This window comes from Nelumbo nucifera, chromosome 4 (assembly GCF_055504915.1).
Source record: "Nelumbo nucifera cultivar China Antique chromosome 4, China Antique-T2T, whole genome shotgun sequence".
NCBI classification, from domain to species: domain Eukaryota; kingdom Viridiplantae; phylum Streptophyta; class Magnoliopsida; order Proteales; family Nelumbonaceae; genus Nelumbo; species Nelumbo nucifera.
Genome location: NC_142652.1, coordinates 30,738,147 through 30,799,094, shown reverse-complemented (window position 1 = coordinate 30,799,094; position 60,948 = coordinate 30,738,147). Strand labels below are relative to the sequence as shown.

The 60,948-nt window shown below is 40.1% G+C and overlaps 4 protein-coding genes and 1 pseudogene across 7 annotated transcripts; 2 read left to right on the top strand and 3 right to left on the bottom strand.

The window, feature by feature from the left end:
• Positions 1 to 4,727: 4,727 nt before the first annotated feature.
• Positions 4,728 to 6,708, bottom strand: LOC104587795 (GDSL esterase/lipase At5g03980-like). Its single transcript, XM_088902604.1, has 5 exons — positions 6,340 to 6,708; positions 5,766 to 5,978; positions 5,516 to 5,664; positions 5,134 to 5,407; positions 4,728 to 5,016 (listed from the first exon to the last, which is right to left on the bottom strand). Exons 1-5 carry the CDS (start codon positions 6,608 to 6,610, stop codon positions 4,799 to 4,801), a joined length of 1,125 nt encoding a protein of 374 aa, XP_088758730.1. The 5' UTR covers positions 6,611 to 6,708; the 3' UTR covers positions 4,728 to 4,798.
• Positions 6,709 to 14,684: 7,976 nt separating this feature from the next.
• On the top strand, positions 14,685 to 31,836 carry MYB4R1 (myb domain protein 4r1). 3 transcript variants are annotated; one of them, XM_088886517.1, is made up of 11 exons: positions 14,685 to 14,701; positions 15,714 to 16,120; positions 19,501 to 20,003; positions 23,867 to 24,066; positions 24,153 to 24,320; positions 24,902 to 25,216; positions 26,066 to 26,224; positions 26,291 to 26,440; positions 28,266 to 28,472; positions 28,558 to 28,596; positions 29,010 to 31,836. In XM_088886517.1, the coding sequence occupies exons 2-11, from the start codon at positions 15,754 to 15,756 to the stop codon at positions 31,111 to 31,113; spliced, it is 4,212 nt and encodes a 1,403-aa protein (XP_088742643.1). In that variant the 5' UTR covers positions 14,685 to 14,701; positions 15,714 to 15,753; the 3' UTR covers positions 31,114 to 31,836. The 3 variants fall into 3 exon arrangements, with proteins under 3 accessions (XP_088742643.1, XP_010243797.1, XP_010243798.1); XM_010245495.3 differs by lacking the exon at positions 14,685 to 14,701 and having other exon boundaries at positions 15,514 to 16,120; XM_010245496.2 differs by lacking the exons at positions 14,685 to 14,701; positions 15,714 to 16,120 and having other exon boundaries at positions 19,578 to 19,716; positions 19,799 to 20,003.
• A 1,877-nt stretch (positions 31,837 to 33,713) lies between these two features.
• Positions 33,714 to 36,574, top strand: LOC148792125 (ATP-dependent Clp protease proteolytic subunit 3, chloroplastic pseudogene; annotated as a pseudogene). The gene is made up of 3 exons (XR_016085650.1): positions 33,714 to 34,187; positions 36,026 to 36,070; positions 36,113 to 36,574. The product of XR_016085650.1 is annotated as an ATP-dependent Clp protease proteolytic subunit 3, chloroplastic pseudogene (transcript).
• A 109-nt stretch (positions 36,575 to 36,683) lies between these two features.
• Positions 36,684 to 38,938, bottom strand: LOC104587773 (uncharacterized). The gene has a single exon (XM_010245494.3). It carries the CDS (start codon positions 38,692 to 38,694, stop codon positions 36,982 to 36,984), a length of 1,713 nt encoding a protein of 570 aa, XP_010243796.1. The 5' UTR covers positions 38,695 to 38,938; the 3' UTR covers positions 36,684 to 36,981.
• Positions 38,939 to 51,024: 12,086 nt separating this feature from the next.
• On the bottom strand, positions 51,025 to 56,169 carry LOC104587772 (beta-glucuronosyltransferase GlcAT14A). The gene is made up of 4 exons (XM_010245493.3): positions 55,266 to 56,169; positions 52,271 to 52,346; positions 52,064 to 52,182; positions 51,025 to 51,975 (listed from the first exon to the last, which is right to left on the bottom strand). Exons 1-4 carry the CDS (start codon positions 55,765 to 55,767, stop codon positions 51,461 to 51,463), a joined length of 1,212 nt encoding a protein of 403 aa, XP_010243795.1. The 5' UTR covers positions 55,768 to 56,169; the 3' UTR covers positions 51,025 to 51,460.
• Between the last annotated feature and the right edge of the window lie 4,779 nt (positions 56,170 to 60,948).

Sequence of the window (60,948 nt, the reverse complement as noted above, 5' to 3'; positions counted from 1 at the left end):
TTTTCTTGGTATATGCTTTAAGAAGAATCCTATAAATGGACATTAGAATACAATATAGAAAATTGTTAGTGATCACTTCCCATTCCATAAAACTATTATATGGCTAGAATAAAAGATTCACTACTAGAACCATGAAAGAATAAGACAAGTCTTAAGATGCAGTAATAACACCAAAAAGGATAAAAAAAAACTGTCTAAAAGAAGTATGATCTTAGTACAGAAAATTGTATTATATAGATTGCTGTATTTGTGATTTTATACAAGTCTCATCACATGAATGAACCTTATCAATGCATAGTTTTTAAAATATAAAGCATAGTTCAAAGGGTTAAACTAGTCAACGTAGAACAAAAATCCTATGCACGTAAGTTTGCCACTTGATCTGAGTTAGTCACTGTTGGAGTCTTAAGGGTATTCATTCCTATAATGTTGTTAAACAGCTAGGAACTTTTGCATATTTATGAGGAAAAAGAGTCTATTTGTTAACTGTTATTCTAGTATAGTTGCGTTAAGCTATTAGTTGTATTGTATTAGGGTTGCAAAAGGTTATAACCTATTCTGGTTTTCACAATAGTGGAATGATCTCCTCATCTCCCATGGATGTAGGCTTACTAAGCTAACCACATTAACCTAGTTGTCTTTTCCTTCTTGTTCTGTATTTTCTATTTTTTTAAGCGGTTTGCTATCTTCTCTGCTACAGGTAGATATGTTATCATAACCACATTTACAAGTGGGATTCAGACATAAATCAATGCATTAGGAAGGTTTGCTCAACTAGGAATTTTTAAGCTTAAGTTCCTTGTCTGTTTTGGAGTTTTGGAAAACTTTTTGACATGATCATTCCATGCAACAACTCTTATTAACTCCTATAGTGGCACTTAATGAAGACTAAATCACAGGTCAGGAAATCATTTTCTGGACATTCTCAGATACATACAAGGGTATCACAACATGGTATAAAGTTTTCCAAGTTCTGATTTTCCAGATCGAACTGCAATCAGTATCATTGAATATCACAACATGGTATTGTTCTTGTTTTGAACAGGGACAATGGCAAAGGAGGTCATGCTGAATATATTATTGCATTATGATCTAAGTTTAACTATCAGAAAAGAGATACATCACTAGAACAGGATTATGATATAAAAACCACCAATGAAAATCTCTGCTATAAAAACTGCCATAATGGACCTCTTTTTTTATGTCTCACAAAAATATTTACACTACTATTATATTGAAATAATGATAGACGAAACAACAGCAATATGGGGTATATAATGACTTATCTATGGAAATCCAATATAATGCAAAATTTAACTTTCATGTCAAATACAGACGAAATTGACTGGGCCAAATAAATGTTCATTGGCTGCCTTACAAAATAAAAAAAAAAAAAAAGAAAAAAGAAAGGACTTTTTATATTTTTCAAGATTCAGCTTAGCTTCCTTATATAGTATTTTTTATAAGAAATAAGAAAAATTCATTAAAATAAAAAATTAGTACATCTTGGATAGGTGTTAAGACAACACCTATTGTTCAAGATTCAGCCTAACTTCTTTATATAGTATTTTTTTTAAGAAATAAGAAAAATTCATTAAAATAAAAAATTTGTATATCTTGGATAGGTGTTGAGACAACACCTGATTACAAGAGCAGAACAAGAACTTTTTTATATAGTATCAAGATATGATAGAATTTTATCCACCGTGCCAGAAATTTTATATTTTTAACACAACACCTTATGGAAACCAACAGGTGGCAATTGCCACTCTCCACAGTTGTAGAAAGAGTAAATGCTTTGCTTCATGTCCCTAGATTTTTTCTTGAGATTTTCACTTAATTTCATCAAATTGAACTGAATCTTAATATATTACTCAATGATGAACTGAAACATCTGTTGTCTGAGGTTCTCTGTTGGGTTCCATATTTTACTTCATAACCATTTTGCAAGAGTTTTGCACTAGCCTTGTTCTCTGAGATGTCAAATGTGCATGCCAATTGTGCTTCCCTCGTACCCTCCTCTTAATAGAACTCTTCTTCAATGTCAATAATTTAAAGGAAACCTATTTCCTGTTTCTAATTGGAAACTTCCTATTATAATCCTTATTAATTAACAGACTTTCAATACCACAAATCAATGGTACCAAACACCTGTACAAAGGTGTCCTATTTTAGTGTAAATTTTGTATCCAATACCAATATCCAAAAATACTTCAAAGAATTTTATACGCACCTTGGAGGCTTGGACAATTGCTAGATATACTCAAGGTTCAAAATATCGATACAGTCATGTGTCGCTCCCTCTTTTGTTTTTTAGTTTTTATTTCAACCTGGTTCAGAGGGGTCGGTTTAAGACCCGTCTACCACCTGAACCGGGTTATACCCCGAAACACCCCTTGGAGAGGTGTGTATAATGTCAAAGTTTATATTTTTGAAATATCTAGTGCTTGTGGATTTGGAATGTGGAAACTGGAGCATCAAAATTTATTTTCTGAAAACATCTTTCACCTTCTAACTTGTTATATATGGAAGCTCTCAATGTGATCATATTGTATATGGAATCTATACTTTCTTAATCAATAAAATATTTAGATGCATGCATACCCTGGAACAATGCAGATATCATTGTCAGAGGAAGTTTCTCAACATTTTGGAAAGCTTGATAAGCAAATCATATGACTGATGGAGGTATAAGCACAACAATGATAAGCAAAGAGATTAGAATGTTATTGAACATATTTATCTTCACCAAAGATTATAAGGTTGAGTTTTGTTAATGTTAACATATTTGTCTTAAATGCAATGTCAACAAGACAAGTGTGACTGAGTCTACAAATACTGCTTTCAAATAAGAGCAGCACATCCCATTCTGGATTAGCTCTTTTCATGCTCAGCATGCAAGTTAGTGGATCCCATTCTAGTCTTGATGTGTACCAAAAGTGGGTTGCAGTAGGTGAACACTTGGGTAGCTCATAGAATGGTATGGATTTGTTACATTAGGCCCCAATAATAAACCTGAAAGATTCGGAACGCTTAAAGCTTTCCTAGATCCTTAAATCTGCTCATTTAACTTGTGTTTGTCTTAGAGGATGAAGGGCTATATGTACTCGGGAGCTCTGACATTTCATAGAAAGGTCGTCTATTTTCAAGTGATGTTGATAGTGTAGTTCTTCCTGTTGATGCTTGTGGAGGGGATGGTGCTCTGGCTTTTGCAAGAAGAACAACAAATAAGGTAAAGTGACGAAACTAGATCATTTTTCCTCTTTCCATGGTTTGTGAACTGTCTGTCTGAACTGAACATTAATGGTAGACGAATCTAAATCTTTTCTTTCTTCATAGAAAAGGAAAACGTTTGCATCTGTGCTCTGATTACATGAAAGAGGTAAACTTAAACCAGTTATGTTACAGCTTCTGATAATTTCTGTTGAGAACCAAATAGTTCTGGATGATACACCTGATAAACTTGGTATTAAAGTGATATGTGTCATCTTTTACTTGTATTTCAATTGTGAAACTTTTTTCTTTCCCTTACATTTGATCACCTAAGCATTCGGATATATGAAAGAAGGATGAATGTAATCTGCAGGTCAAAGTTTCAAACTACTGGAAAGCTATAGGTGTCATTGCAGCTCACAAGGCTGGGGTAGACCCAAAGTCACTCCGGATAAATGGAAAAAAAAAATCAAATTAGCTATTCTGTTGTACCTTCTTATAATGGCTATTTAGCTTGAAGTGCAGTTTGTGTTTCTTGATCAATTCTATTTTTTAATCATGCAGATTTTCCATATACTACACAATTTTTTTGTAACCATTTCTTACAGTCAGAAGGCACTTTTTTCTTTCTTTCTTTTTTTTTTTTTTTTTTTTCTGGCAAGTCATGATTACTGTACAGTTTCTTATGGAAGGATCATTACAAATTTAATTCTGAAATAGAGACTTATGCTTTTTTGAATGAATGTTCATTGATTCCTATCCAAAACCTACTCACTTCTTAACCAAGAAACCCTGAATCCTATATCTGGATTTAAAAATTTGGTTTTTAGCTCCCCTTTGTAAAATTCCACAACTCACAAGCAACCTGTCCAAACTAACTTAAAGAACAGCCAAATAAAGGGCTCTCTGTCAGAGATGAAGCTTTGCTACTAAAACTTGAAAGATTCCTAGGTGGTGGTGGAAACAACCAATCAAATCATCGGTGGCGCTAGATTTTTCAAAGTTTGGATTTGGATTTGTACCGAAAGGGTGATTTCTTGACCTCCAAACTTGTGGTCTATTATCTAATGTCACAACTCTCAATTACTCAGTGCTACTCCATGAGCCATGAATCTAGCATATATATGCACCAGTTCTTTTAAAAACCAGCAGGACTGGGACCAATGGTTCATACTTTAAAACTGGTTCAGTGGTTTGATGGAACCCATCCAGACCGTTCATTAAACTGAAAAACCAATTGAACTGCATTCAAAAACAGTAATGGTTTCAACCTTTCAGGACTGGCTTTTAAGACCTTGTTTAACACTTCACTTCACTCTTTACACTACTTTTATATTACAATGTAAACAGACGAAACCATACCAATATAGGGTAAAATGAATCCAATATAATGCAAAATTCTGACTTTGATGTCAAATACAGATGAAATTAACTGGGCCAAATAAATGTTCATTGGCTGCCTTACAAGATTAAAAACAAAAAGAAAACAAGAAAGATAAAACACTAGACCCAAACTGAGGAACCAAACAATTGAATTAGTAATCTCTTTCTAATCAAGCTTAGTGACTATTGCACCAAAACAGATTCAAATATGACATTGGATTTCTGGCATTATGCTGTGCATGAGGAAATCTGCCATGTACTTGTAAGCTTTCTCTGTCAAATGGATACCATCCCAACTCACACGTGTTTCTGGGTCAGGACAAACTGGAACCCCAGGAGCTCCACACATCTTAGTCAGATCAAAGTTGTAGTCTCCTCCAGTTCCACAGCAGGCTTTCTGTAGAGATTTCTCTTCAAATCCTGTACTCCAAGATAAAGAGATATGGAATGAGGAAAAAGGGATTGATAATTGGTTTTTAATTTTCCTATCAAGATACAGAATGATTGTTTGGCCATAGAAGATGAAAGAAAATTTACCAAGAGAAGAAGCATGGCTAAGTACCCACTGAAGGGCTGTGTAGTAGTCAGCATATACAATAGTGACATCAGGGTACTCCTTCCTCAGCTGTTTCAAGGCTCTTTGGAGGTTGTCGTTGTGAATCATTGCCAAGTCATTCAAGCCTTTCAGGCACTTGAGTTCATCATAAGCTGCCGGGTCGTCGCTTCTAAAAGCTGTGAGATAAATTGGCATGCATCCTATTGGGAAATTCCCTGGAACAACCACTGTCCGCGCACCATGATCTATCACTTTCTGCACACAACATGAGAGGATGAAGCTTGAGCAATAGTATTTCAACTAAGTAAAAACTAATCAAACAAAACATAAAATGGAAATGTTGAGGGTAGACAAGGGAATTACTCTAGCAACATCCTTGATTTTCTGGACGATATAAGGCACATAACTCTGAATCTCTCCTATGGTTTTTCCTTGAAAGAATGCATAGTTGTAGTCATTCCCTCCAATCTCTCCCACTAGAAATAAGGCCCTTTCAAGCTTGTGGGCACACTAAACAAAGATCAAAGAAGAAGGTCAACTCAATAACTGAAATTGAGAATCGTAACTGTATTGCAATTGAGATAACTTAAATCAAGTGTTCAATGTGACAAACCTGTACTGGTGTAACAGATGGATTTTAGATGGTCTTTGAACCAGCCAAGTTGGACTGAGAGAGAACTGTTGGTGACTGGAGGTATAATTTTGTTTTTTGCAAGGGAGGATGTGTCAAGTGCTGTAGACCCAGCCACTGCAAAGTTCACTCCATGACTGAAGTCGGCATCCCTTGCCAAGTAAGGGTTAAGAAAAGGGAGATGGAGGGCCGAAGCTTCAATACACACAAAGAAGAAATAGATACAGAATTAGAATTTTATTGGATTGCTGATGATCGTCATGACCAATGGAAACTCTGTCTTTTTAATCAAGAGAGAAAGAGAGAGAGATTATTTTCTCCATTAATTATTGATGAAGCAAAACATAAACCAGGAAGGAAATGAATAACAAAACGAACCCAATAAACAAATTTCAAATATAATATAGAAATAAAAAATCAGCATCGTTTATATCCAAAAGAAGCTAAAAAGAATGAAAAAGAAAGTTGTGAGTGAAGAACTAAAAAGAAAATATGAGATGGTAGACAACAATGCTGTATCAATAAAAAGAGATTTTTAAATATAAAGAATAATTACCAAAGAAGTCAACCATAAGAGGGCCATTAGAGCAACGACCAGTAGGCTTCTTGAAGAAAGTTTCACCGTAAGGAAGCCTAGCGAATGCAGTAGAAGTGCCGATTGGAGCTTCACGAATCAGATTACCGGTATCTGATATAGAGTCTCCCAGTTGATATATGGCATCAAAGGAGCAAGCCTTTGAGTGAGCAGAAACAGCAAGTGGAAGAAGGAAACAACTAATAATAAATATCTGAAACAGAGACAGCATCGACTTCTTGTTGATGGGCATTGTGGGATGAAGGAGAAGAAATAAACAGAACGGCACAACTATTGATAATCGCTAGCAGAGGCTTATACTTGTGAGAGTAATGGTACGTATGTACAGGCTCTATTAATTTATAGAGATGAAGAGAAAGAACAACGTGGTGTTCCATTATTTCTGTTGTAGTAGGAAACTGAATTTGTTACGAGTCAATACAAGAATGGAGTTGAATCCTACTAGTACTAATACTAGTAGGTGTATTACGACCGACAAGGATCAAAAACATGGGTTGGGTCATTTGATCCAAAACGCCAACCTTATAGTTGGGTTATAACCGTAAGGACTCTGGAGTGGAGGAGGAGAGTTTTGTTTCTGTTCAAAAACGCGGCCAAGCCTCCTAATCAGAAAAATAAAAGGATTATTTGCCAACAAAAATCAGAAAAAACAATTAAATAAAATCAGAAAAAGGCGGTGCAATAGGAACATCTCCCCATATATATGGCTGTGTTTGGTTGGAATGCAAATAAATTTGCACTAATGCAAAACTGTAAGTGCAAATGATTTGAGTGTAAACTTTGACATATTTCTGTTTTAAATTTTAGCTTATTTTGTTTGATTGTAGTACAAATGAAGTAAATTAAGGACATGAAACAGAATAAAGTAAAATCCAAAACCTAATTATTACACCAAAATTTGCATTTTTTACATTTATACTCCCATACATTTGTACTAATGCAAATAAAATTGCACTGCAATCAAACACAGCCATATGAAATCAGAAAAAGGCATGGTGTGTCTCACATCACTCTCGCTCTTTTTCAATTGTTTTGCTTTCTCAAATTAGGCGTCTGCTTGGCATCGATGCCGTTTATCCAGAAAACAGTGACACATCAACGTCACATCAGAAAAAACAGTGCTCCAAGAAACACCAATATGTTTGGAACCGTTTTTTCATAAAAAATAGTTCTCCAAGCCACGTTTTGAAAATTGAGAGGGCATGGTATGGAGCAACACCGAATTTGACATTTTCTGAGAAAACGGTGCTTCCAACCTACACATCAGCAGCACCATTTTCCGTATCTGCAGCATTGATGCCAAACATATACTAGAAAGCCATGAATGATTTTGTTCTCATTTGTTCATGAAATCACCGCATAAAAGAATTAAAAAAAAAAAAAACATCCCCTATAGATAAATGATAAAGGCCCCTTGAAATTTAGCATTAGATAAAGACTGCCCAACCGTTAATTCGCCTGAAGAAAGTTGTTATTTTATCAAAATAACCTTTGTTTAGTTAGGGAACATGAAATGAATTTTTCAAAAGGGTAAAATACAAAAACCTCCGTTCAAGTTTCTGACAATCTAAAAAGTTTTATTTTAGCAAAATCCTCCCGTAAACTTCTAAAAAATTGACAAAAACCTCCATTCTGTTACTAACTCAGACGGAAAACGTTCACCGATGTATATTTTTTTAAATACCCATTTTATCCTTTTGTAAAATAGCTCGTGTTCAAGATAACGCGAAATTTTTCCATGTCAGCCACCATGAGTTGCGCGCAAATTTCACCGCTTTAGTATCCAATTCTATTTAAATTTCAGAAGCAACTTTCTTCTTTTGTTTTTGGAAATCTCTTACTTTTACAAAAACTTGAAAAACTTGGAAAGCATTTCCATATCCTTGTCGGCTTCCTTACGAAAACCTCCTTGTAGTTATGAAATTTATCTGAATTTTACATTTAGGAGACGGGTTCTAATCAATTCGAAAGTTTACTATTCATCTTCTTTGTTGAGACAGTGGCGACAAATAGATTTTCCAACACCAAGTAACAGTGGCGACCCCCTCCAACTCTCTCTTATCTTCTCTCTCCCTCTACTTTTTTTTACTCTTTCTTCTTCATCGTCCCACTCCCCACCAATGTCACTGCCCCTGTTTCTTCCTCCAATGACCGTTGCTGCAACTCTTAGCAACAGCGATTTGCCATCTCTTCCTCCAAGTTTATCTACTTCTTCATTCCAATCTCTCTCTCTAATCCCATTCTACTCCCCCTTTTGTTCTCTATCTCTTTCCCATCTCATCATCGTCGTTGCAACGGCGGAAACCTCTCCTCCCCCTTTCGTTCTCTATCTCTTTCCCGTCTCATCATCGCCGTTGCAACGACAAATCTAAGCTCGACAACAACCTCTCCTCTCCCTTTTGTTCTCTATCTCTTTCTCGTCTCATCACCGTCATTGCAATGATGGATCTGAGCTCGGCGACAACCTATCCTTCCCCGATTGGGAGGGAAGGAATTTTGAGGGAGTGATGAGACAGCATAGTTGTTGTTTGTATAGACTCAAGGAGTGATGAGACGACATGGTTTCATTCGGGGATTCATGAATAGCTCAAAATTCCTTCCCTCCAATCGTGACCTGGTTGTTTGTCTCATCACTCCCCCAATGAGAATCCCTGATTGATTGTTCGTCTTCTTCATTTGAATGGTGACGATGAACAAAGCTCTCAATACAGAGTAGCAGTGGGAGCTCTATACAAACTTTTGGGTGGTTGTCAGAGCTGGTAATGGAACAGCTGCTGATTTGGTTACCTATGAAGCTTCGACACCACCCAGTCTCACCATTGTTCATTCATCGATGAACCCGTTTTGAATCTGCTAGATAATGGATCCCCTATGTAATTTTCTAACAAAGGGGGTGGAGGAGCTTGGGGTCGGGGGTGAAGGAGGAGGAGGAGGAGAAATCCGGTGGAAGGTCGCTGACGTTGAAAAAATCCAGTGCTAAGAGTCAAATCGGTTACAAAATTAAAGCTCTCATGAGTTTAAAGATGATAATATGTCGCCTGGGGTATTTTAGTAAAAATACATACAAATTAATTTACAAAAGGGTAAAATGGGTATTTAAAAAAAATATGGATTTTTTGTCTGAATTAATAACGGAAAGGAGGTTTTTGTCATTTTTTTAAAAATTTAAAGGAGGTTTTTGCTAAAATGAAACTATAGGAAAAATTTTTATGATTGTCAAAAACATGAGGGGAGGTTTTTTGTATTTATTTTACCCTTTTCAAAATGATCAAAATGGGCATCCCGCACCCAATTATCTATTACTCAAATATTTTTGAGATTTTAGCCTATACGGTTGTTAAAAAGGCTTCAACCTTTCTTCTTCCCCACTGCAGTAAACAAGGTTTCAGCACGCATGGTTAACTTCCAGTTTTTGAAAGGATAAAATCGTTAGAGCAATTAGTAAAAGGGTAATTTTGGGATTTAGAAAATCTTGAAACAGCACAATGAGAATCTTTTTTCAAAGTTAACTGATAGAAGCTAATGGAGAGGGGGTCTTTATCCAACGACTAAAGTTCATGGAGGCCTTTGTCGCAAATTAAAGTTAAGGGATCTTTGTCACTAACCCAGAGTATGGGGGGTCCTTATAATTTATCCAAAACAAAAACATGTTGTTAAACTCTGTTTTTATTTTCAAAGGAAAAACAAGTTGGTTTGTTTTTTAAAAATAGTACATATTTTTTTAACCAACAAAATATTGGTTTTAGAACAAAAACAAACTTTTTAGTATGAAAAATATATGATATTTCTGGATCAAGATGTTGAATAATTAGAAGAAAATTAACACGTTTTTTAAATTCAAGAACATGTTTTTTGTTTCAGTTTTGAAAACAGAAAACACATACAATCAAGAACATGCTTTTTGTGTTTTTGTTTTAATTAAAAACAATCAGTTTTCAAACAAGATGGTTTTAAAACTGACAACAAGAAATCAATGCATGCAACACCCCCTTTAGAAGGTAAAGTTCAAAATGAGATAATTAGGTAGTAGGATAGTAATTGAAATTTCTTGAGTCCAAGTTCAATTAAGATAATTAAAAATATGAGAGGTTTTAATTGTGATACTGCCGACTGGCTCAGTTGGTAAGGTCTCTGTCTGATTGTATCAATTGGTGGGGTCTAACTCCTAATCCAACAATCCAACCAAGATGCTCTTTTGGGCCGATGGACCAAAAAACCGATTAACGCCATTTATTTATATCACCTTTGCTGAATGCTGATGAAGCCCGTAAAGGAGTCTTGCACCATGTCTACTAGAGTATATTGTATCGTTTTCATAGAGAAGAGACAAAGTATGTGTTTGGTTCTGTGGGCATTTTAGATGGCATGCTTCTTAGATAAATGATTAATTGAAAAACATTACTTTAAATGTTTATTGCTTTTGTTGTTTGGTTGAGAATTTCATGGGCGTTTCAAGTAACACCCCATAAAGCTATCTTCCACCTCAGTTTACAATGCTCCAAGTAAGCATTTTATTTCAATAATTAGACGTTGGGGCATTGGGACAAATTAGAATTTGAAGTTTCTCCCAATGCCTTATGCACATAAATCTAAGCATTTCTGTTTTTTAATGTTTATTTGATAAACATTGAAACCAAACAATGGTTATATGCACAATTAAGGCCAAGCCTAATTCCAATAAACGCCTACATAACCAAACATAAGACATCTAGAGTAGTTCAAAAGGGCTCAACATGCTTGCTATTTTGCCGGATCATATCCAAGACCCAAGAGGCATTGTGGTGAGTTCAAATCTGCGCCCCAGGGGCACCCCCAAAATCTCCCTGCCAAGGAACAGGATCTACTCCTTACACATGCACATGCACCATGCACCATGCATTGGGAACATCTCCCATCAATAATAACTTATAAGTACGGGAGATGCTCCCCATTCATGGTAGGATGTGCGTGTGAGGAGCAGATCCGGTCTCCCCTTACGATGGGAGGCCGCCAACTGTCCTTCCACACGCATTCTCCCCTCAGCACGCGTGGAGCTAATGGGACGGCCGTTAGCTCTCGTCCTGTTAGCTCCGGATCGTTTATTCTCTCGATTGACGGCTTGGTGCCTGTGCAACCCTGAACTCTTCCGATTTGGTCATCTCCGGCACCGGCGATGGTTCCAGCAGATATACAGGAGGTACGAACACGACCCTCTCACCCCATCTCTCTCTCATCTTTTATTTTTAATTTTTTTCAATACAAAACAAAGAAGGATGGGTCACCGGCGACCACCCAACCCTTACCCAACTCATACAACTAGTAGAGCAATGAAATGAATCAACTTTTGTCTCTTTTGTAATTCAGTTTGCAATTACCAAATCTCTCTCTCATCTCCTGTAGAAGCACTTGATCTGATACCATTTCTTACGGTTTCCATACATCTCTGTTGATAAGTTCTTGCACAACTAGAGAAACTCCTCAAAATCTGCCCTGGCATGATGAACCATAGCCCAGTTGGAAGACCAGGGAGCAGCAATTCCAACTCCGCTTCTTCAGCTAACCTCGTGCATGAAAAGAAATTGACACTATTTGTCCTTCGCCTTGCAACTCTTGAAAAAGCGGCCAATGGAGTGGGAGCCTTAGCTTTCATCAGGGCAACTGTTGTTCTTCTGGTTGGTTTTTCTATCAAACTAGGCAAGATGGATTTCTGGTTCGTCACCACTATTCTCTTAATCGAGGGAACTAGGATTTTCAGCCGAAGTCATGAGCTTGAATGGCAACATCAGTATACCAGGTGGATAGTAGATGCTGGGAAATATAGCTTCAGGCACTGAAATCTAGCTCCCACTTCTTTGTTCGAGCTGTAAAAGCGATTTTCCATCCAATTACTTCAATCGGGCTAGAGATCCACCACAACCGACAGGTGAAAGAGAGCTTCAATACGGCAAGACCCAACAATCGGGTTGTGCAGAAGTTCCCATCATGGATATGGGCAACATTAGATGTCTCCTTGCTTCGCTATGCAGGATGGGTGTTTCTGTTGCGAAACATCAGTAAGCTACTCTATTATTGGCTTTAACTTTTATAAGCCACAACGTGCATGAGTCTTTCCCTGTTGAGGCTTATTCAGTAGGATTGCGGTGACTTTAGTGATGATCTTGACAAGAACCAAAAGCCTACTTCGAATATTTTCTATCGATTGGAATTGGCTGAAGATCTACTGTTTCTAATGGAGAAAGCTTCTGGGAGTAGAAGGTCATCTAGTGTAAGATTTTGGAAGAGGTGAACAGGGAGTGGGAGTTAGATAATTTGGAGTGGTTTCGATCGGATCGGGTGGTCTCCGGTGATCCTTTCGTCTGTTTTTTATTGGAAGAAAAGTTTGAAAATAAATGATGTGAGAGAGAGATATGAGATGAGAGGGACGGGTTCGTACTTCCGATATATCGGAAGCGGGAGTCCGGATCTGCTCCTCAGGCGCCTCGCAAGTTCTTCACAAAACGTGAGAACGCCGCGTGTCCCCAAAATCATGTGAGTTGCATACACGAGTGGAAAGCCTTAATTGCCGTTGGTCACCATTCCGTTAGCCCCTCCCCTAGTCCCCTATCGAGTATTCCTCCGCAAGTCTTATTTCTGATTTCCTGTTCTTTCCTTTTAAGCCCCTGGTAAACCCTAGCGCCCTCCACCGGTTGTAGTGTTTTCTCCGGCAGACGATGATTTCACCGACGATAATATGAAGTCTCCTTCTGATCAAAGACCAAACCGAGACTGACAACTCTGTTGATTTCTCTTTTCCTGCCTAAACTCTCATCCCTGTTCCTTTTCACTAAGAACCCAAACTATTATATAGCAAAGCTACGATTCCTCGTCGTCGTTGTCTCTTGTCTCCACCATGTCACAAGCCTACGATTCCAACTTGCTCGGTTCTCTGTCTATTCCATCGTCCGTACGATCGAGATTTATGTACTGATAGATAGCAAAGCTAACAACGACGGATTTTCTTTTTAAATAAAAAATAAAAAAAAATCTCATATCTCTTCTCTTCTCAAGCTCACCATTTCCTTCCTCCCCGCATCGAACCAATCATTTACAATCCCAAAGTCCCAACTTGACCAAACTTTCTACTACTAGTACTTCTCGACTTTTTCGCCAAATTCAACGTTTGCTCGGAACACCAGTCCTAATTTTCCTTCTGAAACTCTTCCTACTTGTCTTGTAATTCTATGGTTCAGCTCTTCAAATCCAGGTCTTGTGGACCTGGACGGATATCAGTGTTGGAGTTGTCTCCTCAGACTCCGTCATTATATCTGACTGAGAACGAAGACGAAGAAGGAGAGAAAGGTGATGACGGTGACGATTACTTTTCCAATCCAATATCCACTCCGTTGATAATTCCTGCAGGGAGAGAGGGAGGTGCCAGAGATGAGCGTCATCATTTCCCTATTCTGGAAATTTTGCTAGCGGAGTTAAAGAAGTCGTTGGTGACATGTAGCATGGAGAGGGAGGATATTTGTGCCATGGATATTAGCTAGCCTACCGATGTCAGGCATGTCTCCCACCTTACTTTCGATCGCTACAATGGCATTCTCGGTTTGCCCGTTGAGTTCGAGACCGAAGTCCCTTCTAGGGTCCCCAGTGCCAGGTTTCACTCTCGTACTCTATGCCTCTATTTGTTTGCTTCTTATGCTCAAACTCTGCATCTTCTCTTTACAAAAATCCTAAAGTTATAAGTGCGGTGATAAACATTCCATGCTTTTGGTTTATTGTTTCGTCATATTCCAGTAGTTTTTGCGAAAATATTTCCGAACTCTGTAATTTCTCCTTTCTTCCGGGTAGAGTTGTCAGTCTCGTTTCGTCTGTGATCGCAGAAAGACTTTGTATTGTCGCCGGTGAAATCACTGTACGCCAAAGAAAGCACTACTCAATCGGTGGAGGGCGCTAGAATTTAGCAGGAGTTTAGCGGGAAAGAACAGAAAATTAAAAATAAGACTTGCTGAGGAGGAATACTCGGTGGCAGGGGTGGAGGGCTAACGGAATGGTGATTAAAGCTCCCCTCTCGTGTATAGACGCGTGGCGTCCTCACGTTTTGTGAGGAGCTTGCGAGGCGCCAGGTGGTTAGAGGCTTAGAGCACATCCGGACTCCGGAAGCGGGAAGGGGGAGATTTTTAATTTTTAGTGCAAATTAAGCTATGCATGGGTTGAGGGGGAGAATGCGTGTGGGAGGACAGTTGGCGGCCTCCCATTGTGTGGGAGGTTTTTGGGGCGCTATATTGTGAGGCGCAGATTTGAACTCCATCGTGGTTTCATGCACAGCACAGTCAGTCTCAACCCGTTGACATCCGACCAGGTAGGGATCTGCTATCAACATGACGTTCCCAGCACAGTCTCAACCCACCACCACAGCCGTACATTGGGAATACCTCCTTGCGAGATGTTTCCGATGTGCGATTGTAATGGGCTGTTGGGAGCATATGTGAAATCGTTGTGGTAGACTGACTGGACCACTACGCAGGAGTCTGGAATCTGGATCAGTTACTAACAAAATATGTTCTAATACCCTCCCAACGTTATCTGTCACCGCACATCTCATGACATGGAGGGTCCCAGTCTCATGGCGAGGTGTGCGGTGTCGGATCATATGGGGAGGGTGTTGGGATATGCTTTTCTTGGCATCGTGGCAAGACATCCCAACTAGACCTGTTTATGGGCCGAGTGGCCCGATGGGTTGGCTCGGCCCAGACCGGCCTGACCTCGGACGGGTTTGAACATGTTTATAGGCCTGTGGGTTTAAAGTCTGGCCAAAAATCCCGGCCTGCAATAAATTCGAACTGAGTTCGGGTTTTATCAAAATAGCCCGGCCCGAGCTAATATTAAACTTAAAATTAATTATGTGATTATGTCTATTTAAATAAATTTTTTGATTTAAGAATGTAAAATTGTGTTTTAAAATATAAAAGAAAGGGAAAAATACCATCTTATAGGCCCATTGTTCATTTAAATAAAAAAAATACTATCTGAATTTTTAATTATAATTTGAATAGGGAAAATTGTTTTTTTTTTCAATTAAGTCGTGCTTCGGACTCGGGTTTCGGGCTTTTTACCGAGGCCGGACTCGGGCCCAAGTTATAGGCCCATTGATCGGGCCGGATTCGGACTCGGGCCTAATATATTTTCATTAGTGACAACAAGTGAAAGCCCGGCCCGACCCGGCCCATGAACAGGTCTAATCCCAACCAGTCTCCTCGTGATTAACCGCTTATTATATTCAAGGCTCTACGCTAGAATGGAACTGATTCTATTTTTCCCTCCAAAAACCCTAACAAGCAAACAATGTAACAACTTCCCCAAAACTCCTACAGAGGAGAGAACTCAGTCGGTCCAGCGTAGACTCAACCATCCATGGCTTCTCCCAGAGGCGATATTGACGACGAAGAAGAAATCTCCGGCACTGACAAAGATGACGCTCTCGATGAAGACATGGAGGCCCTGAGGAGAGCTTGTATGATAACCGGCACAGACCTCAACGATATTAAAGCTGCTTCCGCCGATGCTGCTGATGCCTCCGATGCCGAAGGCAACAGCGAGGATGTCGATGATATTGAATTGGTTCGAAGCATTCGAGAACGATTCTCGATTCCTCAGGTCGATAATCCGCCTATCTTTATGAAGCCTCTGAGGTCCATTCCGCCGGTCACTTCTGACGACGAAGAAGATGATTTCGAAATCCTCCGTGCGATCCAGATGCGGTTTTCTAGATACCAAAGCGGTAAGTCTGAGGTAGTAATCTTGTTATTTCGTTTTGTGTTGATGAACAGTTGCAATTCCAAACAAATATGAATAGTGATGCAAGGGAAACACCGACAAGAAGAGGGCTTGTGAAAATTCTGAAAGCCGATTTGAAATGATATGGGTGAAGAAAAAAAATTGGTTATTTTTAATTATTTTCTGTTTTGGTAGCTAACTTAAGTACTCGTTTTGCGTTTTTTAATTTCATTTGATTATTTTCTGTTTCTTTATTTATGGTTTTTGGGGAACGGATATATTTAATTCATGTAATCCATGAAGTAGATATGTTGGACGGTTAATTATACCATTCATATCAATTACTTTGGTTGGGATCTCCTAGGGGCTTTAGATTTCTTTTCTGTTTTTTTTTTTTTGATCAGCAAGGCTGTAGATTTCTTGATGAGGAGTTTTGCTTTGCATACCAATCTGTACTGCAATATGCAAGGATATGGCTACACAATTTTTAATTTAGCAATGGGTTATGGAGGACTTGGGGCTAATTCTTGCAGCTGTACGATAATGATGCTTTATGTTCTTTTGTAATTTATATTGCTGAGTGGAGGTTTGAAAATTAAGTAATGGCACATGGAAATTCAAACATGAAAAAATTTTTAAATATGGTTGAAGAGCCTGAAGAAAACTCTCAGACCAGTTGGGATGCCCATTAATGGAAGCCCATGTCCACCTTTGATTGATTGTAATATATTTTATGCATATAAAAGCAAGATGATATCTAAGTAATGATTTTTAGCATTATGACATGAAATGCTGCATTAGCCTACATATTTAACTCTGATATTCTGATTTTCATAGTGTTGCAGGAAAAAACAAGCTTTGCTTCTATAACCTTCATCAATTTAAGCTATTCATTTAGCAGAGGTGATGCATTTGATCAAGGAACAATACCTTAAAGGCTTTAAAACTGCAATTCACACTAAAAAAGTAACTCTTGATGCTACATGGGGTCTTAGGAAATAAACTCAGCATTTAAACAATTCTTAAAGTTCACAAAATTCAACTCTCTAAAGCTTCCCTAATAAGTCATAGCACTTAAGTGCCTATGGTTTTGGGGGGCATGTGTCAGTTGCGTATGTCTCATATTGAACATTATTTTGATATGCGCAAAAGATCCAAGATTGTAAGAACTCCTCCAGAAAGAAATGGGAAATATTCACTAGTTTGTCATTTTGCTAGGATCTCAAGATAATTTTCAACATTCACTAGTTTGGATTCTTGGAAAAGAAATTACATCTCAAAAGTGGGCAGACTTACTCTTATCAAGTCTTCCCTATCCAGCCTGCGAATATACTTCTTCTCCATCTTTAATTGCAAGTCAAAGTGAGATATCTTCTAGAAAAATTGCAGCGTGACTTCCTTTGGGAGGGAGGTGGGGGGGAAGGAACACCTAGTTAACTGGGAGATAGTTTGCAAAGCGAAGAAGGATGGAGGATTGGGTCTTGGTCATTTGGAGAAAAGAAATGTTGCTCTTCTTGGGAAATATTTATGGCACTTCCCCTTGGAACAAGATAGTCTTTGGGCTTCCCTAATAAGAAGTAAATATGGAAGGAACATTAACAGGTGGGACAGCAATAGTGTGACAAACAGATTTTTTCTTCGCCAACCCTTGGAAAGGTATTATGCAAGTCCTTCCTTTCTTCTCTCCCTTATTAAGATTCAGAATTGGAACTGGTAGTTGTATCAGATTTTGAACTGATACTTGGTGGGGTCCCCAACCTCTCTCTGTCATCTATACTAACCTCTTCAGTCTAGCTTTGGACAAGGAAATCTTAGTTTCTGATGTTCTCATCAGAGATAATCAAGGTTTATCCTATAATTTCAACTTTCGTAGAGCTTTAACTGATTTTGAAGCCCAAGAAGTTTCCTCCCTTCTCCTTTCCTTGAGTGAAGTTTTGCTCTCTAATCACCTCCCTGATAAACATATTTGGTCTTTATCTCCCACTGGAATTTTTTCCTCTAAGTCCTTTTTCATCCACCTTACTTCGGTTACCCCTCCTACCTTCTTGGTCAACAGAATTTGGCCTCATGTGGGGCCTCTTAAAATTTCGTTCTTTATCTAGGAGGCAGTTTGGGAGCGCATTAACACTTGTGATCTGATCCAAAGAAAAAGATTAGGATATCATTATCTTTCTCCTCATATCTGTGTTATGTGCATGAAGGATGGTGAATCAGCTAGCCACTTGATTTGGTGTTTGGATCAAGCTTCTATTGGGTTCCTCCAAATAAGGTTGCAAATTTTTTTAATCAGTGGCCTTCTTGCAATCTGGGGTCTAGAGGTAAAATTTTTTGGAGAGCCTTAACTCATTCTGTTATGTGGTGTATCTGGGATGAACGAAGCAGGAGAATTTTTTATAACAAGTTTGCGAGGACGGAAGCCATTAGAGAAGGAATTTTCGTGTGCACCTTTTCCTGGATTCCTTCCTCTGATCATTTCAAAGGTTTCAGATATGCTGATCTTGAAAGGTTCAAGTCATCCATTGTTAGCAAGCAACCAATGCACCCCCTCACTCCCAGGCCTAAGTTAGATTATTTACTGAAGTTTGATGGCAGCCGTAGAGCAATTCTGGCCAGATTCCGGTGGCTGGCATTGGGGGAGTGATTCTAAACAGAAAGGGCTCAGTAATCTGGGCTTGCAGTGGTCCCACTGGTGCAGTAGATGCTTCTGAAGCTGAAATCAGAGCATTAGCGATTGGTCTGAGAACTGCTAGATTGCTTCGGCTTAACTCTATTCTCATTGAGGGAGATTCTAGGAATGCTATTAACTGGGCTTCCAATCCAGATAAGGGCCCTTGGAGACTGGGTCGCTTTCTCAATGAGATTTCTGAAGTTTCTTCTCTTTTTTTTGCGAATTTAGTTGGATTCCATGGGAGCTGAACTCAATTGCAGATCATTTGGCTAAATCTGGGGTGGATAGAACCTTTTTGTATAGTGCAAACACTTTGCCCCCTTAAGTGGGGTGTCTCTTAGTAGGGCTGTCTGTCTATTCTGTTTGTACACCCCCCTCCCTTTGCCCTTTTGATTAATACAATAGTTACCTTTTTCAAAGAAGATAATTTTCAATTTGTCATATATTCTTCATTCTTTTTGGTAAAGAGAGTTTTTTTTTTTTCATTTTTTGCCTTATTTATCGACAATTAGGTCAAAACTCTCTCCTAATATATCTTTTAGGACTACATATATTCTTCTTGTTTTTCTGTCTTTCTATCTCTCTCACGAGTAATTGTTTCTATGAAAATTTCCTTTTGAAGAATAAGCAATGAGTATCATAGTGGCTGTTTCTCTGCATATCACCTAAAGATGTGAAGATCTTCCATTAACTATATTTCTCATGTTTCAATGCAGATGCTCATAAGAATAAAAAGAACGACCATTTACATTCATCGGAATGGGGAACTCCCAATGATTTATCTGTAGACATATGCAATAGTGAGGACTTGGGCAGTGGCATGCTCAATTCTGAAGGCACACATAATGTCTCTCAGCCTTTGGAATCTTTTGGTGGCACGGGTCCTGGAAATCAGCCATCTTGTTCCTTTGAGTGGCATCAACCTGAAGCTCGTAAGTTATCTCCATTACCACTGAAATATTCCAGCTTCCCGAAGTCAGGACAGATGTTTATTGATACCATTAAGAAGAACAGGTCCTGCCAGAAATTTATTAGGAGCAAGCTGATTCAGATTGAAGCAAGGATTGAGGAGAACAAAAAATTGATGGAACGCGTCAGAATCCTTAAGGACTTCCAGATTTCATGCAAGAAAAGAACTGGGAGAGCTTTATCCCAAAAAAAAGATCCTCGTGTCCAGTTAATTTCACTTCCAAAGCCTAGGAGTTCTCAAAATTTGAAGGTATTACTCCTTTTAGTTGTTTATTATGATTTCTATAGAGAATCTCTCATGTAATGTTCAAACTTCAAATGGGTTTTCTACAGCTTTTTTTGCTTCAGCTTCATTGGAGCCTTCAGTTAAAACAATCCACTTCCCTCTTTAAGTTTCCTGTTCCTTGGTTATATTTAATTGAGTACATGATATGCATTCTTCTGTGGTGGAAGGGTAGAGACTATTGAATCCAATAGCTTTTTAGCAGGTTCTTGGGGCCTAAAGGGATTTATTTTCACAAGAAAACAAAATTCTGAACCTGTAAATGAGATGAAAACTAAAGGGAACAACCTGGACTGAATTAGTCTGAGGGCTAGAATCAAACTGAAGGCGATACAAACAGGTAAGATGATTGGGTAGGGCTTTAAGGGGATGGATATGGCCTGTGTAATGGTGTTTTGTGATGGCGTGGGCAACAATATATTGATTCTTTTTGTATAGGTACTGTGTAATGACAGTGGATGACTTATTAAGAAGAGAGGAGAAATGTGAACAATAAAATGATGCAAAGTCAGACCATTTTAATAGGGTAGAATTGCATTCAGTGTGTTGGGTTGACCTGGTCCACTGACATGCATGTATGCAAGTATTACGGGAATTGTTTTTGATAGTAAATAGAATTCATTAAAAGAAAAATCAGAGTGCATGAACATAACATGGAGGTCACATGTGAAGAGGCTTCACCTTATGGAAAAAGGAAGAAAAGAAAACAAACTTCCTACACACTACTGACCGAAGCTTCAACTCTACATAGCTTTAATTCCATCTATTTGTGGTTGGCTATGCAAATTCTGTCCTGCCATTGTGCTTCATCAAGATTAAAGAGCTATGCTTTTTTGTCAAATCATGAGTCCTTAAATCATTTCTTACTATTTTGGACCGTGTTTTCTTTTGTCTTCCCTGGGCTCTTTAAGAACCTTCTACTCACATCAAGTCACTCCTTTCTCACTCGTTCTGTCATTTGTTACCTATGCTCATGAAAAAAAAGCCATCTTGCTCTACTCACACGAAGTTACTCCCCGAGCCCTTTTCTTCATCTTGACATTAGTTGGAATTACTCATAAGTTCTCTCTATTGTGCTTATTCCTAATTCTTTCCTTTTCTAGTTTCACCATTGTTTTTACAGAGGATGCATAAGTGAGAGGAAATGCACTTATTTGGCCTTTTTCTGCATGTCATAGGTGTTAATCTTTCCAAGGAAGACTTGTCAACATAGGGCCCGAATTTTAGGAGGGATTTGTCTTACTCCAAATTTCTTTCACTTGGAAAATCACTCCAAGGTAGTTGTTTGAATTAGGAAGTTGAATAATGAAGCACAAGTAAAATAGCCAGCTAACTGCTAAAAAAAGCCAGATAGAGAGATTGACCAAACCCGGTGTCTACATTTTGATCCAAAAAAGATTGAGTCAATTTTGGCCAATAGAAGAATGAAAGATTCACACTCCATTTCCCTAAGACCCCTTGTGAATCAAAATTTCCAATTTAATCCCAAGGTAGAGTTCATAAGCAAATACATTTCAAAAATTGAAAAGTGCATAAAACACATAAAATTGGATCTTTAGTGCTTGTTTACCTATCTGAAGGTCCTCCTAGAACAAGACTTTTAGTCCATTCCCTACATCATACCAAATAAGGTTAAAAAAAAGGATATACCTCATAATTTGTTTCCATGGAGAGGATGAAGTTGCATTGGGGGCTATTTCATTCTAAAAGACACCTCCACAGCTACTTACCTAGGAGAGCTAAATTCTTTTGGACTAAATTTCCTAACCCAAGCCCACCCTTCTCTTTAGGTCTACTAATTTGCTCCCATTTCACCAAGTGGTCTTTCTTTCCAGCCCTCGTTTCCCATAAGAAATCCCTTGTTAACTTTTCTAGCTGCCTTGCTATTTTAACAAGGATATAGAAGGTTAGACAAGAAGTAGATGGGAAGGTTGGCCAAGATGGCAAAGTTATCCTCCACCCCTTAACCCACAATCTCCACTTTTCCCCAACCCCAACTTCTCCATAAATTTAGGAAGGAATGACCAAACCACCAAATCATAAGCCTTCTCTAAGTCCAATTTACAAATAAAATCTTTCCCTCCCTTTTTCTTCTTTGTTACATACTCATTTGGCGCTAAAATCTGATCAACAATTTGTCTACCTTCGACAAAGGCACCCTGAAATTGTGAGATTACTATGGGAAAATCTTTTTTTAGTCTTTCTGATAAAACTTTTGCTATTATTTTATAGACTATCCACCAAACTAATTGGCTTGAAATCCCTTGGGGTTTTAACCTCCTTTTTCTTGGGCACTAGGTAGCAACATTAATTTTCTCCTTCAAACACTCTTCCTACCCGTCTCCTTCCTCATTTCACGCTTCTCCTCCTTCCCCTATTATGTGCTTCTTCGGCCTTTCTTCCTTCTTGCTACTCTCGAAAGCTTCAAAAGCTCTTCTAGCAAACGCCTCTTTGCCTCATAAAACAAACCTAAGCTCTTGCCAGCCCTGACAGTCCTATCAACCAATTTCTCAATCTCCACATTTCCTCCCTTCTCATTACTTGAGAGAACCTCAACAATTCTCCTTTCTACGTTGCTTCCACTCCCTTTTCCTTTTCCTTTGGCCCAACGACAATCTCTAGATTCTCCTCAAGTGCAATTGGCGACTGCTTCTTTGCCCAGCTGAAGCTTGAGCCTCAAGGCCCTGTCCCTCAGTAGCCTTCTTATTGAGACCTTTGACCTTTGTTCCCTTTTTACTATAACCTCTTCTGTCTTTGCTTGTAGGACCAGTCCCAACCAGACCTTTTTTTTTATCTTGAAAAAATTTTAGTAACATGGACTATATGGGATTTACTTGAAACTAGGACTTTCTTCACCACCTCCAAATCACATACGGTTCCTTCCCTGATGGCTATTTTTCTTCTCCAACCCAAGTCAACTCCTATCCTTCCAACTGTCACTTCAGTTCTTAAGTATTCCTCACATCCTTTTAACAAACAACCCACACCCTCTTCACCAACATCTTAAGGCAGCATCTCACTTCGACACCTCTACCTTCACCCCTTTCGGTCTTATAGGTATATGTTGATTATGCAATACCGATTATACACCTCTGCACTTTAACCACCCTGTTCTGATTTTATGGGCAACATCCTTTTTTTTAACAATTTCTCCCTTATTATGGATGATTGATAAGGTACTGGAAGTGGCTAATTTAGGGCAGCTTTTGATCATCAATCTTAATTGCACCATCATTATTATATATTCTACGTTAGTTTGACTTATGTTAAGACAGTTTGATTCTAAAGCATCTTCCCATTCTTCTAGTTTTGCATTCAGCTCATTTTTAGTCTTTATCAATCAATTCCATATCATTGATAAACAACACATACCATGGGGCCTCTCCTATAAATATTTAGTTACTTCATCCATAACTAATGTACCAAGACATTAGATACTGATCTTGTTGTGAACCCATTGCAATTAGAAATTCTCTCATCTTTTCCTGAGTTCTCAAACTTGATGCTCCTTAATACATATCCCTAAAGATATCAATGTAACTACTTGGAAGTTCCCTTCTTTCTTAAAACCCACCAGATGGCTTCCTTGGGGATCCTGTCATATGTTTTTTCTAAGTCAACAAATATTAAGCGGAGATCTCTACTTTGTTCCCTTTTATGTCTATCATTGTCTGTATTACACACTTAAGTAGTACTAAACTTGCTCGTGTATGGCAGAAGCAGCTACTTTGGTTGTCTGTTTTACTGACCTTTATGTAATCTTAATTTGTATGTAGTAGACTGCTTCATGTCATGGTGCAATACTGATAAGGTATTTTTGGTGCCTGCAGGTAAATGATAAAAAAGTTTCTGCCTTATCTCTTGGTCCAGCTGAGAATTCTCATGTTGCCGAATATAAGGTGGTTTTGTCAATGCTTCCACACTCTTTGAATCGTCAACCTTGGACTAATGTGGAGAAGGAAAACATCAGAAAGGGAATAAAACAACAATTTCAAGAAATGTTGCTGCAAAAATCTATGGAGCTCTATGGGTATATTCTATTGTGGACATGTGATGTCTTGATATTTTACTCTTAGCATATGCCATTATGTTGCCTGATGCATTTTTCCTTGACAGTGATTTGGAAGGATCTGGAGATTCAAATGCCTTTGATGAAAGTATTGCATCAATCACTGATCTTGAAATCACCCCAGAGAAAATTAGATCATTTCTACCTAATGTTGATTGGGAACGGTTAGCTTCCATGTATGTCTTGGGGCATTCAGGTGCAGAATGTGAAGCAAGGTAGTTACCATTTCCTTCACTGAAAACTACCTTTGTTTATGCACTCTTTACTCTTCTGAAGTTTCATCATATTCATCTGTGCCCATCTATACAAGAAATTTCTTGTGCATAATGTCTGTAACTTTTCTATTCTAATATTTTGTAGATTAATAATACGATTGAAGCTAACTACTCTAGCCACTACATCTGGATGGATGTATATATTATCAAAGATAGGTAAAGTGTCCCCTGAAATTTGGTTCGAAGCTTTTATTTACCAGAAAACATGAGATATTGCCACTACAGTTATTAACTGGACAGTTCTCCTTGTCAAAAAAAAAAACAAAGCACAGTTCTCCTGTCTTAAAAAATTTGGTGAATGTCTCTTGTGGTGATTGTAGGTCTATTTGTTCTCTATCCCATGCATATTTTCTCTGAAATTTTTGGTTTGTAATTAGTTTATTTTGCGCAAAAGATTTAGCAATTCTTGACATGATTTCATATTTAGTGTGTTAACAATGTCATTTTTTCTTGGAACAACATTACCTTATATTTACTTTTACTTTATGTGTATTTTAGCTAATTTATTAAATTCCAAACAGGTGGTTGAACTTTGAAGATCCTTTAATCAATCACAACCCATGGTCCAATAATGAGGATAAGAAGCTTCTATTTATTGTCCAGCAAAGCGGACTTTATAACTGGATTGACATTGCAAGGGAATTGGGAACAGGCAGAACTCCATTTCAGTGCTTGGCTCGTTACCAAAGGAGCCTTAATGCTCACATTATGAAACGTGACTGGACAGAAGATGATGATGCTCAACTTCGTGCAGCTGTGGAAACTTTTGGTGAGGATGATTGGCAGCTAATAGCTTCTAATTTGGAAGGACGGACAGGCACTCAATGTTCTAATAGGTTAGTAACAATTTCATGGATATTCTAGTTATTTAATGACTTGGGCAAAAGAAAAGGGTAAAAGTAAGATTATATTTTGCCTGTTTAGGAAGGAGTTTTGTTTTTCTAGTTTCTTTTTGGTGAAAGATGTCCCCCTCTCTTTTATGCTTTGAAATGAGAATTACCTCTTTTCAAAAAAAAAGAGGATGCATAACACTGTGAAAGGATTCCCCAGCACAAACTTCCTTTCCCTTTCCTTCCCTTCCCTTCCCTTCCCTTCCCCTCCCTTCCCTTCCTTTCTTTCTGTATGAGGTGTGCTCCCAGGTATATATCTCTCATTCCCTTTAAAACGTTATTGGGCAGTCAGACTGTTCAACCCTTCAGGCCTTCACCTGGTCACAATAGTAGGTTGGTCCAACCTCTAACCTGTTTGGCAGTAAAAAACTTTAAGTCAAATACCTGTTGACCCAGATGAATGGACCATCAAACCGGCTGACCTGTTTAGTGGGTGACAAGTTAGGCCAAAGACAACTAATTTTGGATTTACTCCAGAAACTTGATATGTGTTATGTCTTTTGATTCCTGACATTCTTTTCATTGTTCTGAGCATTACTTTTATGAGTCCTGTTTTGGGTATGTATTGTATTGTACTGATAATTCTGGATATATTTGGCAACTTTGAGAATTATTGAATTATTACCTTGATACGGATGTTTACATATATCGGCTTGATGCATGATTATTCTTTAGATTATCAGATATGGGTAGATAATTTGCTATTAAATGAGTGTATCTTTAATATTGAGGTCTTTCGTTTTCTTTTCTTACTTTCAAGCTTATCCATATGACTTTTGATCTTGCTAAATACAGATGGAGGAAAACCCTTCACCCTGCTAGGCAAAGGGTGGGGAGATGGACTGCAGATGAGGACAAACGATTGAAAGTTGCTGTGATGCTTTTTGGACCCAAAACATGGATGAAAATAGCTCAATTTGTACCTGGTCGAACTCAAGTTCAATGTAGAGAAAGGTATGGTTGAACAACTCTGAACTTAGTTAAGTTGGTCAATTTGATCCTGAGAGGTTTGTGGTGCAGATGGGTCAATTCTCTGGATCCATCTTTGAATCTTGGACCTTGGACCGAGGAAGAGGATTCCAGGTTGAAAGCAGCCATTTTGCAGCATGGATATTGCTGGTCTAAGGTTGCAGCATCTGTGCCTCCACGTACTGATAATCAGTGTAGAAGGTATTGATTTTTCTCTCTCCTTTATTTAATTTGTTTTTTATCAATAACTAAAATTGAAAAGGAAAATTACAGAACCACAGAGGAAAAAAAACACACTAGAGAGCATCCCTCACCTACCAACAACAATCATCACAACTCATAATTACTATGGAGCAGCATAACCCTGAAAAAGTTCTGATCTGTCTGCTCCAGATCTCACAAGGCTGTCTGCTACGGAATTAGCAGATTTCTTGACCACCTGAATGAGATAGGAGTGAGGTTTAATTGGGCAAGAAGATCAGAAAATGGTATGGTTGATGCTTAAGCGAAGCAAAGAGTCAATAGGCAGGAGTTGTTTTGGGCCTGTTTATGAGACAGTTTTTGTTAAAGGGTTCTCCATCCAACCCTTGGATGGTGGCAGTTGTAATCTTTATCCATTATTTTTAATGAAAGTTACCATTTCCCATTAAAAATGTTCACTTCATCCACCAAAGACCTGGCTTTCATAGGATTTGATATTGCAGCAGCCATGAATTTCCCTCCCTGCCTTTCTTCCACCCAACCACTACTACCTGGTACTCTCCATCCACCTCCAGCCATTGGGGTCCCAGAGAGCTCACCAATCTAAACCCTTAAGCTTAAGGCAATGCTAAACCAAAACTCTGATAAGGCTTCATTGTTTCTCTATCTAAGCCATCTGTTGTGGGAGAGGCATCCTCAGTGTGAGAAACATAGTGGTGTTGTTATTTAGTACACAATATCTTTATTGCTGATGATGTCATTCCAGATTTCCACCAGAATCTTGGATTTTCATAGATCCATTACTCAGTGTCGGTCCTGGCTATTTTGGGTATTGGGAAGGGTGGACTGGATATGGACCTAATCTCTAGCATTGATGTCTTCTCACTTTAGCCACTTTATTCTATCCTTTTTCCAACCAGTGTGTTTCTTCTTATTTAAGGAGAAGATCATATCATTTTTAAGGGCCTTTTCTTGGTTTCTTAGGGCCCTGGCCCTTCAGTTTCCTTGGTTGGTTTTGTCAACTATCAATACACCTTTGTGTATTGGTACTTTTATTTTGTTTAGTTTTTTTTTTTCAAGTTTCAGTTTTAAACATTTTTTTACATATATTCTTTTTTTTTTAAAAAGGGTTCCCAAAAGCCTGTAAACAGGTGTATCGGGGACCAAAAGATACGGTACAATACGTCCTGTATCGAGCGTTTCATATCGATACTTTGAATTTGTTATGAACTAGTTTGGAATAGTGGTCCCCAAAAGAGTTACCTCCGTCCATTTCAGATATCGCAGGGCTCTTAGCCTAGGGAATTAGTAAATCTTTTTGACTGGCTAATGAATGAGTTCACTTGGCTACCAAAGACTTGGCTTCCCAGGATTTGATGTTAGAGCAGCTTTGTGCCATCCTCTCTCATCCACCCAATCACTACCTAGGAGTCTCTAACCACTTCTAGCCATTAAGAAACCCGGTGAAGGCACCAATCTCACTCATTGAAGCAGTGTCAAAATCTTGTATGTGATAGATGTCCCACATCCAATTGGACACCGTGTCTATATAAAATTATTCTCTTATGATGAATCTTTAGATGCATCTACAATCCCCCATTGACTGCACCCAGGGGAGGCGGGGTTGAGCTCTGAATATCTCTTCTAGAATGGACTCTACAATGACCTTGTTTATGTGAGAGGAGAGAAAATATGTGAAGGGGGGGTTGATTTACAGAATATCATAATCATGTTTCATGGCTTCAAAATTTGTATCTAATGCTCAGTTCTATATTTAACCTTATTTTTATGTTATAATTGCTAATTGATCTCTCTGGGTTCCCAGGAGATGGAAGGTTTTGTATCCACATGAGGTGCCTCTAGCCCAAGCAGCTCGCATGATACAGAAAGCTGCTCTTATATCCAACTTTGTAGACAGGGAAGCTGAGCGACCTGCACTTGGTCCTCATGACTTTCTTCCATTACCGGGAATGGATTCTAAATCCAAAACTATGAATGGAAATAACACTCAGAAAGAAAAGAAGAATTCAAGGTATGCTACTTGAAGTACTTGTATTTGGGATTTTTAGAAGACATTCTATCATATTGGGTGTGTCCTGACTTTCGGGTATCTGCAGAGAGAAGCTGAAACCTAAGAAGAAAGATACAACTACTTGGTAAGTAGTATTTTCTTTTGGTTCCTTCTTGACTGTTTCATTATTAATAGTCATTTTTAAATATTGAATGATGGGTGGGCCTTGGTGCAATGGTTGGGTTAATTCATTGTGGCCTGGGTGACCAGGGTTCAAATCTTGGAAACAATCTCTCTGTATGTGCAGGTGTAAGGCTGCATGCATCTGTTCCTCCCCAGAGTCCCAGATCCTGCATTTGTGGGAGCCTCGTTCACTGGGCTGCCCTTTTATTTTTAAATATTGAATACCAAAAAAAATTGAATCTTAGTTATTTGTGATCATTCCATTTCCTAGGTATCATGTGATGAGGAAATTTGACTTTTTTAGTTCCAGGTGGAGATAAGCCCGTGGTTGCCTTTTATAAGCATGTGATGTTTTTCTATTTTCTGATACTGCAGTGATGCTGGAAAGAAGATTAACTCTAGGAAGTCCAGAACCAAAGCTCAAGTTTTCACTGAGGAGGTTTTGAGGTTAGCTAATGTTAATGATGTTGAGGCCTCCATGAGGGATGATACAATTTCAAAGAAGCAGGAAAAGGTGCCTAAGCGCCATGCAAAGGTAAGTAAGTGTACCAAACCAGCAGAAGAAAACCAAGGTCTATCATCTCCTAATGATCCAGAGTTTTTGAGGATAATGGATGGTAATGTTCAGTCCTCTAAAGGGGATAATGCCACTTTAAAGAAGAAAAATCCACGCCCAAAAAGAAATAAACATGTTCAACCAGTTGAGGATCACCAGTTACTTTTATTGTCTCCTGATAATTCATCATTGTTAAGGATAACTAATGGTGATGATGTTGACCCTTCTGGTGGGAATTATGCCATTTCAAATAAAGAGAAGATGCCTCTAGTATTTTTGGAAGGCAGCAAATCTACTGGACCGTCAAAAGACCAAGATATTCCTTTATCTCCTAATCATTCACCAGTTTCAAGGATGACAACTGATGTTAATATTGTAGAGACCCTTGGTAAGGAAAGTAGAGCTTCAAAGAAGGTGCCTAATCCATGTCCAGAGAGGAAGAAATGTATCATTACCAATGGTAATAATGTTCAGAACTCCAGTGGGGATAATAGGGTGTTGAGGAAGAGTAGGAAATCTAAGTTGTCTTCAAAGAGGGAAAAAAGTATTGATTCAGCGGAGAAGCATCAAGAACTTCCATTAGACACAGAGAATTCAGCAGATTTAAGGGTAAACAATGGTGAGACCCTTGATAATGTCAATGGGGAGACAATCCCAAACAAGAAGAGGAAGGTGCTCAATTCATGTCGAAAGAGGAATAAACATATTGAACTTGCAGGAAAAGCCCAAGATCTTTCTTTGCCTCAAGAACAGTCAACATTTGATGCCATTGCTGCTGCTTTGGAGAAGCCAACAGCAGTTGTTGTTGCTCAGCAGGACGGTTCCAAGGTTTCAGGGACTGAAAATGGATTGTGTTCTCAAGGGAATCTTGAAACAATGGATGTGGATGATGCATCACTTACTTCTCTGTTGCATGATGCATTAAAGAAGAAAGTGATGCCTAAGCCATGTCCGAAGAGGAAGAAATGTACTATTACCAACGGTGATAATAGAGTGCTGAAGAATAGTAGGAAATCTAAGTTGTCTTCAAAGAGGGAGAAAAGTATTGAACCAGCAGAGAAGAATGAAGAACTTCTATTAGACCCAGTGCATTCAGGGGATTTAAGGGTAAGCAATGATGAGACCCTTGCTAATGTCAATGGGGATACAGTCCCACACAAGAAGAGAAAGGTGCTCAGTTCATGTCGAAAGAGGAATAAACATATTGAACTTGCAGGAAAAGCCCAAGATCTTTCTTTACCTCGAGAGCAGTCAGCATTTGATGTTACTGATGTTTCTTTGGAGAAGCCAACAGCAATTGATTCTGCTCTGCAGGATAGTTCCAAGGTTTCAGGAACTGAAGATGGAGTGTCTCAAGAGAATCCTGTAACAATAGACACAGATGATGTAACACTTGTTTCTCTGTTGAGTGATGCGTTAAAGAAGAGAAAACTGAAGCTTGTTTGTAATGGCAGTCAGGCTGTTTCTTTTCCTAGAAGGAAGAGAAATAAAATTTTGAATATGCTTTCTGAGAGACAACATCCTGGGCATTCAACACTGAACACAATGGATGCTAATGATGTTTCCTTGCATGGAATGGCAGGAAGAGAAGATTGCTGCGAGCAGGGTGACCTTGGAAAATCAACAAATAATGATAGTGTTTTAGGTACTGCAGTTTCTAATGATGTTTTGTCTGTTTTTTTGTTGAGCAAGGACTTAAGTAAGAGAGAGCCTGCTGCTTCCTTACAGGGGAATGATGTTTCCACTAGCACTACTTTGACAGAGGAGGCAGTCTCCCTAAGAAATCTGAAAAACGGCCTCCATCAGAAATCACTAATCACATCCAGTTCTGATGTATTGGGCAGTGAATGTGGTGAGAAACATCAACATGATGGGAATGGAGTGGTGCCTCCGGTTATGCATGATTGCACAACTGAAAAATGATAGGTAGTAATAATGATAAACTATTCTCTCACAACTATAGTCTCAAAAATTCTGCATTGGGTTGATGGTAGAATCATATTTCCTTGTGAAGCAGTGGATGAGTTGGTGAGTTTCAGCTTGGAAATAAGTATTGGGCATATAGTTCTCTTTACCCACTTGCAGCTCTTCACCTTCCCATTTAAGTGGGGTTTCATACAGATGGTGTGGATGTGACATTTAATAGAGGGAGAAACAATAAACCTGCCAAACCCATGACAATGGCAGTTGATCCCATTGATTTGTTCTCTCCAGTTAATTGGAATATAGGTAACCTTAGCATTGCCAACCAAGATTCAACCAAAATTTCTTAAGCAGGATGGCAGCATAAGTTCCATCAAGTTCATGTGAAATGTCTTGGGTGGTTGCTTGCAGCAGAAATAAGCTGAAGATGAGCAATTCTTGAGATCCTTCTTACACTGCTTATCGGGAAAGTGAAACTAGCTCTTAGAAGCTTGAGAGCTGCATGTCATAGAGAAAATGAACTTGGAATGAGCAGAAAATGGGTCTTCAGATTTTTTTTCTTCATCAACGTGAAAACTTTTACAACTTTATAAATTCATTGTAGATAAGAGGTGAAAAAATTGTCATTTACAGAATTGCACCAGTTGATTTGATACATGTACAGTTGTGCTTTGTGGGGGAATTTGTTACCATTCAATCTTAGCATTTTTAATGATGTGCCTTTGTGAATTTCCGTGCTCACATGCAAAGAGACTTGGGCCAATTTTGGGAGTGCTTATTCGAATAAGCACTTATTTTGGGTTGTGAGGCCCTGCTGGACCACATCAATGAGCACTTTTTGGTGTTTGGGAAATAAGCCCGAATTAAGTAGTTATTCTGAGAATAAGCGCTTATTTGAGAAGCCAAATAAATTGGGCTTATTTTTAAGTGCTTATTCAATAAGTGATTATTTTCTTCCTGGCCTGTCTTGGCCCCCATGTTATTTTTAAAATACTTATATTACCCTTGTTTGAAATAAATGCTTTTTTACCAAGTACTTATGATGCTTATTAGAAATAAACATTTATTCAAACACTTGCTTTTTGAAGTGTAAAATGCTGAAACCTCCCCTGAAGTTTGACTGTTGTTGAAACCTCCCCTTATATTTGGTAATTGCAATCACCTCCCCTGGTATTAAGATGACCAAAATACCCATGAAGTTACTTTTTACCAAAATTTTCTGTTCATCAAGCAATGCTTCAAGTGTTCAAATTTGCCTTTCATATCAATCCCTCAAAGTTAAAACTACAACTTTAAACTCTATTTATTTTGTTGGTCGTAAAGTTTGTTTTGTTTTTTATACAGAAATTAGTATCAATAGTAATTGTATGGGTATTTTGGACCTTTTGTGTCTCTTATCTGAGGATTTTAACAGAGGGGGTTTATTTGCCACTGTGTCAAAAAGTTTAGGGGAGATGATTACAATATCAAACTTCAGAGGAGGTTTTAATAATATTCAAATACTTCAGGTGAAGTTTCAGCAACTTATCATTTTTTCAAATGATCACTTCCCATTTTCCCATTCCTGGTGGAAGTGGAATGGCATTCCCCCTCTCTTGGGAATGAAATTCAATTTCAGTTAATTTCAATTCCTATTCAGATTCTTGTTTAAACCAATCAGACTATGGGAAATAGACCATTCCGATTCCAATTTCAACTGTGAACCAAACGGGCTCTTAGTTTTGAACTGTAGCTGTTTAAACTGCTCTCAAGTAACCCTATTTGCAGACATATCCCATTTGAACAAATTGGTAAAACTGTTATGTATTCCTTCAATACAGAAGCCTAAAGAATTGGTGGTATTAAAGAAATAAAAGACAATGGAAAATTACAGTAAAAAGTATAATTATGTTATTTCAGGACAAGATCCTAAAGAAATAAACAACTGATTTTCAATTTCTTGATTTTCTCCCACAATCTTTTCCCAAGGCAATTCATCAATTATTCTTAACAGAAAGGAATCCCCTATTACTTGCAAAATAACCACTATGCAATTTCTCTACCATGTAATCATCCTATACCAACTACCTACGTCAGTCAAACCATTTTAATTTGGAGAGGAAAATAAACAGCATAAATGTTATCAAATTTGGTCCACCCAAGTTATGAGTGACAAACTGCAAATCCAAATACCAACTGGATGAATTCATAGATGAGGTAACTATCGTCTGGATCAACTAACTCAAGGAAGAAGCAGCGCCATAATAGAATAGAGCAGACTTTTTAAATACAACTGTTTTTTTTTTTCAATTTCCTATAATAATTGATATTTAGAGAAACAAATTGATGGGATACATATAGAGTAAAATGATTTGCTCTCTCTTCGGTATCCAAGCTTGGAATGAAAAATGCAACCTCATGGTGGCTGAGGGAAGATAAATGTTACAAATAACACAACTGAATAGGATTAGGATATGAGAAGGAAACTTCACTGAGCTTCTTAACAAATGGATTGACAATTGAATTGGTAGTGTTTTTCACGGGTGGGTATCGGTGTATAGAATGGGGGTTTTGACATTTTGAATGTTTATAGATCTGCAGTGGGATTCAGAAATCTATATTAGGCCTGTCCGTACTTTTTCTTATATTCTATCCATTAATTTTGTACTTCTATTGGTCAGAACTTTGGAGTCAGAATTAATTCCTGCCATTTACAGCCTAGCTTAAATTTCACAATGCACAATTTGATACTTCTATAATTAATCTTTTTTTGAAAAGGTCCATTTGGGTTATGCCCATGCCACATCGTCAAAAGCATAGCCCGTTATGAACTTCTCACTGCCACATTCTGTCAACTTGGTTGTTCTTTTATTGACAATGATATTACTTTATTATTCCTTAATTTATTGCTGAATTCAGGAATGGGAATATATGATGCAATGAAGCTGTGCAAAGCAGATGTCTCTACTGTTTGCCTTGGTCTTGCAGCATCTATGGGTGCATCTCTTCTTGCTTCTTGTACCAACGGGAAGAGGTTTTGCATGCCAAACGCAAGGGTGATGACCCATCAACCATTTGGAACTTCTGGAAGAAAAGTGAGTAATTAGTTTCTGCTTGTTGTTTCACTGGCATTTGTTGTCAAATATTCAGAACGATACAAACTTGACACAGATACTGAATAGAAAAGAGAATTTCTATAGCTAGCAGCTGCTGTAAAGAAATAAATCCTAGGGGATGGTTTCTCAAAAGGTACTTCAAATATTTTCTCCAAACTACTTAGTAAAGAGAATCTCTATAACTGAACCGTTTTGAAGGATACACATCTTGATGTACTACTTCTTAATAAATCCTGCAATGGACCGTTTTACTCCATTGTGAAGTACTAATTGGAAGAAATATATGATGGATCTACACCTACTAGGGACATTAGCAACTCAACTCAACAATATCCAAACTATATAGGATCAGTTACAGAAATCCTGTTTTGCAACTCAACTTTATCAAGGGCCACATCCTCTGTTAAATTATTAATCTTAAGATCTTTTCTCACTTTCCTTTTTCAATTCATGCCCTTTTTGCGTTCCCTTAGCTTTCATGTCTTTCTGTTTTTCCTCACCCTGCTACCCAATGAAGCTGCTCCTGGATTTCCATTGGATACATTTATTTACAATTCTATGATTTCTAGTCTTGCCAGCCATTGCTTCTTGGTTTCCAAATGACAACATAATTTTTCTTAGAAAAGTTATATTACTGTAAAAACATGTTGAGATGTATGATTAGTATTAGCACCATAGCTAATAGTTTTGCAGTATTAAACCAACGGAGAGGAAGAGAAGTAAAAGGCGAAGATATAGGACATTGCTGGCTTCTCAAAGAAATAGAAAAATAAATTTATTGACAAGAGATTAACATCATACACTGATGATAATGTTTAAGGGGTTAACACATCAAAACTACACCTTCTAATTAGTGACAACATTTAGAATACTACTGAGGAGAATAGCTGATATCAGTGACAGCATGCACAAGGTGATTGAGATGCACTGTGCTATGCCTATGCTTATGCTTATATGAACGGCCTTCATGAAAATTTTTACTGAAAAATGACCTTGAGGTTTGGAAATTATAGATTTGATTGTGCTTGAGGCGCTTATCTTTTTCAGTGTGATAATCAATTTCCTTAGGGTTGGTTTTATTGTAGATATTGGACTGGAAGAAATGTGAAATGCTACTTGGAAAGACCATTTCCATCCCTAAACACTAATGTATCATCTGCATAATGTCAACCCGTGTCTTTGGTCTTCCCCTAGCTCCTCTAGACCCTTCAGCTTGTAATAGGTCATTTCTCTCACTTTTACGGTTTCATGTTCTATTGCCCAATTTCAATTTGCACATATAGGACAAAAGATCGCAATACCACTTTTTTTGTTTTGTTACGACTTCCTTTTTTTCTTTTTTCAATTCATTTCATGTTCATGTCTTCCTCTTCCACCAAAAATTCGATGCATTCATCATATTATTCAATTGATTGGTAGTTTGAGATCGCTCATATGATATAAATAGAAATTATTTATGATACAAGGGGTAATCGTACACCTATTGGAGCTATTCCTATGTTAGAATAAATTCATTTCTGATTCTATTTTTTCTAGTTTTCCCACTCGTCTATCTCCACATTTGCATTTCTGCCACTCTTTTTTCTGGATTTATTGACTTTCCAAAGTACAGCTCTATACAACATTTTTTGGCATCAGCTTTCAGCCTAAATAGTTTCTCCTATCAATCCCACCATTGTTATGGACCATTGAACCAAGCTTAACTACTACTACTTGCTACTTCTATCCTGCTTTACTTGTTACTTCTATCCATTCTTGATATAGTGGTTTCGTTTGAACTTCTCATTGTATTAGTTAAAATTTTCACATGCTTGCAGATTGAAATGGACACAGACCGTGACAACTTCATGAACCCTTGTGAGGCAATGGAGTATGCTTTTTTTTCTTGATAAGTAACAATGGAGTATGGGTTAGTGGATGAAGTTATTGATGATGGCAAGCTAAGGTTGATTGCACCAACTGCAGATTCATTGCCTCCACCGAAAACTAGGGTGTGGGATCTGTGGAAATTTGAGGGGAGTAGAAAAGCCAAAAAGAGTTACCATCAAAAAACAAGATCACAGAATGGGTTTGGCTGGGGCCAAGGAAATGATGAGGAAAAGAGCACTGAACAAGGGATCACCTGCTCCTGTATGAGGGGTGGAAAATCTCCACCCAAATTCACCCTGTATTAGTTATGATCTCAGGAAGCGGAAGTCTTCAAGAGCTGGTCCTCTGAACATGGATGGTTTAGATTATAGGAGAGAGACCATGGAGGTCAAAAATATTAGGTCTTTATTCTGTCTGTAACATTACCAAGGTTGTTCACCAATCAGTTTTAATCATGCTTCCTCACCGAAAAATCCACTTGCAAACGTTATTGAAACTTTTTGATGGAAAATAATCAGTTTTTTTTTTTTCAATTTACATGAATGAGAGATATTTTCTTACACTTTTAACAATGCCATTGCCAAGACAGATTAACCTAAAGAAATATACAGATACTTGAGGAGTTTATAATCACTCTGAGCAATCAACATGAACCCAACTAATTCAACTTTAGACATTACAGAATTCCAGTCTCTCCAGTTATCAAAACAAAGTCCAGTCAATCCCATTATTTTGAATGGAAGGAATTGGTGAATCATCCATGGAAACTCCATTTAGGAAATGAAAAAATTGGTCAAATAAAATTTCATAGGCCTGATTGATCAAATAGTGGCTTCTAGCTCCCACAGACATTTCAAAGTGCAAACTGGTAGGCATTGAGTGAGATTGACATCTGCACCATACTTCAACCGTCATTTCCAAGCCTTTCTCCTTTTCTATCAACCAATGGAGTCTTCCTTAATTTATCAAGCTTCTGACCCAAAATTAGAGCAATATCGCTCTTCCCCTCCTCAATAAGAGACTGTTTCAGATTACTATACATCTGAGCTGGAGGCCTTATACCCAAATCCAGCATCTCTTGGAAATATTTGCAGGCATCGTCTAATCTATTCTCATAGCACATACCGTTGATCAAAGCTGAGAACATGTGCATACTGGGAAGGACTCCTTTGGACTTCATCTGGTCCCAGACCTTCAGAGCCATGTCGACTCTTTCCTCCTTACAGAACATTGCTACTATTATTGTGTAAGTGCTCAGGCTTGGTTCACAACCAACCTCGCTGCCCATTCTCTGGAAAACTGTGTACGCTTCTTTTGTTCTTCGGGCCTTTATCAAGTGATGAAGAATAATATCAAACGTCCGAGAATTCGGTCCTACCCCACATCTCTTCATCTCATCAACGATTCGAAATGCATCATTCATTCGCATTGACCAACAGTAGGCCCCAACAACTGCATTGTAAGTAGGTATTTCAGGTATGAAACCACTGGCTTTTGATAGTTGAAAGAACTCAAGAGCTTCATCCAATCTCTTGTCAGAACCCAATCCGTTAATCAGTGTGCAATAGATATGCGGAGTGGGCTTGCAATTCTTTGCCTCCATCTCACGGTACAGATCAATTGCCTCATCATATTTCCTCATCTTGCAGTAGGCATTGATGATGATACCATAGGTAACTACATCAGGCTCGAACCCTTCGTCCCTCATCTCCCGACGGATTTCCTCCACCCTCAATAGACTTTCTGCTTCGCCCCAACCTTCTAAAAGAATCGTGTATGTCTTAAGGTCAGGCACAAATCTTCTATGCTTCATTTCATCGAAAACCTGCTGTGCTTTCGCAACGTGTCTAGACTTGCTGAGAGTATCAATCAATCGGTTAAAATCCGATAACTCTGGTTTCATCCCGAATTTCTCCATCGTCTCGAATGTCTCGATCGCCTCATTGATCTTCCTAGCCCTCGCATATCTCCGAATGATCAATGCAAACGTCTCCCTCGTTAGTAGACTCTTACCCTTCATGTCACGGACTACATTCCAAATCAATCTGAACTGTTTGATCTTTCCCAGAGCTTCTATGAGAGCATTATAGCTCTCAGCAGTATGCTTGAACCCTTCTTGCTTCTCGGCCCACCGGAAGAATGAGAGAGCGAGAACCCCCGCATTGCTTAGCTTCTTTAGGACTTCCTCGACGAGAGATGGCGAGATAATGACACCGGAGCGATCTAGATGGGACTCAATGGCAGATGAAGTGCGGTGGCTCGAGATTATCTTGCAGATTTTATCAGTGTCTTCAGAGATTCGACCGTCTATAATATTTAGGTTTTCGTTGTTGGTCTCAGACAAAACTTGAGTACTATCAGAACCACTTGACCATATATTTGTCAAAAGAGATGAGCTGCAATGAAGATTCTCATCAGAGGAGATAGGTGTCTGTGTGAAACTTGGATATTTTCCGGGTTTTACTGAACTGCTGAGAGATCTGAGAGAACCCATTTCATTGGTAGTGATGGCAAACGAGAAGGGGAAGTTAAGGGTGGATTCTGTGGTTTTGTCGACGAGAGTTTTACGACTTTCTCCGATATGTGCAAGTCGCCTGAGGAATCGGGAGAAACCCATTGAGAGAAATCAAGCAGAGTGGAAGATGCGTACCTTGGACTCGTTAGTTTTTGAACGCTTATATCATAAATTCATAATGGTGGGAAGAAGCATGAAGGCAGAGCGATTTGAAGCGTAAGGAAGAGGATATATAATTCATAAACATATACATGAAAACATAAAATTAAGATTTTATGCTTTGTTTGATACATCGGAGGGAACGGGATTCCCCTTCACCAAAAACTCCTCACATCTCATGAATTTAACATACATCTACAAAGATATTCCCCTGAAATTGATGTTATGTAAGTAGGGGTTGATGAAGGGTGATTTGGCCCGACCTCGTAACAAGGGGATACCGGCCCGATTAATAGATGACAGCTCAGCATGACCATCTTGCAGTAGAACAATTTCGGGTACCCATCTACCCCGGGCTAAAATGACCTCGAGATAAGGTCACCTCAAAATGAGATCGCCCCGGTACCAGATCGTAACAAGAACATCTAGATGCCAAGGCACTTTGACACTCAGTCCAGTTCGGGACTTAAAGGCATCAGCTCAGGGATATCGACGTGCCACTGTGAGGATCCCGAAAATCCCTCCGATGGTTCCCAGACTTCATGGGATCACATCGCGTAATAGCCAGCGTTATCTCCCCCGACCGATTCGGGTGGACTCGATAAACCCTATCAGTTGGCAGCACTATCTCCCAACTTACACGGAAACGGATCTCATCGTGACGAGGATCCTGGAACTGCTTCGTGAAACCTGCGAGGACTCCATTATATAAAGGCTCCACCCCCCGGGGGTGTAAGGTATGCGTGATTTTCCTACTCTCTATCTCTCTACTTTCAAAAGCAATTTTAGCTCGCTACTAGTCTACTGACTTAAGCATCGGAGCGACCTCGCCGGGTTAGCATCCCCGGGTTCTCTGATATCCTTGTAGGTTCAGTCCGCTGTCCGTCTGGAAGCCAGATCACCTCCAGTTGGAAGCAGCTAGATCGCGTTACATCAATTGGCGTTGTCTGTGGGAATCGCTACAAGAAGCCTCTTTCCACCAAGAATCACAAACCCAGAATCCATGGCATCCTTCAGCAATGTCGGACAAAATAATGAGATGAATGTCTCCGAGGGGCAACCTTAGATCCCAACCGTGTGCATCGGTCAATTCACCATTCTGCTCTCTACGGCTGGGGTCCCGACGCTAACCGTGCCTCAAGCAACTGTGCTAGTGAATGCCCCACTCCCTCCTGTAGTGGGTGCGACTTTTGTTGAACCATCTGTGGTTCCCCCTAGAGTCGAACAGCATCAGCTTGACGACCTGGTACACTGCGTGCGAGCTATTCAAGCCCAAATGCAACAGGTCTAACAATTTTAGCACTACTAACAATAGGTTTTACACCACATTTACTGGTAGTAGTTCCCACCGCTGCAGTAAAATCAACAGTCGGTTCCACCTTGGCATCCGGCAGCGCAACAGAATAAGTCTTGTCGTCAGAACACTCACCCTCCTCGTCGGGGAGAGACCTCCCAGATTCAGCATCCCCTTGGGAGCCAGGTCTTGTCCCGCGGCAGGAGGGACATGCAAGTTACTCCTCCCACTTCGTAGAACGTGAACAGGTCGGGAGACACTCAGCCCACCAGAGCTACTTCACCTCGGCCCTCGCACCATGAAGGTTCGCTTGTAGGGAACCGGTTCGGGGTTCTGGTCGCAGACTCCAGGCGAGGCCCCTCCGTTCACAGCAACCAGCGTCAGCAGTCCGAACCACTCCGTGCCAGGACATTACCCGACCACACTGAGGTTAGCAGCACCAATGCGGAGCCAGTCAAGAAGTAGCAAAGGCGGCGTCCTAAGGCACGTCAAACTATAGTTCCAATCGCTGGACCTAGTCAGCCTGAGCAGCCTAAAGGTAAAGAGGAGGCGATCTCAGAAGCAACAAAGACCACTCCCCTCCTCTCCGGGTCATCTCCTTTGTCCTCCGAACTCTTGGTGACCCCGATGCCGAAGGACTTCAAAGTGCCTCCGCTGGACTAGTACGATGGGTCGTTCGACCCAAATGATCATGTAGACTCGTTCCAGTCCCAGATGCATCTAGCTGGGGCTAACGAGTCCTGCATGTGCATTGCCTTCTCTACGACATTCAAGGGAGTATCTCGCACATGGTACAGGAACCTCGTGCCTGGGATGATCAAAAGTTGGGCACAGTTCGTACAGATGTTCACCTCGCACTTCATCACCAACAAGAAGTTCCCGAGGTTTTAGAAAGCCTCCTCAGCATAGTCCAGAGAGAAGGGGAGTCGATCCGAAGCTACGTCAAACGCTTCAACGACACCTATTTACAGATTCCTGACCTGGATCCCGCTGTAAGACTCACGGCAGCAAAGAAGGGTATTACCCACAAGGAATTTAAATGGCACGTAGTGGCAAACAAGCCCAAGGATATCACTGAATTCCTCAAGCTCGCCGACCAATTCATCAGGACCGAAGAGGAGATGAACCAGAAGAATGAAGCCCCAGTGGAGAAGAGAAAAAGAGAAGATGACAACCCGAACAACGGTGGCAGCAAACGAAGAAAAAGCAAGTCCCCAACCAGGGGAGGAAACAAGTTAGATCGGCGTTCCCGAATTCCTCCAGTTGAAAGGATGAGCTACACGCCCCTCAACGCGAAGCGATGAGAGATTCTTATGTCAATCAAGGACGCCTCCTATGTGAAATAGCCACCTCGGTTGAGGGGAGATCCCGCCACTAGAAATAAAAATGCATATTGTCATTTCCACAAAGACCACGGTCATAGTACCGAAAACTGTAGAAATCTCCATGACGAGATCAAAGAGCTCATCCGTCGTGGATACTTAAAAAATTTTGTACAAAAGGAAAATAAAAACCAGACAGATCGGCAGGGGGAGCAAAGAAGAAATGCTCCCGAGTCTAAGAGCAGGCAGAGTGAGTAGCAACAAAGACAGTTGGCAGAAGAAAGACCGGTCCGTGGAGTAATCAACATGATTACTGGCAGGTCCATCGCTGCGGGCTGCACCTCAGCAGCAGGGAAAGCCTCGGTTCGCAAACTGGAACGTGAGGAGCAGAATCCACCGAAGCGACCTAGGCTCGAAGACCCTATATCTTTTACAGAGGATGATGCGCGTGGGGTTCAGTATCCCCATGACGATGCCCTGGTAATAAAAATGAGACTGAATGACTTCGAGGTAAAGCGTGTCCTGGTAGATTCGGGCAGTTCAGCTGACATCTTATTCAAGGACACCTTCGATAAGCTTCAGCTCCAGGAAGGCGATCTCAAGCCGATAGATACACCCTTGGTGGGCTTCAGCGGCGAAGAGGTCAGACCGCTAGGGCGAGTCTCAGTACCCGTAGAGGTCGGCACGTGGCCCAACATTGCGAGGTTCGAGCATACATTCCTGTTGGTTGCGACTCCCTCCTCGTACAACGCCATAGTAGGTCTGCCCATTACCCACACACTTCGCACAATGGTTTCCACCTACTACCTGGCCATGAAGTTCCCTACGGACTATGGAGTAGGGGTAATGCGAGGTGACCAGCTCGAGTCTCGCAAATGCTACACCGCCGCTCTCTAGGGGAAAGCCAAGCTAGCGGCTGATATCGAGCTCGATCGACCTGTGGAGTATCCCGAGGAGTGAGCTGCGCCAACAGAAGAGACAGTCCACATCCCGGTCTCAAAAGAAGATCTAGCCAGAACTCTCCAGATCAGCACATCGATCGAGGAACCACTCCATTCTCAGCTGGTAAGTTTTTTACTTAAAAATTTAGATGTATTTGCATGGTCCGCGGTAGAGATGCTCGGAATAGATCCAAGAATTATAACTCACAAGTTGAACACTGATCCTTTAGTTAAGGCAGTTAGACAGAAAAAATGCAACCTCGCCCTGGAGCGCTGGAGGATAGTCGACGAGGAGGTCGGGAAGCTCCTTGTAGCCAATTTCATGAGGGAGGTCCATTACCCGAGCTGGGTAGCTAACCCAGTTTTGGTAAAAGAGACCAACGGTAAATGATGCATGTGCGTTGAGCTTGCCCGAAGGATTGTTTCCCACTCCCTAAGATCGACCATCTAATGGACGCGACCTCAGGGAACGAGTTGCTGAGTTTTCTGGACGCATACTCAGGATACAACCAATCAAGATGGACCCTGCCGATGAAGAAAAAACGACATTCATAACCGAGTTGGGACTATATTGTTATAAGGTCATGCCCTTTGGGCTAAAATATGCTGGGGCGACCTTCCAAAGACTTGTGAACAGAATCTTTGAGCCGTTGATCAGCAACAAGGTTGAGTGCTATGTAGATGATATGGTCGTTAAGACCCAGTTTTCAAAATTTTTAATAAATGACCTATGATGTGTTTTTGAAATTTTGCGCAAGTATAACATGAAACTAAATCCTAACAAGTGTGTCTTCGGTGTCACCTCGGGTAAATTCCTGGGCTACATAGTCAACCGACGTGGCATCAAAGCCAACCTTGAGAAAATAAAGACCATCCTAGATATGAGGCCACCTCGCAAGTTAAAGGAGGTTCAGAGGCTGAACGGTCGTATAGCCGCTCTGAGCCGCTTCATGTCCAAGTCGGCAGATCTCTACCTGCCTTTTTTCAAAGCAATTAAGAAAAGTAAAGACTTTGAGTGGACCAAAGAATGTCACCTCGCCTTCGACGAGCTGAAAAAATACTTAGCCAGCACCCCGGTTCTGACCCGACCCGAGGAGGGAGATGTTTTAAAGTTGTACCTCTCCGCAAGTGATGAGGTAGTCAGCTCAATACTGATAAAGGAAATAGATCGGGTCCAATGACCTATCTACTATGTCAACAAAGTTTTGCAGGATGCCGAAACAAGGTACCCAGAGTTTGAGAAACTGGCGTACGCGTTGGTTATAGCAGCTCGGAAGCATTGTCCATACTTCCAAGCATCGTCCTCACCAACAAACCTCTGAGGCAAATCCTACTCAAGCCCGATGTGTCTAGCAGACTGACGAAATGGGCCATCAAACTCAGCGAGTACAACATCCAGTACGAACCTTAAACGACAATTAAGGTCCAAGCCTTGGCCAATTTCGTTGCAGAATGTACCTTCAGCACCGCAATCCCTGAATTGATCGAGCTCGAGCATAGAGAGGAAGCTTCAACCAGTGCGGCACCAATCCCGGTTAAAGCAAGGCTGACCTGGGACGAGGAGCCCTGGATCCTCCACGTAGACGGCTCATCCAATCAATAAGGAAGCGGGGTAGGCATTATTCTGTATGGTCCAAGCGGGATGAAGCTGGAGTACGCACTTCGGTTCGAGTTCATAGCGTCTTATAATGAAGCAGAGTACGAAGCACTGTTAGTCGGGCTCACTCTAGCGAACGAAGTGAAAGCTAAACACCTCATCATTTGTAGTGATTTCCAGCTCGTGGTCAACCAGGTCACCGGTGATTATGAAGCTCGCGACCCCACCATGGTCGCTTATCTAGCCAAGGTCAGGGAAATTCTATGCAGTTTCCACTCCTATTTCATTAGGCAGATTCCAAGGTCCAAGAACGCTGAGGCCGATGCCTTGTCCCGGTTAGCCCGCACAAACAACAACACAATGAGAACCGTGTATATAGAAAACCTACCTCGGCCTAGCATTCTCGGGGGGCAGAAGAGGTCGCTCCTGTTGCACAAGCAGAGTCGAGATGGATTGACCCACTCGCGAGTTACCTGCTTCACGGGACCCTCCCTGCAAATCGCAATGCGGTCAGAAGGGTAGAGCGCCAGGCAGCCAAGTACGTCATGATAGACGGACGGTTGTACCGGAGATCCTTCACACTCCCCTACTTGCGCTGCTTACGACCCTCGGAGGCCGAGCTCATTCTCCACGACACTCATGAAGGCTTGTGTGGCGGACATTTGGGGGGCAAGGCTCTCACCCAAAAAGCGTTGCAGCAGGGGTACTATTGGCCCACAATGAGGGCAGACGCACTTGAGCTTGTCAAAAAGTGCGATAAATGTCAAAGGCATGCCAACATCCACCACCGACCTGCTGCCGACCTCAAGTATCTCACCAGTCCGTGGCCCTTCGCACAGTGGGGAATCGACATTCTTGGCCCATTCTCGCCAGCGACAGGACAAAGGAGATTCCTGGTAGTAGTAGTGGATTAATTCATGAAGTGGGTAGAGGCGGAACCCCTACCAACAATCACAGCCCGCGGTATACAAAATTTCTTTTGAAGGAATACAGTATGCTGCTTCGGGCTACCTCGGGTGCTTATCTCCGATAAGGGAAAGCAGTTCGAAGATATCAAGTTCCAGAGTTGGTGCACCGAGATGGGGATACAACAGAACTTCACTTCGGTGGCACACCCTTAGGAAAACGGGCAGGCAGAAGTCACGAACAAAGCCATACTCTGTGGACTAAAGGCCCGCTTAGCCCGAGCTAAGAGGCTATGGGTAGACGAGCTGCCCAGTGTATTATGTGCTTACCGAACCACCGTTAAGACCGCCACGGGTGAAACCCCCTTCAATCTCACCTATGGCACGGAAGCGGTGATCCCAGCCAAGATCAAGGTACCTACACTACGCCTAGAGGCATACGACGAAGAAGTAAATGATGACGATCTCTGTACCAACCTCGACCTGGTGGAAGAAGTACGGGACCTAGCATACATTCAGATTGCAGCCTACCAGCAAAGGGTGGCTCGGTACTACAACGCCCGGGTCATGGTACCTGAGCCCGGTTTTGGTAAGCTCAAACCGAACTGGGAAGGCCCCTACCGAGTGAGACGGGTACTCGGGGAAGGTATATATGAGCTCAAAACCTTAGAAGGAAAACAGGTACCTCGAGCGTGGAACATTGACAACCTAAGGCGATACTACTTGTGATCGTCGAACTAGAGAGAGGACTACGAGTCACTCCCAGAAGTCCAAGGACTAAAGTGCCAAGCTGATAAAAGGCTTCGGCACTACAATAAGTCCCAGTCGCCTCTTCGGCATGGGCAAAACCAAGGGTAAGGAGAGCGGACTGTGAGTCGCTCCCAAAGCCTAAGGGTTAAGGTGCTGAGCTGACAAAAGACCTCGGCACCACATAAACCCTAGTTGCCTCTTCGGCATGGGCATAAAAGTCCCAGCCGCCTCCTCGGCATGGGCATACAAGTCCTAGTCGCCTCCTCGGCGTGGGCAGACAAGACCTAATCGCCTCTTCAGCATAGGCAACTCATCTCGTGCCTAAGGTATAGACAGCTCGGGTATAAACTCTACGATGTCTAGCCCACCTCGGAATATAATGAAAAAGTTGAACCCTAGTGAAGGGACAACTAACATCACCAAGTAGCCCGCGCGCAAATAGGTCGGGTAGATACCCTACAATGTTCGCGCACCTCGGGTACATTGTGCGAAGTTACCCCTATCTGTAGTCCAGCTCGGTAGCTCGATAGTTCGGGGTAGCCTATACCTATTTGGTTAGTTTGCTAGTTAGAGAATTATTTTCACTTAGAACATTTGGCAAAAAAGTGCATTTCATTAATGTGAAGAGCTCATTACAAAAAAAAGAAGAGAAAATTCTCTATTCTAAGCTGAGCTCGCAGGCCCGGGATATACAAGGAAGACTTAGTGCTCTTCGCCCTTGCCCGAGGCCTCAGCAGGAGGATCAACCCTTTCGTCAGCATCGGCCTCTCCGATGTCAAGCAGCTTGTCGTCAATCTCTGCCTCAGAGTCCGGGTCTTCGGCGACTTCGATGGCCATTTCATCCATAACCCTCGAAGTGGTGATAGCGCTCAGATCAAGCTGCGGGAACTCGCGCCTGGTCAGCCACCTGCTGAGCTTGAAGCCCTTGCGGTAACCTTCCGTCCCGACTTCGATTAGCTTTCCTTGGAACTCCTCCGAGATCTTGTACTCTTCGACGGCCTTTTCTTTGGACTCTTCCACCGCCTGAAGAAGTACCTAGGTTCATTCCTTGACATGGGCCTCGAGGTTCTCCACCTCCCGCTTCAGCGCCGCCTTCTCGGACATTAGCATTGAAATGAGCTCCTTCTGAGCCTGGGCATCGTTCTTCAACTGGTTGATCTCGTTATGGGCCAGATTCAGCTCGGCGTGAGCTTCGCGAGACAAGGACTCTGCCGCAAGAGCCCGCTTCAAATGTAGCTCAGACTGGTACGTCAGAGTGTGCACGACGGAGTTCACCTGCCAAGAGAACCATAATTAGTACCAAAAAAGTCTTAAGCGCGAAATTGAAGAAGTCAAGACAGAACTTACCACCATGCAATGAGTAGCCGCTCGAGCTCCGAGCTGAGCGAGCGATAGTTTGGCCCAACTAGCGACCTCTTCGGCATACACCGTGCTTTTGCTCTTGAGAAGGCTATATTTCAGAGTCAAGATGCTCTGAACTGCTTCCTCGCTGCCCAAAGACGCGGCGGTTGCAGGGGCGGGCTCCGAAGATGCCTCCTCGGGCGTGCGAGGCGGGGAGGCCTTCCCTAATTCCTCCTCGATCAGATTGATTACCAGAGGTTGCACATTAGGGGGCTGTTCGGACTCGGGCACGGTAGCCTGCAGTGACTCAATGCGTGCTCTTTTGGCAGCTCGCTTCTTCTTCCCCTTCATTCGGCCAAGGAGTTGATCTGCAGTGAGCTTCATGGGAGCTGCAACGAAAGCAAAATGTTAACAACATTATCAGAAATAAAGTAAAAACACAAACAAAGACGACCTATCAGGACTCAGGCCAGCCTGCACAAGCTTGTCTTCCCTTGTTTTCAGATCTAGTCTGACACCAGGATCCTGAATGGCCGCCCTCCAATGGGTTGGAAAGGGCCATCCCTCAATATTACAGACCACGAAGTAACCCCTCTTCCCAGTCGGGACCCTATTTGGGAGCTCATGCAAAAGCTTGTAGCTCGGACGAGGAGATAGGTAATAGGTCCGCCTATGCTCGGGAAGGACACAGGAGGCGTTCTTCTTGATGGGCAGGATCAAAGAGAAGATATCGAGGTCAAGGGGCAGGTTATAGTCATGAAAAAGCGATATGGTCCCTACAACATTGCAGATTGAGTTCGGGTGCAGTTGGTCTATAGTAATGTTGAAAAGCTTCAAGACTTCTACTATCAATGGGTGCAATGGAAGACGAAGACCAGCTACGAGCTGCTCCTCGAAGATCACGATCTCGTTGTGATCATGCTCCCAGGGGAAGTTGCCTAGCGGAAGACTATAAATGAGGTCGTTCGGGAGATTGTACCGAGCTATTAAGGCCTGGAGCTTGTCCGCTGTCATTGTTGATGGGCCGAAGTTGTCTGGCACCCGACCTCGGTGCGAGGTGGATGCCAAGTTACCAGAGGCTTCTCGTGCCTCCCGGAGTGGCTGCACCTCAGGAGGGCAACAGACCATTTCCAGACCCGAAGTAGCTTCTGTATGACTATCGACCTGGGCCGAGGCACCCACCTCGGCCTCATCTAGAAGACTATCAAAACTGAAACTAGACATGAAAAAGACAAACTAAATCGAAGAGGAGAGCTAGGAAAGACTCACCAAGGAGAAAGACCGAACCAAAAAGAAACACCGAATTGGAAGACCCGAGCTAAGGAGATTGAACGCGACCTCAGACCGAAGGCTAATGAGCTTATGGCGAAGAAAATGAGTCTCGGGTCCCCCTATTTATAGCCACTGTATCAGAGAACCAACAGTCGAGATCAAAGCGATCCGACGTCTCCTAAGAAAACCGGTTGCACGACCCCCGAGGTTGAAATCGGTTTAGCGCGTTTTTTGACGTCCACGGAGTTTGAAGATCGTGTGACGTCCGCGCGTAAACCAGACGCGACCCCGGTTATCCTTGGTTGAGCCGAGTAGCCAAACTGGTCCGACCAATGACTCATTCGACAAAGCGGCCTGGACCTCGAGCCAAATCCACTTGTCACATCATGAACTCCCCGCACCAGGTCTGGACCCCTAGCTTGGGGAGTGGGGGGCAATGGATGAAGGGTGATTTGGCCCGACCTCGTAACAGGGGGACACGTGGACGCGACCTGACTAATAGATGACAGCTCAGCATGACCATCCCACAGCAGAACAATCTCGGGTACCCATCTACCCCGGGCTAAAGTGACCTCGAGACAAGGTCACCTTGAAATGAGATCGCCTCGGTACCAGATCACAACAAGAACACCTCGATGCCAAGGCACTTTGACACTCAGTCCAGTTTGGGACTTAAAGGCGTCAGCTCGGGGATACCGACATGCCACTATGTGGATCCCGAAAATCCCTCCGATGGTTCCTGGACTTCACGGGATCACGCCGCATATTATCTCCCCCAACCGATTCGGGCGGACTCGATAAACGCTATCAGTTGGCAACACTATCTCCCAACTTACGCGGAAACGGATCTCAACGTGACAAGGATCCCGGAACCACTCCGCGAAACCCGCGATGACTCCATTATATAAAGGCTCCACCCCCCAGGGGTGCAAGGTATGCGTGATTTTCCTACTCTCTACTTTCAAAAGCAATTTTAGCTCGCTACTAGTCTACTGACTTAAGCATCAGAGTGGCCTCGCCGGGTTAGCATCCCTGGGTTCTCTGATATCCTTGCAGGTTCAGTCCGCCGTCCCTTTGAAAACCAGATCACCTCCAGCTGGAGCAGCTAAATCACATTACATCAGGTGTGTTTATAAAAAATCAAATAAAATCGAGTAAAATGAATTAAAAATGCAGTTTAACAGAATTGATCGATTTGATATTTTTAAAAGACTAAACAATCACTTAATTTTTTATTAACCTAAAAAGATCGATACATACACAAATATATAGCATCAATTCATTTATCTTGATTCTAAAATATTAGAAGTTACAATGGAAATGATCGCTTTAGGACACAAAGACCAAGTACAGGGTCTGTTGCAAGATAAAGCCATTCTTGCTAAACAATGAGCCACTTTGTTAGCATTTCTCCTGATCAAACATACCGAGACACTAGAAAAGAGTGAATTGTAGCTTCTGCAATTAGGAATTATAGAGCTGATTCTCCACGGTGGTTGTGTTTGTGCCCACCAACAGAAGTTGAACAATGGTTGAAGCATCGTCTTTGATTATAACTTGGTGAAGATTCAATTCAACAACAAACTCTAGTCCATGTCAAAAAGCCAGTGCTTCTACTTCTACTTCAAGTGACAACTGGCAAGCATGCATCTAGAACAAATATTATATTTCATGAACAAAATTAATTGAAAATTACTTAATGATACTTGAGATCTCGTTATGCCACTTTAGAGAAAACACAACGTTCAAACCAACCCTACTAACAAACAAAGTATAAATCTTAAAGGGAATATACATGAGAATACATTTAAATCGAATTGGACCAGATAGAGGCGAATCCATATTTGATCTAATTACAAATAAATCGAATTCAAATCATTCTAAATGCATAGAATTCGGGACATTTGAATTCCATTTGCGCATTGCAGCCCCATCATCACATGACCAAATTACCCTTCACGTATAAACTTATCACTGGGAGGAGTTTAAAACACCTTGTTGATGGACACGTAACCATACCCACATGGCTAACTGATTTGTCTTTCAACCAAACGGCATCCTATTGCCATATGGTTGGTTGGATCATAGAAAAAGCTTGTAACCTTCTAACATCCTTCGGTGCAGTTAATGACAGATCTCAGGAACGAGAGGGAGATGCAGTTAAGGCCAAGAATTGCAGTTGATTTGGTGGATTCCAATCAACACCCTATCATCAGAATGAGCTTTGGTGCAGTAACTAGAATTTCAAGGGTCGTAACTGAAAGAATCATAGGAATTAGGAACAAAGAAGTGATCAATTTGATAATCATAATTGCAGAATGTCGAGGATTCTGAAAAGTTACTAATCCTTACTAACGACCTGGGATTTACAATTTGCAAATGTCATCGTGAAGGAGACAAAAGTCACTGAGCAATGCATCACTAATTCACTAGAAAACCCAAAATTCAGTAAGAATCAGAATCCTTCTTAAGAGCATACAGGAGTTAGAACACCGATTTCAAACATTTCAACAGAAAACATGGCTCCTAATCTTGGACTCATCAACTACCCCCAAGATTCATGTAGCCGACTTCACAAGTTGGAAGAAAGCTTAGACGATGATGAGGAGCCTCAATTCAAAGTTGGTACTAGAAAGCCATTTGCGACAAGTCCTGATTTCTATCCCACCAAAGTTGAAAAAAACATGGATAAGATATATACTACCAACACTGAGCTCGTTCCCTCCGTTTGGGAATACCGTGTAACATTCATGTCCATCACACTCAACTGACCATACATGAACTTGATATGCCATCTCTAGTTCATCTCTGATGTCTGAACTTACTCCAACGAATTTTTAAGACCCATATGTAAGAAATAAAACTCTCTCACATGTTTCATTGCTTCACTGAATTTCCATGACTACATCTCAAGTTTAGTCTCAGTTTGGGCATAACCACCAAATGAAAAACAGGGCAGTGAAAACAAAGAATGCTCTATAAACACAAGAATGTGTAACAGGGAGATTCCCTTTATTGATTCAAAGACTTTTGGTGGCTCTACAGCATTCACAGGAGAATTTAAAAGCCCCCACAGCCTCAAAATCTCAAAAAGAATCACTCATTTAGCTTCATCTCCACCCCTGGTGGCAGCCACACGTAACCTGTAGTATGGAGATACCACTCCAAAAATTGCAAGTCAGACTTGAAGCAAAACATCGATTGCTTCTGGTCATTGAAAACTAGTCAACACTTCGGGAGCAATTGGATGTGGTGCTGACAGTGTAAAAAATTTGATTCACATGAAATTACTTGCACTGATTCAAATGTGAATTCCATTCATTCAGATGATTCGTCATAGCTTCTGCAAACTTAACTGCTTGAGGTCCAGGCCTCACAACATTGACATCACCCAATTTGGAGCATGGATCCGTCCACCAGCTCCCCTTTCCAGTGCACCATGCACCTGGGGCAGGATGCTTAGGCCCACGCATAAGGATCTTTTCATCAACAATATCCAGCACTGGATCATCTTGGTGGAACTGTCTTGCAAAAGCAGCTCCACTCTGCACCATCAAGTCGTAATCAGTAGTATTGAGGAAGTGGGGTTCCATCTTGGGAGGGTTGTCCCAAATCATATATCTCAGGTCAGTATTCACAGTGGTGTTCTGGAATTCTGGTGAATTGCAGATGACAGAATGAAAATAGCCTTCTTGGGATAAAATTACATTTGTAAAATACATGAGAAGTGTCCGCGGAAGGTTATCCCAACCGAGAACACAGAATTCTAGGAAGGGGCGACTCAGCATAACCCATGGGGAACCTGTTGAATGAGAAGGCAGCAGTGTCATCGTGAGAAAGGTGAACTCCCAAAGTGTTGAAAGCAAATATTAATTTATAAAGTAGCATACCTGTAAAAAATTTGAAAGCCTCAGGTGTTGGCCGCTTCCCTGAAGCATGGAATATTTGATTTCCCCTCCGTGCCAAGTAAAGTCCTGGGTCCACCACAATTGGCTGGACTCTCTGGTACCTGATAAAACAGGAACTATAAATACTATAACTATCAAAGTAAATAGCCAAAATAATTACCATAAAATTAGAGAGAAGAATACACATACTCTTTCCACCCAAGATCACTGGTATGATCAATAAAATTGAGGTCTCTCCTCACGGTTGAGAATACATGCAACAAATCTGAAAGAAGAAAAATGAAGGCCCAAGTGGGTAAGAATACTCCAAGAAACATGACTGCAAACACATGGAAAGTGAAGAGAAGTAATGGAGAAAAAAGTTATCAAGAAGGTATTAGATAGCCGTGTCATAACATTTTTTTGATAATTATAGCCATGTCATAACATTGAATATAAAGAAGAGCTCAGAGGATACAGGACATAAAATAAAGGAGGCCAATCAAAGTAAAAGAAAAAAGGAAATGAAAATGGAAGGATGTGAATGAACAGTAAACAGGGGTAACACCAGTAAAAAATGATAGAAAACAAATGACATACAGATTGAGGTTATTCTTTAAAGAACAAGGACAGAGCAACAATGGAAGACAAATCATGACACCATCAGATGAGAAGTTAAAACTTGTAGTCTGAACAATTAAGGCAGTAGGTTGGAGTACAATATTACATGTACAATTTGGCACCTTGTAACACAACCAGTAAATATTCTTTCCTTAAATCAATCTTGATTGCCAGAACATCCACAGAAATATCCATGACTTACTATTTACTATTTGGAAGATAACTGTTCCATATAGATGAAAATATCTTAAATCCCCCCACCCCCACAAAAGATACAGTGTTTGAACATGTTATGCATGTGGTAACAAATTGAATAACAACATTTCATTACATTCAGAACATCAAGTTCTAATATCATATTACATGACTTGGCATGGACACAAGGAGATTATCATATGCAATCATTTTTTTTTGGTGAAGTAACAAATTATTAATATAAAGTATAAATAAGTATGCATTAAAAATAGCACTCCCTAGCTGACAAGGAAACTGATATGTAGATTAGTGTAACATGGACATAAGGAGTTTTTATGCCATGTCCAGAAAACATGAACAAGGGATGGTGTTTGAATATATCTGATACACTGAGATGGCATGGTGTCCAAAAGCAATTATAATGGAATTGAACCATTCAAATTACAATAGTACCAGATTTCTAGCCATGAAAAAAAAAAAATCAACAACTCCAGATTCATGGGAAGAATACGTGAGGAAGAAGACAAAGCAACTAGGACAGAGGACACAGTCCTATTAGCAATGTTTTCAAAGTTTATAATTACAATATACTTGAATCAATTTGAGATGACCTTCTAGTGAAGGTAATGAATTTAGTGTCAGTGCTCTAATATATTCATACAAAATTCTTTAAGTTCGTTACTTCTAACAACAGAGTTTAAAAGCAGAAATTGCAGGCATTAATATGGGTAAGGCAAATTTGCAGGCATGAAAGCTAGTGGCACGAGGAAGGAAACATTGGGCATGACTAGAAGCAAAAGTTACGTTTATAAGTTCATAACTGGGAGCTTCATCACCAGAGTTAACCTCACAAAACAAAGCTGTTGAGACAACCCACTCACCCAATCTCCATCTAGAGAGACTTCAAAGCCAATTCACAAAGACCAATAAAGTTTATTTAAGATAAATGGTAACCATGAAGTGGAATAGCTGTAACTATTCCACCTAATACAGAAGGTCATCAGGACACTACTAGGAACAAAATAGGGAACACCAACATAGGATTCTTAGAAAAGGATGAAATGGGACAAATAACCCAAGACACAAATTCACATTTCTTTACGTCTTATGCAGATACAGATTCAGATTGAATCTTGCTTTTCTTTTATGAATTATGACTATTAACAACTTCAACCTTTTATTAGACGGGCATTTTCATTTAATCTCCAAATACTCTATAGTTAAATGTTCTTTACATTGTAAAACTCACCTTTTAAGTCATCCATGTCTCTCCATTTGAGCCGACTCCATATAGTTGGGATAAGGCTTGGATGATGGCGATGATGGCTCTCCTTTTTCTTTGCCATTGTTTTTTTAGATAATTGACTTTGACATTGTTTCTTTTTCCTCTTTTTCTTTTCTTTTTTTTTTCTTTTGTATATTTTTTTGTTTTTTTAGGGGGGGGGGGTAATGTTCATTTTACTTCTTTAGCATTAACATAAAGAGTTAATATAATTACAGGATCATCAAAAATAATATTTTTTATAGGATGAAACTCGTAAATAAGAAGAATAAAAGGTTTCATAATCGGATCAATTAAAGAAACTGGCTAGATGACCTATTTTTACCATCTGAAGAACAATGTATGTAGCCAATAATAGAGGAGATCCTCTGAATTGGCCATGAGTGCACTACAGTAGCATGCGTCTACCCTATACCTCCACCTAGTAATGATGTTCTCCCTAAAATAACAATAGCCATCCTAACCTTCGATTTTTTTATTAAAAAAGCCAATAAACAGAAAGCATGTGATAGGTTACTTGTAGCAGACTCCACATAGTTGGGAAAAGACTAGTTGAGTTGATAGGCTACTTCTTGCTGAGTTTACCCCATGAAGATAGGGTGGAAGTGGAATCCTTTAGGGCTCCAATACAAGCCTAACATTTGGGTATTAGACTTCTCTAGATGACCCAACAAAAGTTGATATATCTTCTCCTAAATACCATAAAATAAATATCCGCTGCTAGAGATGCAACTTGGCTGGCCCGTGAGCTAACCCAATCCCAACTCATCCAACTGAAGAATCGAGAACGAAGGAAGGCATAATACCCCAAAACATAGAAGCTTGTCAGTGAAGCAGAAACTTGACATCCAGAACTAAAATCAAAGTACAAATAAGGGAACCCCAATTCCATATTTATCTTCGCATTATTGCAGAAAATGGCATTCGGAATCATGTCCCAAACTGTCCTTAAGTTACATAATTTCTGCTAAATCAGAAATCATATAATCAAAATCAAAATTGAAAGGAAAAAGGACGTGACCCAATTAAAAAAAAAAACAAATATCAATTAATGAACCAACATAAAGAAATCAATCAATTTAGAAATAAGGGAAAACTGGCGCATACCGTCCTGAGTAAGCAGCGGATAATCCACGGAACTCAGAGTGATAAACCAGTCCCAACCACTATCAACCTTCAAAAGAATTGCAGCAGCATGAAGCGCGGCAGCTATATTTGACGACCCCATATAAGTAAGAGAATCCGGTTTCCCTACAACATCAACATTCCCGAAAGTTCGAATCACTGGCACAGCCCGGACGGCAACCGCCAGCTGCTGCCGCTCCTCGTTTGAAGCGTCCGTCCCGAGATGAAGAAGGTACCGGTTACGCGGGTGGTAGACTGCAAGCAACAACCGAAGGATCCTGTCCTTGTGCCCTCTCCCTCCAGAGATGTAATACGCAAATGCAGGCGGGTAAGTAGCGCCGTATCGAACTGAAGAAGGGAAAGGCCTATGGAAGCTGAAAGCGGAGTACGCATTAAAACCGGAAATTGCAGAGAGTAAGAAAAGCAAGGAAATGAAGGCCGCAGAGAAGAGAGTGAAGAGCCATTTCTTCTCAGCTGCTGCCATGGAGGCTCGATCTGCTGCAAGGGCATGGAATTAGGGCCAGCGTTAGTTGTAGGAATTGCATTGGCAGATAGTAGGAATCAGCTAATTCCTAGATCTGTTGATCCCTCTCACTCTCAGACTTTGCAGTGTAGCCATGCACAGAGTTTCATTTGCTGCTGAATCCAAAAAATAACGAAAACAAAGAAGCAAAATAGCAGTACAGGTATCTTTTCTCTTCCCAATTCAGTGATGGGCCTGATGGCGGAAAGAGGGCTAGGGTTAGGGTATGGAGTATAGAGTTATTGCTTGAGATGAGATTTGTTAAGTGAAATCGGTATAGGACTCTCTCTCTCTCTCTCTGTCTCTCTGTCTTTGCTTTTGTTGGATGAGAACAGAGAGAAACGGACTTTTGTTGATTTGTATGCATTTATACGATATATACGTTTTTTAATAATATAAAATAATGTAGAGGATAAAAACTACAAATAATCGCAGCGGAAGGAATCGATGACGGGTGGCAAACATCCATCGCGACCTGGTTTAAAGATGTCGGCGGCGGTGCCGGTGGTGTTTCTTTTAATAATTAATTGATTTTTCCGTTTTCTACGACGTGTCGATGTTGTGAACCGGGAGTTGGGGAGATCGGCTAAACAGTGAACACCTTGTTTTCTGTTGCGCTTCATATACTAGAGGGCTTTAATAAAATACATTTTTTAAGGAAAAAATAATTAGAAATATCCATAAAAATCGAAAAATCGAACCGAATTGAGAAAATTCAACCGAAAAATGTAGTTAATCGAATTGATTGCTTCGGTTTCAGTTTTCGGTTAATCTAAAAAACCGATGGTTAACCGAATGGACCGGTATATATATTTTCAATGTATCATATATTTTCTATATATTATACGTTAGTATATAGGGAGAAGTAACAATCAGCCCAGATCAAAATTTACGGGGCGAATGTATCCTGACTGTGAATTAAAGCCAAATTCATGGGCAGGATGTGATTTATAAGAGAGAGAGGGCTAGGGTGCGGGGGGGGGTGGTCTGGAATTCAGAATTCTGCATCGTATGTTTCTGCACTTTTCCCTAGTATATATTCATTATATATATATAAATATATATATATTATATTTAAAATAATTTATTTATAAATATATTGTATATTTTTATAATATTTATAATATATTATATATCATTTATTATTTATAATATAATATTATACATATATTTATATAATATATTATAAATACAAAAAATCGAAAAGTCGAAGAACTGAATCAGTTAAAAACTGAAATCGATGGACTGGTTAACCGGTTCGGTTTTAGTTTGGAGAAATGGAAAAACCAGTGATACCAATTTGATTTGCAAAAATTGGCCATTATTCGATTAACCGAACCGTGGGCACCCTTGAAAATAAGTAACTAACGGTGGCTCAATAGATAAATAAATCAATGATTGATTTATATATTATGAGTAAACAATAATTTGGGTTTTTACTCTTCAATAGGGTTGTCCATGAAAAATCAAAAAACCGAACCAAACCAAGAAGACCAAACCAAAAAATGTGGTTAACCAAACTGATCGATTTGGTCTCGGTTCAATATTTTTGAAAAACTAAAGGATCGATTGGATTTTTGGTTAACCTACAAAAAAACTGGTGGTTAACTGAACCGACTGGTATATATATATATATATATATTTTTTAATATATGTCACATATTTTCTATATATTATATATAAATATATATATATTCATTATATATAAATATATACATATATTATATTTATAATAATCTATTTATAAATATATTATATATCATTTATTATTTATAATATAATATTATACATATATTTATATAATACATATTACAAATATAAAAAACTGAAGAATCGAACTGGTCAAAACTAAAACAGACATCAGTTAACTGGTGGTACCGATTCGGTTTACAAAAAAACTGCCCATGGTTCGGTTAATCGAACCATGGACACCCCTACTCTTCAATCCACCCCAACAAATCTTAACTCCATCCTACAGTTGGGGAAGGTGCTAGCTTGGAATTGATGCTAACGCATAGGCAAATATTGTTATAGATGGAGATGTTTGAAATTTTGAATTGTTGTAAGTCTACAATGGAGTTTAGAATTATGAGGTGGAGTGCAGTGCAATTATCCCATAATTTTTATTTGGAGCACCAAATTTATTCATTTTATAATTTATTAGCGGGCCTATGCGATACATGGGATGGGGCACCCCTCTTGTCCTTGCCCCCGTAAGTCAAGATACTCTACCATTGTTTTTAAAATTGGGTCGGACCAGACGGTCGGACCAGAAAAAATAGGAACAGGTCACCTAACTAGTTCTGTTTTACCCCAAAACCACTTTTTGGCTAAAAATAGTTGATTTGGTCAATGAATCATTGATCCAAGTGGTCGAACCGTCAACTTGAACAACGGTTATCAACTTTTTTTTCTTAATTTTTTTTTTATTTTTTTCTGTCAAAACAGGCTACTCATTCGGATCAGACAACCGAACCGGACCCTAGAACGATTCCCCATCTGGTCCAATTTGAAAAACCTTAGACTACTCCATCCCTACCCCGACCCAATGGGGCTCCGGATCTGATACCCACTTCAGCCTCCCCACATCACTCTCCACGAACCACAAAGAGGACACTTCTACTATGGGTCCAAAGTTCCCATGTGCGAGCATAAGAGAACAGACATTAAATCCATTCCGTTAAATGATTCAACAATATTAAATAAAAATGAAAATCCCACTAAACAATTGAATGTACATTTCTGAACTCCGAGTCTCTTCTCCCATTAAGCTGAACGGTGGACTTCTTGTAACAAAACTTGTAGCAGAACTGTAGTATCCCCTCCGGTTCGCCATTCTCTTGAATCAAAATAATCTTTTCCATTGAACAGAACGGTGGACTTCTCTTGTAATAAAATAGTAGCTTCCTCTCTTCAGTTCGTTGTTCTCTTGAATCAAAGATACCTGCATTTTAAACAAGGCCATCGGAAAATAGTTTGAAAAACCAACTGGAGCTCATCGCTTCTTTCAAATTGAGCGAAATTCCATGTAGCATTCGATTTAAGAGGAGGAGCTCACCACTGTAAGCCATGGGAGGAACAATGCGAAGGGAGAAGAGGATGGCTTAGGGAAAAGGGAGCCAAAAAAATTCTAGGTTTATTTACGTCTAACGGGAGGAACATGGTAGAACTAGAAAAAAGAGCTCACCACCGTGAGCTATGCGAGAAACAGAGCAGAGGGAGAAGACGATAGGCTAGGGTTTAGGGTATTGTTCGATTAAGAATGGGAAAATAAGAGAATAAAAAAAATTGCTTAATAATGGGACTATCAAGGGCGACAGCTGGGACGAACATGTAAGTGGGGTTTATGCTCGCGCATGGGAGCTTTAGGCCCATGTCATTGGACATGTGTCCTCTTTGTGGATTGTGGGGAGAGATGTGGGGAGGCCGAGGTGGGTAAAAGCCCCCCAATGGTGGGGTAGGTCGTCAAGTCACCTTGAGGCAACTACCTAAACAAATCTATTTATGGATAGTTTATAAATAGGATTATGGGAATTTAGGAGTATTTTAGGAATTGAATTATGGGATCCTAGGATTATAAAAATATAATAAAAACTTAGAGATATTTTTAAAAATCAAAAGTAAATTTAATGGATTTAACTTTCTAAAACATGTTTCTATACAAGGTTTGTATAGGTTTCCTTGCCTATACACGACTGTAAAAGGGTCATTTACTAGCAGGGATTTTTATTTTTATTTTTAATAATTAATAATTAATTATTGTTATTTTTGTATAATTTAATCACATAAATTATTATATAAAACATGTTTCTATACAAGGTTTGTATAGGTTTCCTTACCTTTCCGTTCCTTTCCCTTTCCCTATCTTTTCCTTCAAACCAAACACAAACTAAGTGATTTCCTACTACATTTTATTGTTAAACCAAAACAATCCATGAAATAAATCTACATTAAATTAATAAAAAAGAGAGAAAAATCTTATAACCCATGGAAAGGAGTAATTAGTTTGAGTCTAATGTATTGGTGAACAAATTTGGGTTTAGACATTAGTTTGAGTCCAAGCTAGGGTTCATATTTAACTTAACCCTTAACCCAACCTAACCAATCCATCTAATTTACACCTCTACTTTTTTAGAGAGAGCCAAAAGGGATTAAAGGGATTTAATGGAGATAGAGAGATTTAAGAATTTAAGAATTTTGTATGGTTTTATTAGAGAGTAAAAATGGATTTTATGAGACAATGAAGACACATGAGATTTTTAATTTTGTCTTGTTATATTTTTAATAATTTCATTTAAAAAATAAATGTGCACATATGTGAGGAGGAGGTGCACATGAACTCTATGTTGATGAGAGGACCCCTCACCTCCCCTCTTTCCTTTATTAAGTTTTATTTTTGGTACCATACCTTTTTTGGTGTAAGAGCAAGTGGTTGTGGCAATGATAGTAGTAAATGGACTAAAATAAAAAGACAATCCTCCACGGTTTGGGTATTCTCAATCTTGGTGAATGCAATCATCCTTCTATGCACTTTTCACTATTGATCTACAATCATCATCATTATCATCATCATCATTCGTGCCTTATTCCAATTATATGGGTTCGACTACATGAATTCTGTTTTGCTGATCATTCCTATTAAAGCCATATCCATTGTTAGTGCTTAAACCATTTCTTAGGGTCCATTTGGTTTACAATCAAAATCAGAATTGAAAACCTTCAGAATTAGAATTGGAATGATCTATTCCCATAGTTTGTTTGGTTTAGACAGGAATCAGAATAGAAATTGGAATAAGCTAGAATGAGATTTCATTCCAAGAGAGGGTGAGGGAATGGCCATTCCTTCAAATGGGGAAATGCCATTCCTTCAAATGGGGAAATGCCATTCTACCAAGAATGAGAATGAGAATGAGATTTCAATTCTGCCCAACCAAACAATTGGAATTGAAATGGCCCATTCCGATTCCAATTCCAAATCCCTATTAATGGGTCCTTACTATTTTTACCCATATCCTTTTTAGTCTACCTTCCACTTGTAACAAATCATTTTTTTCTAATTGGAGCTGTTAGTAGTGTTCTATGGATGTGATCAAACCATATTAGCGTACTCTCTCTCTCTCTCTCACACACACACATTTTATC

Excerpts from the sequence above, each read along its gene's own strand:
- MYB4R1 (XM_088886517.1), top strand. The coding sequence starts at position 15,754 with ATGGCTTCTCCCAGAGGCGATATTGACGACGAAGAAGAAATCTCCGGC. Across the intron at positions 20,004-23,866 it reads GGAGTTCTCAAAATTTGAAG|GTAAATGATAAAAAAGTTTC; the intron begins GTATTACTCCTT and ends TGGTGCCTGCAG. Across the intron at positions 28,597-29,009 it reads AAGAAAGATACAACTACTTG|TGATGCTGGAAAGAAGATTA; the intron begins GTAAGTAGTATT and ends CTGATACTGCAG.
- LOC104587773 (XM_010245494.3), bottom strand. The coding sequence starts at position 38,694 with ATGGGTTTCTCCCGATTCCTCAGGCGACTTGCACATATCGGAGAAAGT.
- LOC104587795 (XM_088902604.1), bottom strand. The coding sequence starts at position 6,610 with ATGCCCATCAACAAGAAGTCGATGCTGTCTCTGTTTCAGATATTTATT. Across the intron at positions 5,979-6,339 it reads TCTTATGGTTGACTTCTTTG|CTTCGGCCCTCCATCTCCCT; the intron begins GTAATTATTCTT and ends TGTGTATTGAAG. Across the intron at positions 5,665-5,765 it reads CATCTGTTACACCAGTACAG|AGTGTGCCCACAAGCTTGAA; the intron begins GTTTGTCACATT and ends TGATCTTTGTTT.
- LOC104587772 (XM_010245493.3), bottom strand. The coding sequence starts at position 55,767 with ATGGCAGCAGCTGAGAAGAAATGGCTCTTCACTCTCTTCTCTGCGGCC. Across the intron at positions 52,347-55,265 it reads TCCGCTGCTTACTCAGGACG|ATTTGTTGCATGTATTCTCA; the intron begins GTATGCGCCAGT and ends TTCTTCTTTCAG. Across the intron at positions 52,183-52,270 it reads AGTGATCTTGGGTGGAAAGA|GTACCAGAGAGTCCAGCCAA; the intron begins GTATGTGTATTC and ends CTGTTTTATCAG.